The sequence below is a fragment of the Phodopus roborovskii genome, unplaced genomic scaffold, assembly GCF_943737965.1.
Source record: "Phodopus roborovskii unplaced genomic scaffold, PHOROB, whole genome shotgun sequence".
Lineage (NCBI taxonomy): Eukaryota > Metazoa > Chordata > Mammalia > Rodentia > Cricetidae > Phodopus > Phodopus roborovskii.
Window position 1 is genome coordinate 7,332,365 of NW_026125489.1, and position 72,089 is coordinate 7,404,453.

Here is a 72,089-nt window from a genome sequence, read left to right on the forward strand (position 1 = left end):
AGACCACCGCATGCCAAACATAGAACTCTCAAAAGCCAGGGGAAGAATGGAGCGCGGCGGCAGGACAAGACCAGCGGCGGGCGGAAAAACGATGCATGGCAGCCAAAGAAATACTCCAGGACACACACACACACACACACACACACACACACACTTACTTTAAGAAAGAGTTGTGTAGACCAGACTGGTCTTGAGCTCATAGAGATCCACATGCCTCTGCCTCTGCCTCCTGAGTGCTGGGATTAAAGTAATTTTTTTTGATGGGTTTATTTTGATTCACACATATTCTCCAAATTTTTGTTTTAACCAAAGCTCTCTTCCTCCCCCCCACCCCCGCAAGACTAGGCAAATAGGGTTCAAAATAATTGAAGAATGGTTTATTCTAAAAATAAATACATATTATTTTCAGGAATCATTTCTCAAAAATGTTCCATAATGACAAGAATAAAAAAATGCTTACCTTTTATTACTTTTTAAATGTTTTAGAAACTGTTATCCACTTCAAAAAAAAAAAAAAAAAAAAAAGCCACAGGAATAGATGTACACGGCAAGGTGGAGATGAGCTGGGGAACCGACCTTTGTAGAAAAAGAAAGATTGTTGAAAACGGGTAAAATATTAGTCAATCTAAGAAGACTTGCAAATTATGTAAACAGTAAGAACACCTAGTAGTTAAAATTTATCAGTAATGAGTAAAGAACAAACCACAGAATAGGAAATATTTGATACACATATCTATATAAAGCTTCATTCATTTCATACCACAAAAACAATGATCGCAAATCCAGACTCATCCTGTAAAGCCAGCATCCAATAGGAAAATGGGCAAGAGGCTGGATCAGGTAACACATGAGCATAGAGTGAAGTCAAATAAACACATGGGAAGACGCTTACTATCAGTGGTCAGAAAAAGTGTAGCTAAACATCCAAAAGAAATATCTCTAAGCACTCATCAATCGGTTAAATCTAAGGGACTGACCCTGTCAAGTGTCAAGGGAGACGAGATCATCAGAGGGAGAGAGGGTGTGAAAGAGAAGAAAGAATGAACACAACCTTCATAAAAACAGACGTCAAAAACTTTGCAGGGAGACTGTTTTGTAATGGAGAGCTCCCAGTGACTTTAACATGGACAGGTTTGGAGAGGAGAAAACTGAGCAGGAAATGCCCCATAGTTTGTGGGTCAGTAGGCTTCAATTCCTGTCTATTAAAAGCAGGTAGCATTGATGTGGTTGTGAGTGTTTGATATAATGAACAATGCATCCCCCCCTCTCCTGGAATGTTTGGAAGGATGGGTTTGTCTTTTTCTTGTTTATAATGAACTGTTCTATCACATTTGAATCTGATTCCTGAGGTGATCTGTGGTGAGTCCATAGGCAGTTTGAGGAAACACAACAGGCATCCCGGAATGACTATGCACATGACTAACACACTGGGACTATCAGCTACACCCTCCTGCAATGATTTAGTCCAATCACTGAATCTTGGAACTAATACTGGCAGAAATATTGAGGGATGACTGCATGAGCCTCTCCTGAGTCTTGTGAATCATTCTAATGAATCAGGAGATTTGGAGAGTGTAATGGCTAATTAACCCATAAGTTTATACTATCTCCTGGGAACAGAATTCTGAACTATATGAGCGGAGAAAAGCCAGGTGAGCACCGATACCCATGCATTAATTCATTGCTCTCTACTCTTTCTTTTTCAAAGTAATTTTACATATATGAGTGTCTTGCCTACATATATGTCTATGTACCACATGCGTGCCCAGTGCCTGTAGATGCCAGAAGAGGTCTTCAGATCTCTTTGAAGTGCAGTTATGGGTGGTTGTGTGCTGCTATGTGATTGCTGGGAATCAAACCCAGGTCCCCTGGAAGAGTAGCCAATGCTCTTAGCTCTGAGCCATTTCTGCAGCCCTGTTTTCTACCAGTTACTGGGAATGTAATATATGTAGCTGACTGAAGTTCCTGCCACCTTTACTGTCTTGAAAAGAAGGACTATGGCCTGGAGTTGTAGGCTAAACCCTTTCTACCCTAAGTTGCCCTTTTTCAGGGTACATTATCATAGAAACAGGAAACAAAACGAAGACGGGGGGGGGGTCATATGTGCACCCAAGCATACAGCGAATATCTTAGTTTTCTTTGTGTTTCCAACGGGGCTACTCTGTAACTACAGAGGTTTTGCTAGTTCGCAGTTTTGGAATCTGAAGATCTAATATCAGGTAACCACATCTGGCCAGCCTCGGAAAGAGCTTACTGGCTGTGCTGTAACGTGACTAATAGCATCCCAGTGCGAGCTCCAAGCAGCGTGCATAAGAGGGATCACAATGCATGCAAGACGGGAGGCAAGCAACAAACTGAGGGATCTCAAGTCCTTCTTATTACGGCCTGTCCCTTTTTGTAGAATTAAATTCTACCAGCTCATTACCACATCCTTCTTCAGTCTTTGATTTTCTGTCGACACCATCCATAATGATGGAAACTGTCCAGAGGGTGGTAGCACCAACGTTGTGGACATGGGTGGCCCTGAAGAGGACTCTGAGTAGGGTAAAGTGACTCTGCTGAGGGGAGCATAAGGAAAAGGCTGGAGGTGGTGAGAATTGCCAACTCTGTCAGGAAGCAAGGGAGGCAGAATCAAAGGCATTTTGTTTTGAAGGTCAAAGAAATAGTATTGTGTTTATATTCTGGTGGAGGTGAGCCAGCAGAATGACAAATAGTTAAAATTGCAGAGATGAATGACAGCTACCCCCCCCACTCCCATCAGGTACAGAGAAAGGGATAGGATTCATAGTGTCCGTAAAAGATGAGACTCAGGTAGGGGTGTAGATGGTTCGCCCCTACAGAAGAGAGAAGTTTAGATTACTTCTTGGACAGTAAACACCACTAAAAGTTCATGTATTCCAGTTGGTGGCAGTATCGAGAGGTAGCTATCTCAGAAGGGCACTAACTTCATGGGTGGATTGTGTCACTCACTGGAGGTGTGACTATGAAGGGGATATCTTATCCCCAATTTCTTTCTCCTTGCCTTGTGGTAAATTAGAGGATCTGAGGATGCAAGCATTTCTGAGCGTCCCTGTTATTATTGTCATGGTGAAGATTGTAAATGTCCTCTGGAGGCCCAGAGACTAAGAGCTTGTCTCCTCACCTAAGAAATTGGGTCTCTTGAAGGGATTTTTGGCACCCTAGCCCCTTACACACACTCTATTTTTACCCTCTCTCCCTCCCTTTCCCCTCCCTTTCCCTGTCCCCTTCCTCCCCCCTCTCCTCCCCCTCTCCGCTGTCATGAACTTAGCACCCTTCTGTGGCACACAGATGCTTTGACTTCTCACAGGAGCCCAAAAGACACTGAGGTCAAGCAACCATGGACCAAAACTCTGAGCCAAACAAGCGCCCCAGGGGCTTGTCTCAGCTGGCTTGTCTCTTTCCTCTGTTGCTCAGCCCAGTGACATGGAGGTCTCTTTAAGTTTGTATTTTCATCACACCGTAGTCATTAGAATGAAGGGGCTTCAGAAATTCCCCTCAAATTTTACCAGTTTTCATGTGTGCTTTTCACAGAATACTACTATTCTTTGGGTGTGTGTGTGTGTGTGTGTGTGATATGTGTGAGTGTGTGTGTGTGGTATGTGTGTGTGTGTGTGGTGTGTGTGTGTGTGTGTGTGGTGTGTGTGTGTGTGTGGTGTGTGTGTGTGTGTGTGTGTGTGGTGTGTGTGTGGTATGTGTGTGTGGTATGTGTGTGTGGTGTGTGTGTGTGGTGTGTGTGTGTGTGTGTTGTGTGTGTGTGTGTGTGTGTGTGTGTGTGTGGTATGTGTGGGAGGGGTTGCATGCCCCTACACCACCTCTGCTGAACCCCAGAGGGAGCTGTCCCCAATAAGCTCTGGGAGTTTTGCAGCAAGTACTTGTTTTTCAGTCGATGTCACTGTCCCATCTCCCGCTCCAGAGCTGACATTTCCCCAGCCCCTTTGAAGACCGTTCCTGTGGTGGGTCATTACCATGTAAACGGTAGAATATTTCAAAACAACGGCCAGGGTTGCTTAAACCCCATGTCTCAAGCTCGATGAAGCTCTCCGAGGAAGGAAGAGGACAGTGAAGTAAAACCAAGAGGCACTGTGGCAGGGGCTGCAAGGATGGGTTGGGCTGTATTTTGTGACTGTCCCCTTACATCCATAACCATCCCCACCCCACCCCCGCGCGCAGCGTGTCTACGTTTTCCTCCGTTTAAATTTATTTGGTTAAAACGGGAAAGGAAAACGTGTTTCTCAGCGACGGGACAAAGAGAAACTTTAAAAGAAGTAACGAAGACCGCCACATCCATCCTGGCCAGGTGGCCGCCCAAGCCAGGGCAGCAGAGGGCTGGTGGCTTTCCCGGATTCCGGCAGCTGTCTCCGCCCTCACTTTCTTGGCTGGTCTCAGCGGTCGGGGTCACTTTCCAGGGACTGACAGAACGGTGCAGAACTGGAGGGCAGGGGGCGGGGCGCAGGGCCGGGGTGGGGTGGGGTAGGAGGCAGGGGAGGCCCAGGTCCTTGCTGGGGCATCCCTGGGGAGCGCCTCCCTGCGTCACGTGGGACCCGCCCTGCGAGCGCAGGGGCGCGGCGAGTTGCAACTCCCGGCAGCCGTCGGGGAGCTGGGTTTCCGCGGTTGTGTAAGGAGGTGGCAGGCGACATCCCTGCTTCGCCGCGTGGGGTCCGGGGCTCGGCGATGGCTGGCCTGAGCCGGAGCCGTGGCGCGCTGTCGGCGCACATGCTGCTGTTCGACCTGCCGCCTGCGCTGCTGGGCGAGCTGTGCGCGATCCTGGACAGCTGTGACGGTCCGCTGGGCTGGCGCGGCCTGGGTGAGTGCGACCCAGACCTGCCCTGCCCGTGGTCCCCACCAGGGACTCAGCTAACTGAGACCTGCCACTCACTCCTCCTCCCTCTTGACACTTTGGGCACCACCGATGTCTCAAGTTGGGGGATTGGGAAAGTCGGGTATGGAGAAGACATCTAGCACTTTAAGATACTCTCCTGCTTCATTCTCTGCGATGTGCGCATAAATGTGCAAATGTTATCATATGCGAGTGATGTCTACTGGCTCTACAAAAATCGCCCAGATTATTTTAATATTCAAACATTATTTGGAGAATTAGAGATGTGACTCGGTTGCTATGCATGTATGAAGCTGTAGGTTCCATTCCCTAGAATGGAATAAAACAGACCGTGGTGGTGCCAGCCATGGGGAGGTGAAGTATAAGAGTTAGGTGTTCAAGGCCTTCCTTTTCCTATGTGGAGAGTTCCTGGCTGGCCTGGGCAACGTGACTCTATCTCAAAAACAAACAAAAGCAAACCTATTTGTACAAAAAACAAAAAACCAAAACTAACATATCTAGGCTTTGGTGGTTTTATTTTTTTGTTTGTCATTTTGTTTTGTTTTTGCTTTTTAGTGTTTATTGGTGTTTTGCCTGCATGCTTGTCTGTGTGAAGGTGTCAGATTCCCTGGAACTGAAGTTACAGGCAGTTGTGAGCCACCATGTGGGTGCTGGGAATTGAATCCAGGTCCTCTGGAAGAGCAGCCAGTGCTCTTAACCGCTGAGCTGTCTCTCGAGCCCCCTTTGGTGTTTTGTGTGTGTGTGTGGGGGGGGGAGGAGGCACACACGTGCATGCTCACTCATGCACATACACCTGTGGCAGCCAGAGGACAACTTTTGGGAGAGAGTTCTCTCCTTCCACCATGGGACCCTGGGATGGACGTCAGGCTCTCACAACCCACTTCAGTGTTTTCAACGAGCCTTCAATACACTACAAGAGAAACACTACTGTTTGTGGTGACTGGGACTCCCAGTTCTAGTTAATTATATCTTGCTTATTTGCAAATTGTAAAGAAAGCCTCTTTAAATTAATCTAGAAAGTTTTCTTCAAAAACCCACTTTATGCTGATTCGGTAAATCGAGCACCTCTGTGTTAGAAGTGATGGCACAATGACTGCTTTGTTAAGGGTAAGGGTTCCCTTTGAGGTTAGATGTAGGACCTCAGACCACCACAGTTAATGCTAAGTGGAAATGAACGCGAGTATTTTTTTAAACAGCTTTATCTGAAATGGTGATGTTTCTTACCAAGAATAGCAGCCCTGTGGGCAAAACACTTCTTTGTGGCTGGTAAGCAATATGCTCGCACGTCCTGAAGCTCTAACAGTTGTACAGACTTGTTTTGGGAGTGGGCTAAGGATAGTTGTTCAGAAGTAGAATGCTTGCTTAGTGAGAGGGAGGCCTTGGTTCCATGCCCAGCGTCTAAACATTCTTTTCAGTGATTATAAACGCTAAACTACAACCCTTAAGCACACATCTGACAGGAGGATTCTTGGCGCTGACTTCTGGAAAACAAAGCAATTTCCAGCCTGCCTTTGAGAGATAAGATCCCTCCCCTAACAGGTTATTTCTATATCTGAGATAGATCATGATATAGGTAGTATTTGTGTCTGTAAGTTTCTGGGAATGACTGCATTTGGGAAAACAAAATGGCTTTGTTCCAATGCACAGGTTCGCAAGGGGCCATGCCACGTCAGATGGATGAAGCCAGTCTGTGGGGGCTATGGGAACGGAAGGGCACTGGCCCTTGCTTCTTTTCAGGAACTTTGGCTTCTTTTCTCTCTTCTCGCCATCTTTCTCTACAACATTAAACTTTACACAATCCTGCCCCGTAAGCTCGCTTGTGGGTCAGGCGCTGTAGTCATTGAAAGTGTGTCTACAGAAAAGTGAGGTCACTTGCCCATATCCATACATGGCAGAGCCAGGACTTGAACTAGGGCAGTCTGTAGCCAAAGTTCATGTTCTTAGCCACAAGCCACGCTGCGTACCTCCCCCTACTGCTGTACTCTTTTCTTGTGCATCTCACAGGCCCCTAAAAGCTTGAAAAAAACAATTCAGTGTGCAGGTGACACACACGGCTCTATTTTGGCCTTGGGGAAATAAATGAAGATGGCATACATGAGTATAAGCCAGGGATATCTGGATTGATGAAAGAGGGCTCTGAAGCTAGGTGTATTTGTCCGATGGCATAAAATGGGACCTTTTTAAATTGGAGGAAAAAAGGAAGGCTTTGAAAAAAAAAAATCTGATGGTATGGGGAAGGTATTCAGCAGGGTAACTAGATTTGAGGCATCTCATGTGATTGTTTAGAGGTATATACTTGTCTTTCTACAGTGGGTGGAGCAAATTCTTGGCAGGTATGGGTTACTAATCAAGTTTTGACAGGCTGCCTGGTCTCACTGCCATGGGTAGTTTTTGAATGCTTAATGGAGTTAGCAGGTTGGTTTATTGGGCTTGCATTGATGCAGGCTGTGAACCGAAATTCTGTCTCTATATGGGGTATGGATAGTATGCCTTTGCGTATTGAGTCTCACAGGGAAGGGTCTAAAAATGTGTACTCCTTGATGAAGCTGTAACAGCCTGAGCAGGGAGCGGGGCCCTACCCACATAACGGGCCTGGTCCCCATACTGGGACACTGAGGAGAGAAAAAGGTGTGTGTGTGTGTGTGTGTGTGTGTGTGTGTGTGTGTGTAGGTCCTGGGAGGGAAAACAAGGACAGCAGAGGGGACCAAACCCTGTGCTGATCTCTGAAGAAGTAGCTGAGTAAATGGTTGGAGTGTGGGAGGTCCTGAGTTTGATCCTCTAGTACATGTGCATGTATACATGTTCATGCATGCATGCATGTATGTGAGTGCACGCACACACACAGACACATCACACACACATACACACAGAGACAGACATACCACACACACACACACCACACACATACACACAGAGACAGACATACCACACACACACATACACACACAGACACACCACACACAGACATACCACACACACACACACACACACACACATACACACACACACATACACACACACATACACACGGACAGACATACCACACACACACATACACACACAGACACACCACACACAGACATACCACACACATACACACACACTCACACACACATACACACACCACATACACATGCACACATACACACAGACATACCATAAAGGAGACATACTACACACACACACATACACACACACACATACACACACACACATACACACACACACCCTCCCCACACACACACACAGTCACACACAAACAGACATACCACCATCACACACACACACACACACACACACACACACACACACACACACGGGTGAGCTGTCCTCTTAAGCACACATCAAGGGAGAATCTGAAGATAAGAGGGCCCCCAATTGCAGATGGAACAGGATCATAATAGTGAGAGCAGAAACTGTCCTAGGCTGACCATAATCCCTGATGATGGTAACCTAGGCAACATTACCAAAGACAGTTCAAACCCCGGCAGACCTCATGGCCATCTCTGTGTTGGGTAAGTATGTGAGGGATCAAGTAGTCGGGCTGCTCACGTGCTGGTATCACCCATGCAAGGCTTTGAACATGCAAATGCTTAGGTATCTCTCGTGGAGGGGCTGAGGCATTAAGGGTATGTGCAAAGCTCAATACACACCTAGAAGTATCATCTGCTTTCACGTTGACCAAATCCCTCAAAGCATTTTTGCTATGTATTGTCAGTAAAATTAGTGTAATTCCAAGGTAAAATCTGGTTGTTGGTAGCTGTTTGCAGACACAATGACATCATGGTAACTGTTTGCTTTGCAGACATAATGACATCCTAATGGACACACAGAACCTCTGATGAGCATTCATTCATTACATTACCATAGATGGCTATTTAAAGTAAACAGTTGGGGACAATTCATGCTGGCACACCTCTCAACATTTTAAGATTTATGGAGAAAACTCACGTTGTTTTATAGATTCTATGTGTTCGATGGTATTCAATTTTCTTTCTCTCATAAAAGGAAGTGAGGGGTTTGAGTGTGGTTAAGAGTATGTCCTGCTTTTCCAGAGGACCTGGGTTCATTCCTGGTACCCATGTCTGGCAGCTCATAACCACCCTTAAGGATCTGAAGGCCCTTGTCTCTGCTCTCCCTGAACACCCACACTCACATGTACCCCCAACATGAACACATAATTAAAAATCGTAAAATCATTTAAAAGCAAATAACTGTGCAAGTGAATAGTCGTTTTAAAGTAAACAAATTTAATAGCACACTAACCATGCATTTGAATACCTAATAAATGTATGCAGTAAGAACAGTGATATTAGCAGCTGCCATTTTGACCTATATCTCCTGTTGCCTGGCCCCTTGTTATGTACTTTACAAAGACCGTCTCCTGAACCTACTGTAACAACGTAGACCCTGTTCCCATTCCCATTGTATTGGCGGGAAACTGGCTTGCTAGAGAGTTTAAGTGACCTGCCTCAAGTTAATTTAACAAATGGCAGACTAAGACTCTATGAGCTAGTCAGACTCTTGGGCACATCTTTCCCTTTTATTTTCAAAATAGTGAATGGTTTTACCTTTTAAAACAGCTTTGTGTTTGCAGCAAGGACATAGAAGATGATAAAGAGCTCCGAGGTATACATTGCATGAAAATTTTACCCACAAAGCCTGAACCCAGCATCTCCTGTTACTAACATTTCGCATTAGCGTAGTGTGTTACAAGACTGACATGTGATCATTTGCCTGAAGTTGGTATTTTATTCACACTACTCTCACTTTGTTCCTAGCCTCCCTTCTCTCTTCCAGGAACCCTTCTAAGTTTCCACATTGAGTTACTGTGCCACATTCCATCCCGTGTGTCGTCTGCCTCCTCTGGACTGTGACATCTCAGGCTTGTTTTTGGAGACCTGGACACTTTTGAGAGAGCTTATTGCTCCTCAGCTGGGTGGAGATGCCTTTCTCTTTAGTAGACTGAGGTTGATTCTGGGGAAGATCACAGAGGTAGAGGGCCATTTTCGCCACAGCTTAATGAGGTTCCGTACTTCTGACGTGAATCGTCTCTGTCCACATTTACCACCGCAGGCTGAGGTAGTGTCTGCTGGGTACCCATACTATAATGTTTCTCTTTGTCCTCTTCGGAAGGAGGCACTGTGCGATTCCCTTACTCCAGGAGCAGCCAATGGGCTTTCCCTCCTGAAGAGAGAATGCGGCTTGACTTTGACCACTGTGTCTTTTCTCCCATCTTATGAGGTCTTCCTTCTACTTTAAACTGTCAGCCCGTTTACCGCTTCTCCTTCAAAGGGGCTATTTATAGCCCACTGCTTTATTCTTTCTTGAACCTTCTCCATTTAGGCTTTCATCCCACGCTGCTCCTATTGATGAACCTCCCTAGCAAGGCCAAATGCACCAGTCATTTCCCAGGCTTCATCTTACTGACACAATGGGTTGTCCTTTCTCCATGAAGCACTCAGTATTTCTAGAACTCTACGACGTCCTTATTTCTTCCTTTTGTTACAGTGGGTCTCATACGGTGCCTCTGGCCTTAATCCATGAAATTCTATCCAGATGTCACTAATTCCCAACTTTCTAGCCCTGGTTTCTGTTGAGCGCCAGCATCACCCTTCCATTTACGTACTTGACGGACGCCTTCAAATTAACATCCCCAAAATGTCTCTCCTCGGACCTCTTGGAGTTTTCCCATTTAATTACTAGCAACCTTATTTAGGCCAAAAGGTTAATCTTTCGTAACTTCTCAGCTTCCCCTCCCTGCCCCCTGCTGTCCAGCACAAACCACATCCTGTCTCTAAGCAACTGATATTTGGGCTTTGCCTTTTGGATCTGTGTAATAATATTAACCACTTACCACAGCCACCACAGCCATCTCCAACCAAACCAACATCACAGTTTTGCCTGGATTATGTAGCTGTCTTCTAGGTAAGATTCCCTCGCCCTTCTGAAAAGATCAGTCAGTGGTCATTTCACACATGTAAATACTGCTACTTCATTTCTAACCGTGCAGTAGCGGTCCCATCTCACTGCCGGTAAGCGGGCAGCGCCCACTTAAGCTTTCTCTCTCCTCTGTCTTCCGTGTTGACGCTTTGTTCCTTGGACCTACAGGACAGTGGACCTGCAGACAACCTTGAGGTGTCTGTCTTCACATGCTCAGTGTTTTGGCAAACCTTGAAGGCTCCTTTAGGACGGACACCCCCGATGGGCAGTGCTGGCTCAAGCCTTTAGCCCCAGCACTGAGGCAGAGGTGGGTGGTTCCCCAGATCAGGTTCCAGGACAGCCAGGGCTCCGCGGAGAAAGCCTGTAAACGGTTCCTGGTCTTGCTTTCACCCACCACACTTCTCCTTTCTCGCGCCGTTCACACTTGGTGTTGCTCACTGTCCACCTAGAAATAGGATTCCTACCGATTGGTTGTTCTGGACTGCCAACTTGATTGATTTCGAAGGTGCCTGGGAGATCCGTAGAGCATCTTCTGGGAGTGGCTGGGAGTATGCTTCCAGAGAGGGTTAACCGTGTGAGGGCAGTACCATCCCATAGCCTGGGACCTGGATGGAATAAAGAAAGTTGGGTTACAAACATCCCTTCCTACTCTACTCCTCAGCAGCCGCAAACTGAGTGCTAGGCTGCTCCGTACCCTACCACAGGGCTTCTCATCCCTCAACTGTAAAACTGTTTCATCACATTCATGACTGTAATTTTGTTACTGTTATGAATCGTAATGTAAATATTTGCGTCTTCCGGTGGTCTTGGGGAACACCCATGGAAGGGTCATGTGCCCCCAAAGGGGTTGTGACCCACAGGTTCAGAACCATTGTCCTGCCATGATGGACCGAACCCTCGGAGCCTGTGGGCCAACAATGGTTTTCCTTCTTAGGTTGATTTACTCAGACCTTTCTCATAACATTACAAAGTCTAACTGACACACCTCATGAAGGCAGTTGTTAAGGTTTTACGTTTGTTTGTTCGTGTTTTTAAAGTGTCTGTTTCACACGGACTCTCTTAACATCCAAAACTGTAGCTGGAACAGAGACACCATTTGTGTTCCAAATCAAATAATGAACAGTCAAGGGAGATTTCTTTCTTTTTTCTTTTTTAAACATCTGAAATTTTATTATGAGGACTGCTCAACAAAGGTCATAGTGCAAAGGCATTGCAGTAACCACTTATAACGATTCTCTAGTTTTATACAAAGCAAACTTGCAGAAATGCCATGCGGGAGAGAGAGATACGGGAAGCAGTATTGGTTATTATCAGTGAATGACGCTACACACATTTTGGTATTGTTGAGACAAGGTCTCATTATATAGTTCTAGCTACACTGGGACTTGCTGGCCTCGGACTCAAAGGGATCCATTGGCTTCTGCCTTCCACGTGCTCAGATTAAAGTCGTGTGCCACCTTGCCTGGCTAAAGTGGCAGGTGTTGAGAGTAACCTGTTCTCATGCTAGCACCCAAGGGCCATTAACTTCAAGTGGCTATCTGGGTCTAGGGAAACATAACTGGTAGGACATTTGAGATGTCGTGACAGTTTCCATTATGGAATAAAAATCCTACTCAGATATGGAATGAAAAGTACACATGTGCATACGTATAGATACGTATTATCTTTTACAAAACTGAAACACACTTGTGGTGTTACCAATGTCTGATATGAGGAATATGTAAGAAAGTTACACACTTGAATTTTGTTTTATTGTTTTGGAATTTAAAAATATCCTTTATTGCAAATGATGTGTTAATGTTATTGCTTGTTGAAATTAAACCTATTTCTTTGTGTGTTTTGTAGAAAAACAGAAAAGAGGCGTCTTTCCTTTACCATTATGTTATCTAAAAACAAACAGCAAGAATATTGTCTTAACTTCCTAGGGTTTTTGGCATGTGGTTGCATGCAAATACAGAGAATGCAAACTGGGGTGTGTTGCGTTATTCTAAAAATCCCCCTCAAGAGACGTATTTGCATACAGAGACATGATTTCTGTCAGTGAATTCCCCGGTGGTTAGCACTAGCTAGACAATTCTACCTGTTCAAAACAGCCCACAGAGACCCCTAAGCATCTAGAAATACTGGTGTAGCAATTGTTATCTTCACGTCAAAGCATTTCTCAACTTTCTCAGGGTCACATTTTATATTTCCATAGTGACAAGGTATCTTTCAGTAAGATTTGCCTTCCAAAAGAATGTTTTTCTACAACTACAGCCCGTTTTTCTTACTTTTGGAATGCTCGTTAGCACTAAAATTAATCATTGGGGAACTTTCCTCTTTGATTTATGAAGACATAAGGTCGTACATTCTGGAAGAGAGTGGTAAGGAAGTATTGGAGGAAACTAAGAATATGAACTCTAGCTAACCTGCCAAGAATTTGCATTCCCATTGTGCCATGTCTGAGTTATTGTTTAATAGAATTTGATGTAAATGAATTATACATTTTATGGTTGCAGATAATTAGTCGTGTGTGTGTGTGTGTGTGTGTGTGTGTGTGGTTTTAAAATGCATTATGCTCAGGGAAAAGCTATTAAGAATGTACCATGAATCACCAGTAGGAGAAAGAGAAAACATCAAATTTCTGGTCCTGGAAGCCATCCATGCGTGCAGGCAGTACTGATTCTAAGTGTCTATTGGCCAGTCTCTTACCAAGAAGTTCTGTAGACAAACCCTGTCACCTAATCTAGTTTCTTTTGTGCATGTCAGTGTTATGTAGCTAACACAGCCAGCTCATTTGCTGCCTGTCCACTTGTGCCCCAGCTGGGTCTCAGAAACGTGTGGGACTTCTGGTCTTCAGCAGTCTCTCTGGCGCATGGCGGGAGGGGACAGTACAGGATTATGCCCTGATGCACTTTTAAATGGGAAATCCAGCAGTTGAAAAAAAAAAAAAAAAAAAAAAAAAAAAGAAGAGGAAGGAGAATGAGGAATGGAATGTGGGGAAGCAGACTACATCTCTGGGCTTTGGCGAGTTAATCGTTTCCTTAATCACTGTAAGTTGTTCCTTTGCTACTGTGAGAATCCTGAGTAATAAGGTAATGCTTTGTCGCTGTTTGAGGTCGGTCTCCTTGCTCTCAAGCTATGGTGATGGTCCTCAGGGCCTCTGTCTGTCACTTGGCAGATGTTAATCTAACACCAGTGCTAGGTGTGTGACATCCAAAGACAACTGGAACTTTCCATGGCTGCCTTTCTTGAACATGAACCTATGTTTTTATTTTGTTTGTGGGTTCTTTTTTGTTTTGTTTTTCGTTCTTCTGAGACAGGGTTTCTCAGTATGTAGCACTGGCTGTTCTGGAACTCCTGTAGACCAGGCTGTCCTCAAACTCACAGAGATCCGCCTGCCTCTGCCTCCTTAGTGCTGGGATTAAAGGTGAGCGCCTCCACCACCTGCCTGTTTTAAGGGCTGCCTTCTCTTTACTCTTTGATACCCTGCTATCTGTGAAATGAGTCTGCCCCACTGCAGGCTGGCTGAGTCTGGCCTTCTCCATCCCTTCCCTGGTGGTGGCTCAAGGGGAGCATCTTCCTTCTGAGCCCAGGCAATCAGATGTATATCCCCAATCCCAAGAGCCAAAATACAAAGGAGCCAGCCTTACTCATTAATGAATGCCTAACCTGCCATGTATTGTTGAAATAGTATTATTATTTTGTGTGATTCATAATGCCCAACACTCTGAAAACAGTAGTAATTAGAAAATTTACTTTCTAATAAAAGAAAGCTAAGCATCCCTCACTGAAGAAGAAACTCTGTGACACTGGGCACTCTTTCTTTGAGAGTGGAAAGTTCCCTACAGACTAGAAATAGTTGGCTTACAGACTAGAAATAGTTGGCTTTGGGTTTTTTTTTTTGTTTTTGTTTTTGTTTTTCTTCAGGGCTAGGGACTTATCCCAGAGTCTTGGATATGACATGCAAATGCTTACCACTGACCTACAGCTTCAACTTCAAAAGACTAAAGGGATTTCGAAGCCAGTCATTACAATTTTAAAAAGAGACCAAGAAAGTGCAACCAAATTTTGTAAACATTTTTGGTAGACAGCTCGAAAGCTCGTTTTACCCACAAGCATTTGGAATTCAGGCGTAGTCCATGACTGCACTGAAGTTGCCCCAGAGGCTAATGGCAGAGGCATCACTAAATTCTCACATTCTGTGTGAACCCAGGCACACTCAGCCATGCTCCATTTTGATTGGAGTCTTTTCTCCCCGGGAAGAGTGGCAGTCTGTAGGGTTCACAGTTGATGTGTGGTGTTTTCAAATGGAACCTCCCCTCTAGACAGGGAACCCTAGACAATGCCTATTTAAGAATCAGCCCCCGCTTAGGAATATTAATCACGGGTCCAGAATCTCTCTGTGTAGATATCCATTCCTTTATTTAGGGCCCTCTCCATTCCCTGCTCCTCCTTGGTACCTGAGTTACTGTAACAAGTTGCACGATGAAGACATGAACGAGTATTTAGATGACAGTAGTTCACTCTTAAGGGCTTATAGAAGTAGCCAAATAAAGCATTTAGCATAAATAAGCATTAACCAAAATGGCAGATAAGTTTGAGAAAGAGATAACACACCCATCAGTTTCTTTATGCAAGATAACACTGTATTTGTGTGTAACATACACAGTACTCTCATATACTTTGTACCTGTGTTTACATTATTAATAATATGTAAGTCAAAATAAATAAATAGATAGCCACATTGTATCTTTTAGGGAATCTGTAAGGACACAATTGTGCATGTTTTAATATTGAATCTTTGTTGTAGGGTTAGGCATTATCCCAGGGCTCTTGGAAAGAAGGCAAACACTACCACTAGCTTTTATCCCCAACTCCTGGTATAATTATTTTTTTATTTGAGAATTTAATAATGCATAATATGTGTTTTCCTTTTTACCAAATCCCTCCTAATTTCCTCCTTTCTAATTTCACCCCATCCCTCCCTCGCCAATTCCCTTCCAACTTTATGTGATCTTCTTTTTAAACCAGCTGAGTTCACTTATGGCTGCCATTGTGTAAGTGAGTGCAGAACCATCTACAGGTGACTTCTCTGTTTCCCACAACTCCTCAGCTGTGTGCAGGACTTCCTGAGCGCCTCCCCTTTCCCTTTCCATTTTGGGATCTTGTCTGGTTTGATCTCATATAAGTCTTGTGCATGCAGTGACAGCTGCTTTGAATTCTTAAGTTTGATTTCTTTGTTGGGTCTAGAAAATACTGTTTCACTGTGGTTATTCACATACCTGGCTCTGACGATCTTCTGTGTAGATCCCTCGGATCTTCTGTGTAGAGCCTCGGGAGGAGGAGGGGGTTCATGTGACATAATGTCTCTCTTAGGGCTGACCAATTTCACAGCCTCTCATTCTCTGCAGTTGTGGGTGTGGGTTTCTGTGTTAATCAGCAAAAAGAACCTTCTCTGGTGAGGGCTGAGAGATGTAATAATCTAAGGCTATACAAATAAGGACTTACAAGGAAGTCCATTATAATGTTCATTTAGCAGAATAACAGCATTAGGGGGCTTGGTCCAGTTAATGGTACCAGGCATGAGTTCTGTCTTGTGGAGTGAGCATTCACTTCAATCAGAAACTGTTTATTTACTTCCATAACATTTTTTTTTTGTCACTCTTGATTCAGTGGGCATGTCTTGTCACACTTAGCTAGCTGGGTAAGGCTGCTGGTTACTAGTCTGGTGCATGCACACCACCTTCCGCACTGTGAAAGAAAGCGAGTAGGAATGAAGCTTCCAGATTCACACCAGCTTAGTTTTTTCAGTGTGCTATGACTCAAGTAAGTGATTCATCAGCAGTGGAGACTTGCCAATAAAGTTCGTGATATAACTTTCTAAAACGATTTTCTTGTATTTCCTGGATATGGAGCTCACAGATAGGGAGAGCCAACTGTGTATTAAAACAGCATTACTGCCTCTTGCCAAGAGGTTTGCCTGAAAGGCCTCTTTGTTTTTGTAATGTAATCCAAAATATGAGTTTGGTATCCATGTAGTTCCGTTTTCTTTGTAAGGCATTAACCCTTAAAAGACATAAGGAACTCAAACTTTTTTTTTTTAAGACCTGAGAGAAGAAACTTGAAGACACTTCAACTCAGTGACATTGGGTTGAGTATATCTTTTTCTTTCAGGCTATACATGCCTCCAAATTGAATGTCTCAATTACCTGCTCACTTAATATGTGGTCACAAAATCTGTCACTACCCTTTACTCTGTTTTGAAACAAGATGCCATTTAAATGACAGAAAATTCAAGGTGCAAGTTTGTATTGGTCAGGATAGATGGAGTTGTGCTGTAGTAACAAACACTAACAAAATCTCAGTGGTTTAATGCAGCATAACTGTGGTTTTTTTTCCTACTCAAAAGGACATGGAGGGACCATGTGGGTGACCCAGCGCGCCAAGCTGTGTCATTCCCTAGTCACCCCGTGTTGACATGAGCTTGCCCCACACCAGGACTGGGATAAAATCCTGGCAAATTGTGCCCTGGATCTTCAGCTTCTTGGTAGAGATGACATTTGGACATCCATAATCTTACAAGGCAGGGAAATTTAACAGTGGGGTAGAGAATTGGGAGTTAACCTGCGAGGTTAATTTTATCTCAAAGAACAGGCAGGCGTAGTGGTTTGTATGGTCTCCTTTAACTTTGTGGCTCTACTGAGGGTACTAACAAGACTCTAAAGTGGAGTCAACCATGTGTTCTGGCCAAGTGGAGCTTTGGGGGCACAGGGTGCCATTATCAAAGCAGAAACGCCTGTCTTTTTAATATGATTTCAAACACTATAAATAAAAGAGTGAGTCCCTAAGAGTTTAACAGACCTGAGATTCTGAAACCAATTTTAAACTGAAGAAAGACCCATAATGTTTTGTTCTTATCAGATCTGAGCCCCTTTTAGCCCTTTGAAGAATAACATCAGCAGCCAGTAGAATCTCCCAGTGGTGTGACTGTGGTCCCTGCTGGAGGGTTTATTCCATGTATTTGTTTGAGCATGGCAGAGAGATAATGTGCTGAGTTCCAATAATCAGTCATGGTAGTGTATCAAGAGCCCCACGATTATTCTTGGGTGCTAATTGGCTTTCACCCACAGACCTACACATAGGACCCTACTTTTTATGGTCATTCTTGGGGGAAAAGGTGTGGTGGAATGGCATCCTGGTCCCCAAACACACAGCTTATGTTAGGACTCAGTAGGGCTGAGCTAGCCTGGGGTATCACCACACGACCAAGTATGTTTTCCTTCTGTCATGTACCTTCTCTTTTCTCTCTTTTGCTTCACAGTGTGCGTTAACATTTCAGAGTTGTTCAGTGAGACGGCACAAATTTTCACTTGATAAATCCTGTTAAGTCGGGTACCATGAAATCTTATATAACACCGGTACCACTTCTAAGTCATATGCACTGCTCAGTCAGGGTAATGAAAAGCATAGCACCCCACTGATATTATTCCTTGGTCCCACCCAGATGTTAGCTTTTAGTTACTCAAAAATGTTCAACACCAAGACATTACAGAACAAATGTTTAAACAGCCACTGCGGTAAGAATAAGGACAACGTATTACAAAAGAGCCACAGCCACAAAAAAGAGGCGAGGAAGAAAAGAATTAACTGAAGTGGTCGGTAAACAAGGTCCTAACTGGATTGCTCTTACACCTGGGGGAGCAGGAGCTATTGTACTTGAGTAGTTTAGTTCGTGTATTTCTCACAAAGGTGGCTCAGCAATTCTGAAAGTACTTGATGCCTACAGTAGGTCTAAACAGGTAGAAATATTGTCAGTCACAAGAGCAGTCTCTCACTGTTCAAGAATAAAGTTACAAAAGAGGAAAAACACGTAACCAGCAATGCTGGATTCAAACCAGGGGTACTAGAGAAATACCGACGTTGGATCACATGACAGCATTTGTCAGCTACACTTGCTTTGGGGGTCTGTCAGTGACGAAGCTCAAGTCCTAGATCTTAGCTTTGGAACATCATTTCTGGTAGAGAAACTACAGCTCTCTGGGCAAGCAATTAATTGCAGCCTCGTAGAAGGGGGAAATACAAAAGAACTGGGAGCCTGGTGTAGAGCCCTAAAATTAGGAAGTGCTAAAAAAATACATGTCTTGTCAGAAGACAAGAGCCTACCTAGATGGACTCAGTAAAACAACTTTAATAACAAAATGACATTAAGGAATAAAATATCCTTAAGTCCATACTGATAATACACTAAAAGTTGAGTGAATGCATAAATAAGAGTTCATCCTCTTAGTTACAGAAAAAAATGTTAATGAATACAGAAGGAAACTCATTACTAAGTAAACATACTGTAGTTGCAATTGTGATAAACAAGATCCGCCGAGCAGTGCAGAATAAACCCGGGAAGAAGCAGGATGGTTCCAGAATCTCTTAGGGTCTTCTCCGTCCTAGTTAAAAGGATAGCTTGGAGTAGAGCAATCACTACTACACAACACTGTAACAAAGCACTGCAGATAAGCGTACATGGCAATCAGACATTTGCACCAAGTCTGCGGACACCACATTGAAGACACACCGTTTTCTGCTGACTGGGAAGATGAGGATCCAGAGAGCAGAGCAGACTCAGAGGTGAACAAATGCAATGTAGAAACTCTAGGACAGGAGAGGAGACAGATCGACCAGTGCCGAGACAGCTGGGGGGAGCTAGAGTTAAGTCTAATGTACAATTGTTACTAGTTCTGCCAAGTTTGTCCTGGATAGTGATGTGAACATGGACAGAAGGTCAGGGACATCTAATAAATTAAACGAGCTTACGATGAAGCAACAGTTCAAATGGCATAAAATAGACAAGGTGACAAGACAAATAAATCCCAAGTGTTTGGATAAAGGTCAGCTATTCTTGCCTTCTTTCGCATTTTTCACAGCGGAGAGACTTTCTAACAGCTGGCTGGATGTCCGTCACATCGAAAAATACGTAGAGCGAGGTAAAAGTGGGACACGAGAATTGCTGTGGTCCTGGGCACAGAAAAACAAGACAATCGGCGACCTTTTAGAGGTCCTCCAGGAGATGGGGCATCAACGGGCTATCCATTTAATCACGACCTACGGTGAGTGTGTCCACATACTGTGACTCTCCAGTCATCCCGTGGGGCTCGTCATTTCTGAATAGGAATACTGTGTTTACCCAGACACTGGCCTGCCTTGCTGTCAGTGACCTGTGTTTGTGAATGTGACACTTTCCTCCCTGGTCAACAATGCAAACCATCCCCTCCTACTTTGCTTCGTTTTGTTGTCTGTTTGGTTGGTTTTGCTTTCGGAACTTGCTCTGGAGACCACGCTGCCACTGAACTCACAGAGATGCACCTGCCACACTCCCTCTTCTTAAAGGTGGGGATCAAAGGCGTGCCTCACTCTCCAAGCAACTTTAGCATTTCATTTAGCAACTAATAGCATCGGCTTTTTGTCTAAATCTCAGGGCAAGAATCAAAATATCTAAATAAAAACATGTAATGTTAGTTTTCATTTCATTATATTATCATCATGAGCAACAACATTGGATCTCCCAGAGATAGACAGTTACGTACTGAGGTCTTTGAATGTGAATGATGCTTCCGTTTGGGGCTGTGGGCTTTAGCGATGCCTTACTTGTCTGTCAGTCACTGGAGTTTGTCTTGTCTGTTTCTTTTTCTCCACGCCTCATTCATGCTGAGCACCAGTGTGGCTGTCACGGGCTAACTGGCTAACTTTCAGGAGTTGGTTCTTTGTTTCTGCACCACGTTCCAGGCTAGCTCGCGTGTGAGCTTGTAGGAGGGTAGTTCACCTCCTATCTCCCCTAGAAGTGAACTCCAGGGGTTCCGGTGGAGATGTGGCTGAGCAGGTGTGTAGGTCACTCCCTGACTTAGGACGCACAGTTCTCACTGACATCTCGGCCTTTGCAATCACGGCCAGGATGAGCAGCTACATGGATAATCTCTTATTGCTTACTGTTAAAACCTTCTGTTCTTTTTGGTGGATTACTTTTAATTTTAGAGGTGTGTTCTACCCTTCATATTTGAACCTCTAGGCATCACTTATATTTGAATTGTCCTTTGAGTCTCCCGGAGAAAGCCTGGTACGCCTTCCCAGGGGCTACTATGCAAGTAAAGACTGTGGCTGGTGGTTTCGTTCCTACTCTAAAGCCATCCCTCAGAGCTTACCACATAGCCAACCCAGTCAGTGTTTACTATCATGTTTCCATCATGCAGATGGACACACTGCATTTATATTTTAATGACCAGTAGTTTTTTTTTCTTTCTAGTTTTGCTTTGTGTGTATGTAAGTGGGTGCGTGTGTGTGGAGACAAGCAGGCAACTTTGGGTGTCCTTCAGCAGGAGTCATCGATTTGGTTTTCAAGACAGAGTCTCTCATTGGTCTGGAGCTCACCTATCAGGCAAGGCTGGATCTGCCTGTCGGCCTCCACTGGGCTGAGGTTTATAAGCAGGCCTGTGCCTGGCTGCTTGGTTTCTTGTTTGTTTGGCTTTTATTTTCTTCATGTGGCTTCTGGGGATTGAATTCAGATCCTCAGACTTGAGTAGAAAGCACCTCTGCAGCTGAGCTATCTCACCAAATGAGTATTTTCCTTTTTCTGGTAGCTTTGATACACAATACACAGCTTTCTACTAGCTCCTTAGAAGAACTACTTTGAAGCTGTCATTTCCTGACAGTGCAATATTATCTTTGTTTTCTTTAGTAACAAAAGGATGACGAATTGTAACTCATGTACAGTTCCCGGTCTTGAAAAGGCGCATGCGGCAATGCCTGATCCAGGGCATGTGTGTTAGCTCTTTGCCTTGTCTGGCTCCTCTGGATAGAACTCTTGATGTAATGGTTAGCAGAAGTGGCCAGACCAAGCAGCCGCCCTGCCCTGTCCTTGACCTTAACGGGAAAACATCTTGTTTTTTACCATTAATTATGAGACTATGCTTTTTGTCATTGATATCTTACATTGGGTTGAGGAAATTACCTTCTTTTCCTAGGGTTTTTAATTTTGTTTTATCATGACAGGATATTGGATTTTATCAATTTATTTGTCACAGTCTTGAGATGAGCAGATACTTTTGCATCCTTGATTCTATTGTGTTATGTTAGTTGGTTTTCAATTTTAAGCAAATCTTGGATTTCTAGGATAAATCCCGCTTAGCTGTGGCATGTGATACATTGCATATTTGTAGGTTTGGTTTGTTGGTGTTTTATTGAGGATTTTTAAAAAATCTATATTCATTAGTGTTAGTGATCTGCATTTTGCTGTGTTTGTCATTGATTTCCAAATAATGTCGGCCCCATAATGACCCGGGAGTTGTTCTGTCCTTGAGTTTGAAGAGTCTGTACGGGGTTTGTGTTAAACTGTATGAGGTTGACAGAATTAACCAACACTTTCTCTGTTAGGAGTGAGAAAACACTAACGCAATCACATTTTAACTTACTATAGGTCTACTTAGGTTATCTTTTGAATTAATTTTAGTAGATCGAATCCTAGGAATCTGTTCATATCATCTAATTTCCTGTCTATTCTATTTTCTTGCATTCCTTTATAACACTGATGATTCAGTAAAGTCAGTACTGATTGTTGTTCTTTTGTTCTTAATTTTAATAATTTGAGCCTCTCTCTTTTTTCCGTCTCCGCTCCTTCCTTCCCCTCCCTCCCTCCCTTCTCCCTTCCCTTCCTTTCCTCCGGCCCCTTTTCCTTCCCTCCCTCCCTCCTTCCTCCCTCCTGTTTTCATCCCTTTTAAACTACTGTCAGCTTGGATGGTCTTTTCAAAGCGCCTCCCTTGCTCTCTGTGACTCCCTCCTTTTGAAAATCCTCTACTTCCACTCTGACCTGAACCCTTTCATTTGCTTTGCCTTTTTTTCCCCTCCGAGTCAGGGTGTCTCTGCAGCTTTGGATCCTCCCCTGGGACTTTCTCTGTAGACCAGGCTGGCCTCGAACTCAGGCAGAGATCGCCTGCCTCTGCCTCCCAAGTGCTGGATTAAAGACACACACCTGGCTACTTTGCCTTTTCTGTTTGTTTGTTTGTTTGTTTTGCTTTGTTTTTTCAGGCAGGGTTTCTCTGTGTATCTCTGGCTGTCCTGGCACAGTGGTGGTGTATGGGAGGCAGAGGCAGGCAGATTTCTGAGTTCGAGGCCAGCCTGGTCTACAGAGTGAGTGCTATTTTTTAATAGTTACTTACAATGAAAACATGCTACTGGTTTGACATATTTCTCCTTTTTGAGACAGAAGTTTACAGTTACAACAGGTTTCCCGCTAAACCCTGTCTGTGTTACCTCCTTTAAGTTGCTTTTTTAAAATTTTGTATTCACTCAAAATATTTTTAAATTTACCTTTTGCCATTGTCTTTAGTAGCGATTTTTAATGTTCCTGCTGCTTGGGTTTTCCAAGTTTCCCCTTATAGCTGAATTCCACTTTCATTTCCCAGGGCTCAGAAAATGAGCTTTGCATGATTCAAACCTTCTAAATGTGTTGAGGCTCATTTTATTGTCCAGTGTATGGTCTGTTTTGGACAATGCTTGGTGTCTTCTGGAGGTGGATGTGTGGAAAGAAATTTCTATAGATATTGAACAGGTTCAATTTGTAAACACAATAATTGGATAACCACTAGAAAATAAGAATAACTAGACATTAAAAAAAATTTCAAAGGTTGACTCAAAATGTCAGAAAGGACAGCAAAACCCAAAGTGTTTTAATCTCTGTGGGGAAGCTGCATAGAACACCTGCGTGTGAACAAATTATAAAAAGTAAAAATCATAGCTCATGTTTGGGAAGGGGTGTGAATATTGGTGATTGATAATATGTATATATGTATGTGTGTGCAGGCACATGACAATCTGAAACTTTAATATAAAAAAAAGAGTAAAAACAATAAACCAGGTATATCTATCTGCAGAAACTAACAGCATTACATTTACCCATAAGCTTTCCTTTTCATATTTTACTATTTTTAATGATAACTAAGAATACTTAGAAGTACATAGTCATGTCTTAAGTGAATACAGTTATGTTTGGATACTTTTCACAGGCATGAATTTATGATCATTTCAGTCTGAGGAAATCAAGCTTTAGAAATGGACATTACTAATGAAGTATGTATTTCCATGGTCTCAGGGTGAATGAACATTGGAGACACAGATATTTCTATACCCTTTACTTCTATTGCAGGAGCAAGCTTCAATCCTTCTGAGCATCGTCATCGCGAGCTGCAGTTTCTCAATGCATCGCCCAATGTAGAGCGTGTGTGTAACGAAAAAGCCCCTGCACCTCTGGTACAAACCCTTTCATAGAGATTGAATGTGCTGGTGGAAAGATGCTGGATGCACGGGCAGTGTGTGGAACTAGGAACGGGCTGCCTCTCCTTTTGTATTTAGTTAAGGTCTGTAAACATGTGAGGAGTAAGTGTTGTCTCCTTCCAGTGCCTATGGGAACCGAGACTTAGAGCTACCAAGGAGCTGTGAGTTTCTCGCTCATTCTAACTCTGCTCTATTTCCTTTTTCTGGCTGATGTTTAATGGAGTTGCTAGGTTTTTGGTTTTTTGATTACAACAAATCATTAGTGACTTTAAGCTTTACAATCCACTTACCACTGGCTGTAACTGACTGTTGGCACTGATGCTTCGCTGCCCCCAGTGGACATGGAAGCCATATCTACAAGGAAATGGATACTATTGGGTGAAGTGAGCTTTCTCCTAAATTAGACTTTGCTCTGCAGCAGCTTATAGTCTCGCGGGAAGCTATCTGTTTCTGTCGGGGTTCTGCTTTTCCTAGGCTTATAAAGTGGAATTACTTAATATAAATTTCCTCTTCCAGGAACCAACCAGTGTCTCAGCGGATAATGTTCTTGTTCCTGAACATAATGAGAAAGGTAAAAAAACAAAACAAAACAAAACAAAACAAAAAACCAAAAAACCAAAAACAAAACAGAAACAATCACATCACAATTTAATTACATCATACTCCCATATGAGTGAGTTTGAAGGGGAAATAATGAATAATCGTACTGTTTATATTCCAATTTAGTGTTGTATTTTCATAGGTATTAAATGTTTTAAAATTTGATAGACACAGTCTTAGTGGATGACATATTGTTATATAAGGATCCACTGGCTGAAGTTGTCTTTATAAAACACACTAGTACATCAATCAAGGGAAAATAAGAAATGAGTTTGCCACAGGCACCCTGAAACAGGAAAAGTAGGGGAAAGCATCATCTCCACCATAACCATCATCATTATTGTCATTATCATCATCATCATCACCATCACCATCATCCGTTGGCTAATGGAGAGCATAGAGGGACTTTGTTAGCAGTATTTCCTGTTTTTTGTGCACAATAAGAAAATGTTCAAAAATTTTTGTTGAGCTTCCCATAGCTTCAGAAGTTTTCGCAGATGTGCAGGCCTTTTTGAGATAATTGTTAGGTAATGCTGAGGGTCAGAATGGAAATCCATTTGTCTTTCATATTAGCTTCCCTACTTTATTTGTAGAGATAATGGCTTAGTTCCACCCCGGAGTCATTCTGATAAAACTTAGAGGTCACCTAAGGCCATTGGCTAGTCATTTCCACCACCTTTGAAGACTCTCTGGCTAAGTGAGACTTAGGAAAGGCAGACCAGGTTCTGAGTCTTTAGTGCTGATATCTAAATTAAATCGTAAATGTCTTTAGAGCCTGTGTGTAGGAAAACAGTTAAGAATTAGGCTCTGCTTTAGCTATGCTTTTTTATTTTTTATGTTTATCCTTTGTAGCTCTGGGGCTTGAACTTCCCTTGCGGAGTGCTCAGCCAGCTCTCTACAGCTGAGTCACACCTCTCTCTTTTCACATCTGCATTGGGTTATCTCTAGATATCTTCACCCAGCACCTACTCCGGGTGATCTTTTCAAAGGTGAAGTGTCTTCATTTACTCTGAGGAAACCAGCTAGGTGGTTAGAGGCTGTGGCTGACAAAAAGCTTCTCTATTAGCCATGCTGGGGAAGCACTGTTTAGTCATCCCGGGAGTCCACTAGTTCAAAAGCAAGGCACGGACCGAAGGACAAACCGATTTCTAGATTCATGGCCTCAGCTAAGCGTCTTCGGTTAATCTCTTTGAAGATAAAAATCATGCTGCCGTTCAGATATCTCAGAAGTCCCACCCTGTATTGATGGATGAGAGCCAGACCCAAGCGAATGCCCAGAGAACCCTTGCGGGCTTCACTGTGGCCTTCCAGGACTGGCTCACAGGCCTTCTGCCCTGATGATGTGTTTTCAGTATACACACCCCACTTGGAACAGTGGTGTTGGTTGTTGGAAGAGATGGCTCATTGTCTCCCCCTTTCTTCCCTCCTAAGGAACACTGCACAAACCCTCTATAAGCTTCCAGAATGTCATAGAAGGAACCAACCATTTCCACAAAGACTTCCTAATTGGGGAAGGGGAGATATTTGAAGTATACAAGGTGGAGATTCAAAGCAAAGCCTATGCTGCTAAGTTGTTTAAACAGGTACGGAATGAGTTACTGTCACGGACGTCAGCTCCAAGGACTTGCTTGTATCTCATACGGAAATGTGTTGCTTTGCACTAGCATCGAAAGGGCGTACATTTGAAAATAAAATTTCACAAACGCAAATGAGATGTTTGACCTTGGGACGGGGTTGAGGCTGAGAAATGACTAAGGCACAGATGCATGTTCTAAAGGGGGAAGCAAAACCTCTCATCCCCACATGTGTGGTATGAGAAAGGCTTTTCTAGAAGCCATTCATGGCCCCAGGAAACTTTAATGAAACCCAGATTGGCTGGGTGATGTGGCTTTAATCTCCAGAGCAGGGAGCAGAGGCAGGCAGATCTCTGTGATCTCAAAGCCGGCCTGGCCTACAAAGAAACTAAGGCTACACAATGTGACCTTTTCTTAAAACACACAAACAAACAAACAAAGGGGGAGGGGGAACCAGATTGTCCACACCTGCTTAGTCCCAGTAGTCTTCTCCCATAGCCTCAGAGCTGTGTATGCTACAGATGACCGCGTTTATGGATGATCTTTTAGCAGAGCTCAGGAAGGCAAGGAAGAAGAGACTTTGGTAGGAGTGTGCCAGTTTTCTGTCACCACCACAGACACCTGCCTGAGTTCACTTCAGCAGGAAAGGCTTAAGTTGGAGGGATTTCAGGCCATGTTCAGTTGGCGTCCTTGTGCTCAGGCCTGTGGTGAGACAGAGCACTGTAGTAGACCTAAGGAGAGGACAGCTGCTCAGCTCATGATGGCCAAGATAGGGGCATGGGGAGAGGGCAGGGACAGGCGTAGCCTTCTAGAACACAGTCCCATAACCTAATATATATATATATATATATATATATATATATATATATATTATATATTCAATATATATACTATATGCAATATACAGTACACTATGTTGTGTGTATATACATACATATAATATATATATATATATACACATACACACACACACATACACACACAAACTGTGTGTGTGCACACACATGTCTGCCTGAGGAGGCCAGATAGATATGGACAATGGGAACTGAATTCCAGTCCTCTGCAAGAGCTGTATTTAGTGATTGTTTTGTAGTTGTATCCATTGGAACTGGGTTTTGCATTTTGGCAGATTGTGTTTTTCTATAGTGATCTCCATTTGTTGGAAAGAGAAGGTTCTTTGTTGAGGGGTGAGAGCTACACTTAACTGTGGCTATAAGGACAAATATTTAGAATGTAGCCAAGGATTACACTGATTTAGTAAAGTGGCTGTTGTAGGCTCTCCTCCAAAATCCAGATTTACTAGTCCTGGGCAGTTGGCTCGGTTTCCAGTATCAGGAATGACTTTCCTCTTCTTGAGCGGTCTTAAGTCCAACTAGAGAGGTGTTGGTTACCACCAAGTTTCCCTATGGGTCCTCAGGGCTATCTAGTCATGCTGGTCATTGCTGAGACACAAAACATTTTTGGAGAAGTTTCCAACAGGTGCCTGGTGCTGAGAACGTAAGCTAAGGCAAAGCCATTGGGGAAGGCAAGGGAGTAAAATGAAATGGACCAAACCTCGTTACTGGTGTTGAGGCCTGGGAAGTACAGAACAGATGGTATCTAAACTGATCCCTGCTTGCCGTTTATGTTTGAGATGCTTTTATGTAATTATTAAGCGAGTTCGTCAATGCCCTTAAATTACATTTCGTGTCAGTAATCTCATATAGACACATTGAGATTCCTGAGACTGGCTATCTACTGGAGGAAATCAGATTGTAAAGCCGTTCCGGATGTTAGGATATTGGCCCTTGGGACCCTGTCGAAGCCAGTTTTTTGCTGGTTGGTTGGTTTTAACTGTCAACAAGTCACTGGTCCCACTGGCATACTCACATGTTTGAATTCTAAGGCCTCCCGGAAGGGTCTCTCCAGTCTTCCCGCTACAGCGGCTACCAATGTGCACGCTCCTTTGGAAGTTTTCTCCAGATTTACTTTGGGGTGGCACACCCTTGCCTCTTTGGCTCTGTTTTCTTCTCTCTTGGTTGCATCCCATTGTGTTGCACGGCTTTCATTGACCCAAGTCAGTTACAACATCACCGCCTCGTTCCCTGGTAACAAAGTCTTCAATGCACTTCCCACCAGAGTGACAGACTTCCTCTTGAGAACTCTCATCTCTTTGTGCATCCCAGAGCCTTATTGCAGGGCTATCTGTCATTAGTCCTTGCTCAATGGGTGTTGGATGAGTGGCTTAAAGGAAGGCCATACAGGTCATTTTCAAGAATTCAGCAGTATAAAGTCCTGTTGTACCTGGTGACCCTACAGTATAGCTCCCTCTTAAGACGGAAAGTGGAAGTGCAGGTTCCCCCCCACACACCTTTTTTTTTTTTTTTCACCCAGCATACACAGGCAAATGGAAGACATAATCATACCAAGGCCCCTTAATGAATTAACTACATGCTTTTGTAAAGGAATGCATTTTGAAACACTGGGATGGTGCCTTTAGTGGCATTTCTCAAGGGACTGGAAGTGGAGATTTTATCAGGTGGTCAGATCTGTCCTTCTCAACTCCACTGAATGTCCAGTCACCTGGACATCATCTTACAATTGTTGGTTTGGACTTGGCAGGTCTTGGCAGCAGCTCCGTGGAAGAGCTAGTGTTCCTCAGCAGTGTCCAGCCCACATGAAGTGTTTTGTTCAGAAATGCCAGGTTTTGTAGAGACACAACAGAGGTGCCTTTGTTTAACAAAAACAAAACAAAAAAGATAACAAACAAAAAACCTGTGACTGAGAAACAGTAAGCGCAAGGGAGAGACCTTGTCTTCCTCAGTAGAGTTACAAAATGTGGGATGATATGAAGTAGTCCTTGGAAATGATTAGCCAGTCAGGTTAATTGTTTTTAATTCAATTCGGACAGTGGTACCCAAAATTCCTCTTAGATTTCTACAGCAATAGAGATCAAAATAGTTGAATTTCTAGCAAGTTGCAATTGAGGACCTTCTAGCTAGGACCTAGGAGCATCTTAATGCAACATTTTAATGCTAGAAACAAGGAACTTGAGATCCAGGAATGTATAGTGACACAACATTGATGGCACGAAGGACATGCCATCTACTACCCAAGTGCTCAATACAATGTTGTTGAAGTTATTTATTCAATTCTCATATGCCTAGACTTTGGCTAGATAATGATGGTGGTGGTGGTGATGATTGTGGTCATGATAATGGTGATGGTGATGATGATGGTGATGGTTGTGATGATGATGGTGGTGGTGATGATGATTTTGGTGATGATAATGATGGTGGGGATGATGATGATGATGGTGATGATGATGGTGGTGGGAATAACAATTGGACAGTCTACTGTTTAGACCCAGGCTAGCCTCAGTCTCACAGAGATGCATCTGCCTCCTTCACAGAGATGCATCTGGCCCCTGAGCAGTGAGATTAAAACCCTGCACCACTTGTCTAGATTTGAAACTTTGTAGTGAGAAGTTATAATTTCCTTTGACAGTAAGCACATCTTTTCAAAATTAATGCAAAAATAAATTTGAATGGACATATACAAATGAGCCACCTCTTAAAATGCTAAAATAGTAGAAGTTTACAAAGAACACAGGTAACATAATTGTGTGTGTGTGAGAGAGAGATCAGTAAGGAGTTGCTATCATTGTAGAATTTTCCATGAATACACAATACTTTAGAATTTATGTAAATGTCTGAAACTGGTTTGCTTGAATATGAGATTTGCAACATGGCGGCAGATTGCAGGAAAACTTTCAACTCAAGAGTAATGGTTTTAAGTCTTGTCTGGGAGTTGAAACATTTTTGAAAATCTGAGGAATACTAAGGACTCTCTCCCTGGGGGGGCTTGGGAGTGGGGGCTCAACTGTGTCAAACAGGGAAACTCCATAGACAAAGACTCTCAGAAGTAGAGAGCTAGCTCCTAAACCCTTTTCTTTTTCTTTCTTGTACGACGTTCAGGAGAAAAGACCGCAGTTTAAGAAGCACTGGAAGAGATTTCTATCAGAACTGGAAGTTTTACTCTTGTGAGTGCATTTTGTTCATCTTGGATCTTACAGCCGTGTTTGGCCTGGCTGGCATTTAATTAATGTGGGTTGGATGTTAAGAACATTGGGTACATCTGCTTTGGTGTGTCCCTTAAAACAAACTTCAAAATAGAGCACTTCCTTGATTCATTTGGACACATTGAAACAAGAAATTGTAAGCGGGTTAAATTGTGTGTGACTAACACTGCTGAATAGTAACTCTTAGCATGACATGCGTGCCCCCTTCCCCTCCCTCAGAGAAGTTTCAGTTGAGAGACTGTTTCATCTGAGTGGCTGTCTTCAGAAAGAGAGTTTTAGACAAAGAAATCAAGGGCTTTTGATGTGCATATGATTTTCCTGGGAATTCATTCATGAATCTGGGAGTCCCGGGATGACAATTTTTAAATGTCTTCATTTCTATAGAACTTCTTTGTAAGGGCAGCTGTGCACCTTTTGCCAGTGGAGGCCGCTAACACTGGGGAACTCACCACCCCTTGCAAACAGAAGATGCTTTCCCCTGGTGTTTTTGGAGCAGATCTTCAAGATGGAGAGGAAAGTAGGGAGAGAAGCATTATACTACATCCTGTCCCTTGTATGGCCAGGGCCAGGGACTAGAATTAGAAGCTAATATTAGTGGCTGATAAAGTACATTCAATCCAGATGCTGTGATGATAGATTTTTACGGTTCCACTTGTTTATTTGTGAAGGTGAGGTTCAGACATCTCAAAATCTGAGAAGCACAAGCGATAAATAGTTTGGTTTCTTACTTCATGCTTTCCCACAAAAGGCAGCACAGCACGGTGGATCAATCTGCTTCCTGCCACGTTCTGTTCTGTGCTGCTCCCAAACGTCCTTCTGTTGAGAGGTTTAAACATCACATCTTGTTTAACCCACGAATGCTGCACAATGTCAAAGAAAAGAAGAACATTGCCAATGCCAGTGTGAAAGAAATTTTGTTTTAGGGTTTAGGGCCCAATACTGTCAGATGCTTTATTTAAATTTCTGACGCATCAACCAAGTCAGTTTTTATATGTGTTTTAAGACTTGTTCTTTCCTTAGCACCATTCCTTGAAAAGATGTTTCTTTCCCCTTTGTTTGTGCATTTTTTTTATATCTCCTAATCAGGATTTTAGCTAATGATGCATGTATGGATTGGGTTATCTTTGGAGCCCCCATTTTGTGCCCCGGACAGGTGGGCCTGCTCTCTGCCAATGCATACTGATTTGGTTACTAAAGCATCTCGATGCTACTTTAAATGTGAGCTCTGCTTTCTCACATTACTTTGAGTGTTTCAAGTCTTTTATGGTTTCATATGGGTTTTAGGGTTTATCTTGTAGTGGAAAAAAAATGTTGCAGTTTTGGTAGTGATAACATCAAACCTGTGGCTTACCTTGGGTAGCTTGGACAATTTGGCAGGATTACTTCTTGTAATGCTCGATGTCAGATGTATGTTCCCAATTGCTGGTGTGTGTCTGTAATTCTTTTCCCAATGTAGTTTTAAGTGCACAGATCATTTATCTCTGTAGTTAAATTTATTCCTTAGTGTTTTATTCTTCCTGATGTCTTAGGAACAATGCTCCTCATTCTTTATTCAGGTAGCTCATTGTGAATGTAGAGAAATAACACTGATTTTACGAGTTGATTTTGTATTGGAAGAATTTAGTGAATTCATTAGTTCTAGCCACTTTTTTTTTTTTTGGTAGAGTCTTTCAGGTTTCCTACATAGGAGATCATGTAACAAGCAAACCGAGACAATGTAACTGCCCCCTTCCTACCTCAGACACCTTCCTTCCTTTTTACTTGCTTACTTGCTCTAGTTTGGATTTGCATTGCAATGCTACATATAAGTGGGTATGGACTCATTCCCACTCCTTAAGGAAAACACACTTGTCCCGGTGAGTAGTCATTAGTTACCAGTTTATCATACATATATAGCATTTATTATATTGAGGTGCCTTCTCTCCACAATTCATTGAGAGCTCTGCCTTGAAGGGCTTCTAATTTTGATAAATGCGTTTCCTGCATGTATTGAGATGATCACGTGACATTTTTACCTTTACTTGGTTAATGTCACTTTGTGCGGTTTGTGCTATTCTTGAATCCCAAGGGTATAATTCTACACTGTCAGGTGATATGGTCATAAAAAATAATATGTTAAGTCTCTGAGGGTCCATACAATGTCTTTTGTCATATTTACTGCCATTTTCTCATTCTTCCTAGGTCTACCCTTTCTACCTTCTCCTCCCTATCTACCAAACTTTGAGCTTTCTTTTCTTTCCTTTTTTAATCCAATTGTTTGGTTGGCTTTGGTCTTGGAGACAGGGTTTCTCTATGTAGCCTTGACTGTCCTGGAACTTGCTCTGTAGATCAGGCTGGGATGAAACTGGAATCGTGGAATGCTTTGCCTTTATGATGTCTCCTCTCTACTGCTTTCCAAGAGACGCTTCTGTTTGCATTATTTTTGGTTGCAGGAGAACCAGCCAGCCAGTGGTACAGATTATCTGTTTAAGCAGCTTGGCGTACCTCCTCAATTTATTACTAGCCCACTCTTTTCCATTGTATAATCTGAATCATAACAAAGTGCATGGATCCTGTTCTCGAAACGTTTTAAAATGAAAGTTTTTCCATGTTATTTGTGTATGTGTTTATAGATACAGATGTACACACATAGGTGTTGGCTCATTTGAGGCAAGAGAGATAAAGTAGTCACCACCTCCCCCATCATACCAGATAAATATATATAAATTGTAAATCTATACATGTGTATTAACAGAGTATATTTGTGTTTGTAGGAAATCTGCTACCAAACAAGCAAATTATAGACCTTTATAAGTAGAGCAATTTTTTTACAGCTCCATTTATTTTAATGTTCCCAATCGTGCCCAAGATGTAGTATGTAGTCAGTATATTAAACCGAGCTCACAGTCTTTGCATATTTCACGTTCTGCAGTTACCTGGTGCATTTGCACTTTAGTTGCTGCTGCTAAAGACACCTGACAAAAAGGGACTTACGTAGTTGAAGGCTTGCTCTGGCTCATGGTTTGAGAGTGCAATCCATCATGGCAGGGAGTCACAGTAGTAGGATGGGGTGACTGGCATTAGAGTCCACAGTCCGGAAGCGCGCAAACATGAGTTCTGTGGTCTGCTGGCCTTACTCTTTTTATTCATTTCTGGACCCAGGTCCACAAGCAGCACTTTCCCTTGGTGACCCTAATCTAATAAAATCAACAGTGAAAATTATTTGTCACACCCGGCGTGTATTGATCTCCATAAGGCAAAGGCATCCAAGGGTTAGTGTTTATTCTGGTTAATTGGTCAATACTGATTGGGACAAGAGCCTAAGAGATACATAGTATACTAATGTAGAAATCTGTAATTTAAGGTCAGTGTCATAGTTTTCTACTTCAAGCTACTATTGTGTGGATTTTAGATAACAAGGCAAGCTTTGCAAAGACATGGCTAACTCTTTCCTGCTGGCCACTGGGTTTCAGCCAGCACCTGATGTAGCAATGCCCCATTGATGAATGAGTGAAGACAGCCTTCTCTAACCCTGGGAACTTGTCATTTACTTGCTTTGTATCTTTAACCAGATAGATCTCAGCGGCATTGCCATTATTTGCTTAACAAAACACATTGCCATTATTTGCTTAACAAAACAAAGGTGTGACACTGTTTTATATCAGCGAAAATAGCTGAAGATGGGATCATGTTTTCCTTTTTGTATGAAGTTCTCCGTATCCCAGACTTTAGGAAATCAATGCTTCCTCAAATGCCCACCTCCTATTTTAATCTATTGCTTTTATTTACATGCCAGCAGTCAGCTAAAAGGGGTGGAGCGTTCCAGTGAAACTACTAGTCTCTAGGCCTAACTTAGTCTCCCGTGGGAACTGTTCCTGATTAGCGTCTTGTCTTGTCCACCTTCTGTCTGATTTGATGATTTCAAACCTTCTTGTTCAAGGTTCCGTCATCCCCACATCCTTGAGTTGGCTGCGTATTTCACCGAGATGGAGAAGCTCTGTCTGGTTCATCCATACATGAGCAATGGGACGCTCTTCGATAGGCTGCAGTGTACCGTAAGTCGTGGCTACCGATCCCTCAGGTCCTTTCACCTGCTAAAGCCTGGGCTACAGGGGAGCTGTTGACTCTGGAGGGAGCTGAGAGGTGAGGTGAATGCACATATGGGAGAATATTCAGGAATGGTTCCCCAGGGAAGCAGAGGACCTCTCTGGAAGACTGCCTGGATACATGAGTTGCTGGGTTCTGTGTAATATTGCCAAGTATTTGCAAGCGCGTTTATTAATGGTTTGTGACAGTGAATCGTCATTCTCTTAGCATGTGGTATCTAGGTGGGCACAGAGCTGGGCCGACCAAAACCAGGGTCTCATGCACACTAAGCAAGGATCCTACTGCTGGACTGTACTCTGGGCCCACTGGCTGCAGTTTGACTAAACTGACGTCAAAACCGTTGGGTATTTCCCTAAGCGCGTGCTTCTCAACCTCCCTAACGCTTCCGTCCTTGAATGCAGTTCCTCGTGTTGTGCTGAGCCCCAGCCATAACGTTATTTCATTGCCCCTTCATATCTGTAACGTTGCCACTGCTACAAATTGTAATGTAAATATCTGACAACCAGGGTATCTGATAGGTGAACCCCGCGGGAGTCGAACCCCACAGGTTGAGAATCCGTGCCCCAGAACCATGAGGAAAACCCATTTGGAATTAAAGATAGGTTGTAGCAAATTGAAATATCAATTCACCTCTCACTCCACTTTGCCATCTACCGCTTTGGTAGCATGCACTCCCATAGTGGATATATAGGTAATTCGCACTAAGAAAATACAACCAAACCAACTCCTCTTGGCTTTTTGTTTGTTTTTAGGATAACACGGCCCCACTTTCCTGGCACATCCGAATCGGTGTATTAATAGGAGCATCCAAAGCCATCAGATACTTGCACAACACTCAGCCATGCTCAGTCATCTGTGGCAATATTTCCAGGTAACTGATCTGGGAACCTTAGGTTCCACCACAACCCCTTTCAGCACCACAGATGAGTAACTCAAAATCCTGTCCCCTTTGCTCAATACTCTTCCCGGAATGTATACGAGTGCAATGAGAATACTTGTCTTACTATGGAAATCCTTACCCTTTTCTTAATGAAAAAATGTGTTCACCAGATTTCTAAATACCACGCTGTATTAGCCTTTCAGAGAGAAAAGCTGAGGCTTAGAGAAGTTAGGCATTCTCCTTAGGTCACGGTTTAGGAGGAAGTTCTGGTTGGTTCCTAAGGTCTTCGGATGTAAACATCTAGGAAGCCTGAGCCAGGAGGTGGGAGAACTAAGGAGATCGGGGAAGAGCATCCCTGGGCTCTCCTATTTCAGCTGTTAGGCTGGCTCTTCCTCCATAGCTGTGTCCTGTGCTCCCATCATTGCTACCCAACTCCTAGGTATGTTCCCTGGCATGGAGGGTGAGCCAATGCTGGCTCACAACAGAACAATTGAGTCTCCACCTGGAACTGTGCACGGGATAAGGGAGATGCTGCACCCCAGTTATAGCCCTGCTCTAGGACAGGCCACAGGGCAAGCACCATGGGCTGCACCTGATTTATTGGTATCTTTGAAAAGACATCACAGCTTCCGAGGCTTTTCCATGACATCATTTAGAGCCGCAACAGCCACAATAGACTGACGACCTCTCCACCTGCTCAATTCTGCGGTCTTCCTTTTCTCTACCCACATGTTTGGTTTCTTTGATTCAGTAAACTCCTCAATGGAGAGACTGAGGCTTGTCTTGACACAAGGGAGTAGAAAAATCCTGGAGTCTCTTCCATGGTCTCGGAACATAACAGGAAGCTGGCGCTTCCAAGGCAATGGCCAGGTACTAGCCTAGCTATGTGGAACTATAAAGTTGTGTGATAGCCCAGCTAGACAGACTCTCCAGTGGGTACTAGACAGACAGATGATGATAAGAGATTTGTTTTGGATAGTGTTGAGGAAGAGGTGACACTTGAGTTGGAAATAGAGCTGATCACATATTTATTTTTAGCTGGGGGAAGGCCTGATGGATGTTTGCTATCTGGCTGTTGGGGTTTCCTAGTGCGGTAGGGGCGGGCTCATCCTAGCACTTGGGAGGCCCAGGCAGGAAGATTGCTATGGGTTTGGCGGACAGTATGAGATGCAGAATGAGATCCTCCTAGACAGCTTCTCTCCTGGGCAGTGGTGGCGCACGCCTTTAACCCCAACATTCTGGAGACAGAGGCAGGCAGGCAGATCTTTGTATGTTCAAGGACAGCCTAATCTACAGAGTGAGGACAGCCAGGGCAGGTATACAGAGAAACCCTGTCTCAGACAAACAAACAAACAAAACTACCTCGCTCAAAAGAAGTAATTCTCAAAGGCTTCAGTACTGAAGACATGGCACCTACAGTGGTCCTATTAGTAGGTGTTGGAACATTTAGGAAGTGGACAGGAAGTTAGGTCATTGTGAGTATCTCCTTGAATGGGGATGTTAGGGCTCTAGACCTTTTTGAACCTTCTCAGCCACCATGGGGAGAACAAACCTCTTCTGCTCCTACAAGAATGTTTTCCTGCCACAGACCCAATGTCATGGGACCAGCCAACTATGGACTGAAACCATGAGTCAGAGTAAATCTTTATTCTTTTTAAATTGTTTCTCTCCATTATTTTATGAGTGAGAGACAGCTAACTGCCATGGCTGGTTTTCTGGAGTCTGAGGATTCTAATGTAGCCCATCCATAGACTCCACCCACAGGGGTCTCTCCCACCTGCAGGGCCAGCAGAATAATGATCCGTGGGAGACAAGAAGGCAGTTCCGTTCGACATGACTAAGTAGCTGGTGTTGGTTCAAGCTTCAGGAGTCTGAGAGTTTATTTGAGGCATATTTAAGCACAGAACAATTTGGCAAAAACTTTCCTGGTGATAATTAACTGGATCTCGGCTTCACAAAAAAGCTCACATAAATCTCACTGAGGACTTCACGGAACAAAGTAAGCTAAACAAAGATCAGACATGACTACATTGAAACACTTTGTAAAGTACATGTCACATCTTCCAGTAAGACGGATTCTATGGATTGACTAAGAAAGCCAGCCTATGATAAAGGTCTGGGCAAGGATCTGGCATGGTCTCCTGCCACACAGATGGCGCAAAGGTCATCAGGTTATTGCCACACCCTCTCCCAGCATTCTGGGAGGATAACAGGTTATATATCCTTTCCTCTGAAGGAGCAGCCATGTGTGTTTAACATTCCAGAATACCCTAGTGTTGACCTACATGCACAAGGACCTCTGTGCCTCCTACATGTGCACAGGCGTGTGTCCAAGAGTGAAATTCCAGTGTCTTGGACAAGTTTTTGGGAGTCATACTTTCACATAGTTTCATCACTGCCTCTGGCTGTTCCAGAACAAATCAAGCCCCTTCACAGCCATGAACTCACAGCCGTCCTGCTGAACAGGTAATGCTGTTAGCTAATGCCAACTCCAGCTACAGGCATCGCCCTCTTACTTAGTGATAGGTACACCTGTGACCTAGGAATTGGAATGAGAACAGTTGGGTTCATTTGGGCCACCAAATGCCTGTCAGATGATAACTGCACCTGTCCACAGCAGTATGAGCCAAATGTGAGTTGGCTGACCTAGGCCACCTTCCTGCGTCTCTTAAGAGACCCCTTCCCTTCACTTGGAATGTAGACCTTGCTGACTCTTTGCCCATTGCAGAGTCCAAAGCCACAGCTCTCCTGCCTCTGGCATACAGTTTGAAAAGCCATGATTGGGAAGGACAGCTTCTGGCAAGGGAGCCATATGCATTCTTGACTGTTGGCTCAAAGATCTGTGTTGAATAATAGTGGAAAATGGATAATTGTTCTTTCCTTCTCTGTACTGAATTTGAGACTAATGGATCACAGACTTTATTAGCAACCATTGACACTGATTAATATCAGTAGCATGAAGCAACCCAGCACAATGAATATAAGTGAGATTAGTTAGAAAAAGCCAAACCTAAGTATTAGGTAGCACATAATTATAACATTGTATTACTGCATATTTATTTTTAAAAAGTATTACTGTAAAGACAACCAAAATATCAACAAGGCTTTGCCATTATGGCTTATTTTTTGTAATGTTTATGATTTTCTTCCATTTTATCTTTATAAAGCAAATTTAAACTAAGACTAAGAAAGATGACTATGCTATGTTTTCTCTCATGTATTATATCTGTATTTTAAAAAAATGTGAGAATACAAGCAGGAGAAAGTAACCTTGGGGTGTGGAAGGGCTAGTAATTTCAGTATATGTGATTGAAGTAGATCGTGTACATATAGGAAAATTTTATAATGAAGTCCAATTCTTTGTACACTTCATACATTCTAATAAAATACATAATCCAACTTTAGAAATGTTTCAGAATTGTGTTATACTCTAAAAGTAAAACTAAAATTTATGCTGGTTATGGTGGTACATGCCTTTGACCCCAGGAAATAGAGGTAGGAAGAGCTCCATGAGTTCAAGGCCAGCCTGATCTTACTTTGTGTAGGGACAATCAGGATTACATAGTGAGAACTTGCCTCAAATGTAAGTAAATAAACAAACAAAAAATTTTAAAGGATAAAACCCCCAACAATTTGTCATCAGCCTTTCTCTCTCAAACCAACTAACATGAAGACGTTCCATTGTCTAGAATTAATTCTACTATTAAAGGCTTCAATATCTTACACATTTAGGACTTTTAAAGATAAAAGCAGAAACTGGAAAATATAGACAAGTCATTAAGGCCTAAGTAAGTTACACACACACACACACACACACACACACACACACACGCACGCACGCACGCATACGCACACACACATGCACACGCACACACACACATATGATTATATATCATCACATATCATTACATATATTATACTATGTATTATAATATAGGTGTGTTAGTAAGAGATATGATGACCACATCATATAAGCAACTCTTATAAAGGAAAACATTTAACTGGGGCTGGCTTACGGTTTCGAGTTTAGTCCATGTTGTTGTGGCAGCACGCAGGCAGACATTGTGCTGGAGAAGGAGTTGAAAGTTCTACACCTTGATCTGGAACAGGAAGTGAACTGTGTTTTACACTGGGAGTAGCTTGAGCATAGAGGATCTCAAGGCCTACCCCAATAGTGACATACTTCTCCATCAAGGCCACACCCACTCCAACAAGGCCACAGCTCCTAATAGGGCCACTCCCTATCAAACCACCACAGTATGATTTAAAGATTATGTATGTATGTTTTTAACTATCAAAGGTCAAAGTTCAATACAGTGCTATCAAACCCCTACTTAGAGCTAGAGTTCTCTTGGTAAAAGTTAAAAGTACTGGCTTAAAAGAATGAATGTATATGTCTAAGCAGGATTCATTTACAAGCATTTGGTTTCTGTCCAAGCTTTTTATGCCTATTACACAGACATTAAAAGTACCTGACTGGTATCACTGGCCTTTTGTGTGCTCAGTGACCATTCTTGAAAGCCTATGCTATGGATAGGGGGATTAAAATTGAAACTATTTTGCCCTTTAAGGGCAATTAGGTCCCAGTGGTCTGGAGATCATGTCTCAAAATGTGCTGCCTCCCTGCTGAGTCAGGTAGGCCATGTAGACCCTACTGGGTAGACTTTAGAGGGTGTTTATGTTACAGAGAAGAGGGTCAACACAGAGGGAATTTCTTTAATGCTTGCAAACAAGCCACTGCAGGCAAAGCCTTTGACTTGCTCCCACCTAGATGCAACAACTGGTAAAAAGAACACGGGAAGATCAAGTAAGTTCTTAATTCACCTTGACAGGAAAAAGGTTAATTCGGGCCACCTGAATGATCTTAAACACCCAATTAGGAGAGTATAATCAAAGATAAAATGATTGATTTTTTTTTGTTTTGTTTTGTTTTAATCGTCCAGGAAATCACACTCCCCAGACCTTAGGCTTAAGACTGTAGGGCATCTTACTTAGACAGCTGTTCCTCATTAATGATTTCTTTCTTGATAAGAAAAATGCTGCTCAGATATAAGACATCATAACCATGGCTCAACTCAACACTCAGCATGTACCTGAAGGGAAGACAGACAGACAGACCCACTGTTGTTTTAACTCAAAACTCAAATGATGGTTAAATTTCCTCTTTTTCTCTCCCCTTTCTCTCCTCCTCCCTCCCCCTTCCTCTCTCTTTCTCTTCCCCCTCTCCAGAAGCTGTCTGCAAGTGACCTCATGCTATTTTTTTTTAATGTTTTTGAGAATGAAGATTGTGAGGGCTCAGAGTCAGAATTTCATGTAGCCTCCCCAAACCCTCCCACCAAATGAAAACTGCCAAGTCATTATTCAGCAGCCTGGCGTCTAGCTCCTTTTGTTTAAATGAAATGGAACAATGCTCACCTGGTCCTTCAGAGGAAAGGAAGGCTGATGGTGTAGGCAGGTAGGCAGTGCCCAGAATATCCATGTTCAAACTCAGGGTCTGGTTCGCACTATCCAACCATTTCCCCCACATTCCCATCTAGTCCCAGCCAAGATGACTCTTTGCTTTCTACTTCTTTCTCCTTTTAAATTATCCACACTTGTTCTGTGCTCTGTCACAGACCTAGAGGTTGTGGAAGAATAGCATGACCCCATATCCTTTTAAACCCAGGCTTGCTTTTGTCCTGTGTCTGCATTATGAGGAGTTCAGACAGCTTGAGAGTGGCACCTCTGTCTCTGGAGCCTGCCTACCCAGCAGCTGCCCTCAAGTGCAGTTCTGAAGTGTCCCCCTTCTACAAACTCTCTCCCCGCACTTCCCTATGTCAGTCCCCTTTTTGCAGCCACTCAGTGATGTCATTGTCCGTGTCTCTGATTTAGAGTGTGGCCTTTCACATCACATATTCATCTCTTCCACCCCTCTCTTGTATTATGACTTTGGGATACTTCCTTAGTTGTTACTCTGTGGCTGGTGGCTGGTGGCTGGCCGTGTGACTGTGTGACTGTGTGACTGTGTGACTGTGTGGCTGTGTGGCTGGTGGCTGGTGGCTGGTGGCTGGCGGCTGGCGGCTGGTGGCTGGCGGCTGGCCATGTGACTGTGTGGCTTGTGGCTGGTGGCTGGCGGCTGGCGGCTGGCCGTGTGACTGTGTGACTGTGTGACTGTGTGGCTGGTGCCTGGTGGCTGGTGGCTGGTGGCTGGCGGCTGGCCATGTGACTGTGTGGCTGTGTGGCTGGTGGCTGGTGGCTGGCCGTGTGGCTGGTGGCTGGTGGCTGGCGGCTGGCCGCATGACTGTGTGGCTGACCCCTGGTGTCCTCCTGTCCCTTTTCTTTCCTCCACTCTTCTCTGTGTCTTCTCTATTCATCCTCTCTGCCGGGCTCCGCCTACCCTTTTTCCGCCTAACTATTGGCCATCCAGCTCTCTGTTCCACCAATCAGGTGTTTTAGACAGGCAAAGCAACACAGCTTCACAGAGTTAAACAAGTGGGATGTAAAAGGATGCAACACATCTTTGCATCGTTAAGCCAATATTCCACAGCATAAAAGAATGTAACACATCTTTAACTACTATTCCACAGTAAGTTTGTCCTGTGGCATTGGTAAATACTTATCCGTGGAGGATGGTGGATGGACTGCAGGAGGATCATGGCGTTCAGTCAAAGCTAAGAACTTTAGAGCTCATATAAAGTCCCATGGAAGCACTTGTTAATCCTCCATGATGCTGAGGGTAGGTGTGATCTTGGTCACCCTCCCGATGACAGAAAGCTGAGGCTCAGAGGGGTCTGTGACTTGCCTGACACATGGCTACAGAGGTGAAAAGGGAGGTACCCTCCCATGTCTGGGTATTCCCAATAACCATGCTCTTCTTGTTAGGGAATTTAAGGGCCTGGGATTACCAGGGGCCAGAGGGTTCATCAGCAGACACAGGAGTTGAGAAATGTTGATGTCAGACTCTTGGAGAGATGGCAGTAGGTGGCCTGCTTTGGGGGAGAGAGTAGGTCTGGACAGCTACACTGCTAGCCTGGCTTGTTCCAGCAGAGAGAATAAGGGTCTTTCTAAGAAGGACACTGTCTAGCACAGAGCTGAGAAACACCCAAGGGAGGAAGCGAAGCCCACATTTCAAAGGTATTTTCAGCCAGTCTGGTGGTTCATTTAGCCCAAAAATATCTTAGTAATTTGAACTCTTTAAGAGAGTGTTATAAAAACAGAGTTCACACCCAGATGGTGGGAGTTGACCAGGAAAGGATCTAAAGAAAGAATCCAGAGTGTGGTCTGCAGTCTTGGCAAAAGACTCACGTTCCCCTTTGGGAAATGAAGATGTTTCTGAATTACAGGATCTCATTAAAGCATCTCAAAGTGACAGCCTTGATATTCCCATCCATCCCTTAGAAGATGTCATCGCTTCTCACACAGACAGACAAGTTTAAGTTGAGATGCATTTTACCTGTGGCATTTTCATCCTGGGTATTCATTCCTGCTAATGGCTCCAAATCAAGGACATAACCTTAGTGAGTGTTTCTAATGAGTCCTATAAACTCAGGTCCTAGGCTGGTAGTGCATTTGTAAAACAGGCTTCTGAGTTAGAGAGAGGAAGCAAGAAAGCTAGACACGGCTGTTTGAAGCTGGAACTGACCAGAGATCCAAGGCGTGAGTGGGTGAGTGAGTGGGTGAGTGGGTGGGTGAGTGGGTGAGTGAGTGAATGAGTGAGTGGGTGAGTGAGTGAGTGAGTGGGTGAGTGAGTGAGTGGGTGGGTGAGTGAGTGAGTGGGTGAGTGAGTGAGTGAGTGGGTGAGTGAGTGAGTGGGTAGGTGAGTGGGTGAGTGAGTGGGTGAGTGAGTGAGTGGGTGAGTGGGTGAGTGAGTGAGTGAATGAGTGAGTGAGTGGGTGAGTGAGTGGGTGAGTGGGTGAGTGAGTGGGTGAGTGAGTGGGTGAGTGAGTGGGTGAGTGAGTGAGTGAGTGGGTGAGTGAGTGGGTGAGTGAGTGGGTGAGTGAGTGGGTGAGTGAGTGAGTGGGTGAGTGGGTGAGTGAGTGGGTGAGTGAGTGAGTGAGTGGGTGAGTGAGTGAGTGGGTGAGTGGGTGAGTGAGTGAGTGAGTGGGTGAGTGAGTGGGTGAGTGAGTGAGTGGGTGAGTGAGTGAGTGGGTGAGTGAGTGGGTGAGTGAATAGGTGGGTGAGTGAGTGAGTGGGTGAGTGAGTGAATGAGTGAGTGAGTGAGTGTGTGAGTGAGTGGGTGAGTGAGTGGGTGAGTGAGTGGGTGAGTGAGTGAGTGAGTGGGTGAGTGAGTGAGTGGGTGAGTGAGTGAGTGGGTGAGTGAGTGAGTGAGTGGGTGAGTGAGTGTGTGAGTGAGTGAGTGGGTGAGTGAGTGAGTGGGTGGGTGGGTGGGTGAGTGAATGAGTGAGTGAGTGAGTGGGTGGGTGAGTGGGTGGGTGAGTGAGTGAATGAGTGAGTGAGTGGGTGAGTGAGTGGGTGAGTGGGTGAGTGAGTGAGTGAGTGGGTGAGTGAGTGAGTGGGTGAGTGAGTGAGTGGGTGGGTGAGTGAATGAGTGAGTGAGTGGGGGGAGTGAGCCAGTGAGTAGGAACAGCATGCCTATAAGTTCTGTAAGTGTAGACGGGCCCTGTTGAATGGATAGATAGTCACAGCCATCAGGACCCTCTTCCTTGAGAACTCAGCCCTTTGCCCTTATCCTCGTCATCCTGGGCCAGTCAGTTGATGGCTGTAGACTTGTCAAGGCTGGAATTCTGCTTAGTGTTTAACAGGACTTCTAGGTGTGCAGGAAAGGAAGAATCTGCTTGATGGATTGATTCCTTCGCCCTCTTCCTCCTTCTCCTTTGTCCTTCAGAATCATCGTAGATAAAAATGATTTCCCTCAGACCATTTCTTCCTGCTTCCTTTTTCCTTTATGATAACCACATGTGTTCATTGTTTTCCTAAAGGGTTCCAAAACAGTTAGATATTGTGAAAAGCAGAATTTCCCTTAACAATTCTTCTTGTTAACATCATCTTTAGGAACTGTGATGATTTGGATAAGAAATGTAACCCATAGTCTTGGGTGTTTGATCACTTGGATCTTAGTTAATAATGCTTGCTGTCAGCAGGTATTTTTGCTGGAAGAAGTGTGTCTCTAGGGGTGGGTTTTGAGACTATATAATTTTACCCTACTTCTGGCTTGTTCTCTCTGCTTTGCATTTATGCTGGAGATGCCATCTTTCAACTTCCTGCTCCTGCTTCTCTCTGATGATAGCTCTTATTGCTCTGGAATCTTAGACCAAGATACATAGCTTATTATAGTCAAGGTGTTTTGTCAGAGCAACATAAAAGTAACCCACAGGCACACATTATAATTTATATGTATGGATATGTGCATGCAGGTACAAAAAAAATAACAGCAAGTTCCTCCCCCATTGTCTTCATTCACCTAAAAATATGACTTCAATTGAATTTGTTGAGGACTTCTCTGAAAATAATACAGAACTCAACTGATTCCTGGAAATTAATTAACCTCTCTGGGTGACAGGTTTCCAGGGCCATCCCTGTAATCCTCCATTTCCAGGGTTCTTGAACACTTCCTGAGATACTCGACTGCACTTCCTGGGATTATGAGATATGCTAATGGGTGGCATGGGCAGTAGGCAGGCCACATCATTCAGGGTGCATTTTGAGGTCTTCTCTGTCTATAAGACAGCTGGCATCTTCTTACCCAGCAAGCATCGTCAGACCTTCTTACCTATATGGAAACTGAGGCCCTAGGGTAGCTCGGTTCAAGCCCTAAAGTTGGGTATCAAAAGGACCAGCACTGGGTGAGACTCACGCACCCATTAATCATGAACAAACGTGCACTCTTTGTCTGAGACCTGCACAAATACAGTGCAGATACTGAGAGCTCCACAATGTGATGGGGAAATGGTGCAGCCGTATCTGATGGAAACAGGAAAGGTCATACAGCCAGCACAGCTTCCGCAGCTGAGCTGCACAATGGCCGCCACACCGCCTTTGGTTGTGATCCCAGCATGTTGCGTGCTTGGGGGGGCTTTTAACATTTGTACAGTTTGGGAATGTCAGGTTGATGGAAAATTTCTTACGAGTCATTTATGCCTTCTCCCAGGAATATTGCTCCCAAGCTTCCCCAGAAACGTCCTGAATACGCTACCCCTTTTAGGGAGATATCCTTATCTACTTGAAGGTCTTTCTTACACCTTGGAGGTTGCGATGTGCATAAGGAAGTCAGAGATCTCCCTATGAGGCTGCAAGATCGTTTAAAACATCTGCCCCTGTACTTAATCAGGAACAAGATTATTGGAACAAACTGAACTTAAAAAGGTCACCAAGAATTGGTGGGTTAACTAAACACTGAGCCGAACTCTGGGAATCCAGTTGCTGAGAGGGAGGAGTGATGAGCAAAGGGGTCAAGACCAGGCTGCAGAAACCCACAGAATCAGCTGACCTGAATAAGGGGGAGCTTATGGACCCCAGATTGATAGCCTGGGAAACCAGCATAGGACCAATCCAGACCCCCTGAATGTGGGTGTTAGTTAGTTAGGTAGGTAGTCTATGGGGCCTCTGGTAATGGATCAGTATTTATTCCTAGTATACAAATGGACTTTGGGAGCCCATCCCACACAGAGGGATACTCTCTCAGCCTAGACATGTGGGGAATGGCCTAGGCCCTGCTCCAAATGCAATGACAGACTTTGGAGACACCCCCCCATGGAAGGCTTCACCCTCCCTGAGGAACAGAAAGGGGATGGGATGGGGGTTGGGAGGGAGGAGGGGAGGGAGAGGGAACTGGGATTGGCATGTAAACCAAGCTTGTTTCAGGAGTTGACAGCAACTCTTCCCACTATACACTAAGACAATTACACAACATATACAGCAACAAAGTTAGATTAGCTGCTTGCTTTTATCCTGCACAGGGACTTACATTTATGAGCAAAGAATGATGTTGAAAGATGATAAGAGAATGAAGTGTCAGGACCTCCCTTTCTTAGAAAAGTCAGCTCTCACAGAACCACTGTGGCATCTTATGAACAAGGAGCAAAATAATGCCATATTAGACATGGAAGCAAATTTTATAAAGAATATAAACATTAAATTGTGCCAGAGATTGAATGATAATTGCAGCAGCTTTGGCCTGAAGATTTTTCTGGGGCCCATTTGACAGTGGGCACTCTGGTCATTAATAGTTAATAATACACTGCTAGGGACATGGCAACCTCCCCAGGTTAGCTTGAGGATTTTCTATCTGTTTAGTGTCCTTGAAGCCCCAAAAGCTGGCAGTCTGAGAATGAGCTATTGTATACATCTAGATTCTTAAAAATTGGGTTATGGGACTGATGAGTAAAAATGCTTGTCAAAGACAACTGTTTATCAATGAAGATGGAACGTGAGGGAAAATGATTATAAATGTTAACTCTGTTCTGTCACAGTTTATCAATGATGATTAAACTTATGACCCCAGAGGTGCAAGAGAAAAATTAAACACAGGTCCAGAAAGAAAAGTGATATGATCTGTGTTTTGGAACAACTTGTTTCCTGAATTTCGTATAAATGATGAAGCATTCTGGCTGCTAATCAGTCAGGCTACCAGACTGCTGCTACCTGGCTTACTCCTTCCTTCTCCTTTCCTCCACTCTGGAACCCGAGGGCCCCCCCTATCAGGGAAATACAGTTTGTACCATTCTTAGGTATGCAAAGTTGTGTGAGAGTCTACAACTCTCCCAGAAACCAGTGAGTCTGGGAAAACTGGGTTTTGCCACATCTGAGGGAAGGCAGGCTATCTGGGGAAGGGGTCTTGGGTTATAATAACTGCCATGCCACGGACAGTACATGTCCTTTGTGGAAGGGTTTTGTTGCAATAGGGCCAAGGAACGCTTCAAAAATCGCACCACGCAACAGACCCCACACCAGAGATTTATTGGGGAGATGTGTGTGTGTACATGATGGCCGCCTCTGAACAGGGATGGAGAAATGCGAGGAACTAGGCCATGGTGGAGGGCCTTATGGGGGTATGGAGCACGCACATAGGGAAAATACACAGCGGCGAAGATGTTTAGGGGCTGTAGGCACTGAGTTGTTGAAGGCAAGGAGGGATTTCATCTTCTGTTTTAATCTCTCTCTATTCATCATCTTCCATTTTTAATCTCTATATATGATCTTCATTTTAATCTCTATACATCATCATCCTTTTTAAGGCCTAACCGCTTCAACTAAACTAGAAAATTTACTGATGAGCCCAGAAAACTGTTCTCACTATAAAGTAGTATTGCTTGGGGGAAATCTGGTCCCTCAAAACAAGTGTCGTGGAAACTTTCTTAGCACAGATAAGCCATTACCCCCGAGTTGGTACAAATTCACAACTAGCCAGGCAGCAAGGATAGATGGGGTTGGAGCAGGAGAATGCTGGGGAGAGAGGCAGAGAGCCCAGGAGACGCCGTGGTGTTGAAGGAGGAACATGCTGGATTATGGGTAAACCACAGTCTCATGGCAATACATAGATGAATAGAAATGGGTTAATAATTAAGACAGAGCTAGCCAGTAAGAAGCCGTAGCCATCGGCCAACAGTTTTATAATTAATCTAGCGTCTCTGTATTTTGGGGAGGGGGGGTAAGTGATTGTGGGACCAGCCAGGACAGAAACCTCCATCTTCATTCACCACCTGTACAGAATTGCCCCATGTCCTCAGCCATGCTGTCCCCTCTGTTATAACAAATACCCACAAAGAGTAAGGAAAAGGTAGTAGAAACATGAGCAGGGGTGTGAGGACCAAACCTGCTTCGCTGACTGCCTCTTTAGCGGCCATAATTACCAGCCAGCCGCCCTTTTCCATTGTATTGCTATGACTTCATCTCTCTGTGTAGTCTTCATTTTGTCAGTCCATTTCACACCACAGAATAAACTGACTGCTGACCTGCGTGGTAGCTGAAGGCACTTTATGTTTGAAGAGTCCATTTAAGGCTGAAGCAGGGGAAAGAATTAGAGGAGAGATTGATTGTCGATGGGCTTTTTGCAATCCCCGCTTTCCTAAAGCCGGACATTTCTCTCTCTCAGCTCCTGTTAACCTTTATTTAGAACCAAATAAATCACTCGGTTCAAAATTTATGCTCTACGCTAAGGTCTGCTAGTAAGAACTTGTCTTTCCACCAGATGTCGTTATTCAGTGTGTGAGAGCAGCACCCTCAAATAACCCTGTCTTACTGGGTGGCCTCTCAATGCCCCCATGTCCTCGGTGGGTTGATTGGGTAGCAGGGTCTGTGGTCACCCAGCTCATCTCTGCCCACCTGTCCCAGACATGTGACTCACCTTCTCTGTTGGCTTCTACTCGTCTTGCAGTAGGGTCAAGTAAATGGTGTAGATTACAGGTTTCTGTTTTGTTTTGTTTGGAACCGGGTCTCTGTAGCTTTGGAGCCTGTCCTGGAACTCACTCTGTAGACCAGGCTGGCCTTGAACTCACAGAGATCTACCCTCCTCTGCCTCCCGGGTGCTGGGATCAAAGGTATGTGCCACCACCATCCATTGATTTTGGATTTTTTTATTATTCTTGCTGAACTCCCCAGTCTGCTACCTGTAAGGAGTACGGTTTTTCTTGCCTGCCGCTGCTGGTCTTGTCCCAGCCCCAAATAATGCACAGAGACTCTGTATTTGATACAATGTTATTGGCCAGGTACTAGTTTCTTATTGGCTAGCTCTGCCTTAGTTATTAACCCATTTGTGTTAATCTATGTATGTCCACGTGTTCTTCTTACCGGAGCCGGCTGCCGCATACTGCTCTCTCCAGACTCTCCATCTTGACTCCCCTTCCTACTTCCTATTTCCTCCTTGTCTCTTAGTCCCTCCTATCTTCTTTTCCTATTGGCCAACAGTGCTTTATTATTAACCAGTATGAGAAACATATATACATAATGGCATCTCCCATCAGCTACCACTTTATGTATTTACACACACACACACACACACACACACACACACACACACACACACACACACGGGTTATTCCTAAGGCCCTAACATGCCCTTAATGAGGACATCATGCCTTCTGGAGCACTGGGGTAGAGAGAGACATTGAAAATGTGATGTTCAGTGTTTTTCTTCTTCTAGGCAAGGGCATGCAGAAATGGCTCCCAGAGTAGCAGAAACCGGAAGGGCAGCAACTCGTGATGACAATGGGTATTAGGGTTTGCTGGCCACTTCTGGAGGGGATCAACTGCCTTATGTCTGGGAACCAGGAACTAGACAGAGAGGTGTGGATAGCAACGCAGACAGTGTATGCAAAGAAGACATACTTCCAAGAAAGGAATCAGGCTGGGGCAGGGGGAAAGGTCGTGGTCTCCAATGACTGCCATGCAGAGCAGGGGTTTTTATAATCGGCTTTTGAGCTTATTTGCATACTGTGGGCTTTCTTGGGCTTGGTATTCTACATGTAATTCAACTTAGAACTTCATGCATCACATGTCCCTTTGGCATTTTAAATCTTTACCCAGGAGTGTGTGTTTTAGTATTATAATGAGCCATAGGTCACCTTCGGACACACTGGAGTGTCTCTGTGTATATGAGCCTGCGCCAGGGATTTACATGGCAGAGGGTAGGGGATTTCTACTCTTCCTGGTTGGGTTCTTTCGTATCGAATTTTGCAGGCTTTGCTCAAGGCCTTCCAGACTTCACTCTCTGCCCTTTCCTGCCTCACATGAGTGCTGCTGGGAGAGCTGGAGACTGTTTTTTGCCCCCTTTCATCTCCTGCCCAGCTGGCAAACTCCTGTGTTCATATTCCCCCCCCCCCCCCCCGGAATTCTAGAAGCACCGGGGTGGGTCCAGAAGCCTCAGGCATAAGTAAAGTGTGCACCTATGGGAGATTTAATCACGTTTTCCTACCTGGTGCTGGAGAACTCTTGTCTGTTGCACAGCTTCAGAGACATGGCAGCATGTTCTACCCTGTTCTGAGTGGGAAAACGAAAGAATGGGTAAGGAATGGCATAGAGTTGGGCCTCACGAGACACAGGCTTGTTCGGGCAGGGCTGGGTACTTGAGAAAAGACAGACAGGGAGAACGTTAAGGACTATGCTCACTGACACAAATCTTGGGGACATAGCCCCTGGTTTATTCCCCCGTAGATGAAAAGGCCACAGCAAAGAGACTCTGAACTTTCCAGTTTGTTTTCCACTCTGGAGGGAAAAGTCAAAGTTTAAAACATGTTTTTAATCCTTAAAGGAACCTGGGGCATCCCTCTGTTTTATTTGTTGTCAACTTGACCCTCGACAAAGTCTGGATCGAGACCTTAGTTATGAACATGGAACCAATGTGCTTAAATACTAGACATAGGAATGAATCTCAACATGGCCTCTGAGCCATCTCTTTCTCTGGAGGCTCTCAATTCAGAACTAGCCCCACCTGTTTGTGTACACATTCTGGGTCAGCAGAGACTTTGGGGCATTGGTAAGATTCAGTGTTTGTCCAGGCGCAAGAGCATCTTACCCAATGGCCTCTACCACATTTAGTGACAGTGCACAAATAGCACAACCTCTGTCCCTTGACATTTGGGTGAGCAAGCTAAGTAGAAAATGTTGCAGCTTCATGTAACAAACAAGCCCTGAAGAGCCCTCAGCAAAACTGAAAACGAAAGGCCAGTTGTTCATGGCCAGCACCCACTCCAGCAGCATCCGCTGCCTTCTTTTCCATCCTACCTGGCCATTCCAGGCCGCCAATGGATTTTCTATTCCCAGAACAGTTACAGTGTTACTATTCTGTTGTCCTTTGCTCCTCGCCTCCAATGCACAGGACAGAACTGAGGGTCTCAGAACCAGAGAAAGGAACCCTGCAGTGTGAAATGCATACCCCCTTCGGATTCTCTTTTCCTGTTGTTCCCAGGACAGGCTTTTGAAGCATAAGATAAACCAACCCTTTCTCTCTTGCAAAATGTGAAATGATTGCTTTTAATGCGACAACTCCACAAATTGACTTTACGCACTCTGCTTTTGCTTCTCTGGTTACTTACATCCCAAATGAGTCTCAAAACCAGAATGAAACGCAGAGAGATGGGACTGTGAGGAGGGACTACCATTAAAGCAGGGGCCACCAAAGACGCCTCAAGACATTCTAGAGTAGTGTCTCCAGTAAGCCTAGCATTCCGCAACACATCTCTCTGCCTGTTACAATTCCGTTATTAGCTGTTTGAAACCAAGCTCGTGGTCTCATTGAGAAGAGCTGTGCTTAACTTTAGTGTCTGGTTGACACAGCATCCATGCATGTTTCGGGATCTGAAATAGCCACTGTTTGTGGGTCGGATTGTTATTTTAGGCTTCGTACATATTAATGTTTATATTCTAATTTTTATTTTATTTTCTGTGCATTGGTGTTTTGCTTGCATGTGTGTCTGTGTGAGGGTCACTGGTCCCCTAGAACTAGAGTTACAGACAACTGAAGTTGTGAGCCATGTGGGTGTTGGGAATTGAACCCTGGACCTCTGGAAGAGAAGCCAGCGCTCTTAACCACTGAGTCATCTCTCCAGCCCATGTTTATACTTTGAGAAAACTTTAGAATGCCCACTCATTAATGGACATTTATGTTTGCCTTTTATCTTACCAGTGTTTTGAATTAACTAGCCATGTTTTATTTCACTAAATGCTTTAGTGATATCTTGCCCTGTTTGTCTTTGCTCACACTTTTAGCACAAACATACTTCTGGATGATGAGTTCCAGCCCAAACTAACTGATTTTGCCATGGCATGCTTCCGACCCCACCTAGAACATCAGAGTGCTACCATACACATGACTGGCAGTGGCAGGAAACATCTATGGTACATGCCTGAAGAATACATCAGACAGGGAAGACTTTCCATTAAAACCGATGTCTACAGCTTTGGAATTGTGAGTGTCACCTACTGGGCTAGCTAAGGAAGAGAATTCACTGCCAAGATGATGCTAAATGCTCAGAGAAGTGGTTCTCAACCTGTGGGTCGCAACCCCTCTGGAGTCAAACGACCCTTTCACAGGGTTACATATCAGATACCCCGCACGTTCAATATTTACATCATGATTCATAACAGTAGCAACGTTACAATCATGAAGTAGCAACAAAATAATTTTATGGCGGGGGGTGGGGTGGGGTGGCGGTCAACACAACATGAGGAACTGTATTAAAGGGTCACAGCCTTAGGAAGGTTGACAGCCAGTGGCTTGGAGAAAACATTTTAAGAGTTTTAACTTTTATACCTATTGATTTTCTGTTACCATTCCAATACATGAATTTCCCCTAATCTATGAAGTAATAAAATACAAGAGCATTAATCCGAATGAAATCCATTGCCGTGTTCATACTGTGCATGTTCTCAGCCTGCGTGGCTGACTTTGTGTGTGTCCCTTACAGGTGATCATGGAAGTTTTGACAGGCTGTAAAGTGGTGCTGGACGACCCCAGACATGTTCAGCTGGTAAGAACTGCTCTCTCGCCGGCACCGTTTGCCAATTAGCTGTCTGATGGTGTTCCAAGAAATAAGTGTGTCTTCTCCTCGTCCTAGCGGGATCTCCTCGTGGAACTGATGGAGAACAGAGACCTCAATTCGTGTCTCTCGTTTCTAGACCGGAAAATACACCCCTGTCCTAGAAACTTCTCTGCCAAGCTCTTCTCTCTGGCGGGACAGTGTGCGGCAACTCGGGCAAAATTAAGACCTACAATGGATGAGGTAAGGTATGCAAGGTTTTATTTAAAAAAATGAGCCGTGGAAAATCCAATAAAAAGTAGTTAGAAGGTGGTATTTTATTCAACACCTGTTAACCTATCTGGCCCATTAGAAAGCATACATTTGCTTTCTGTGTTTTAAAAATATATTGATTTGTCATATATGCAATGTATTCATGTATAACCCAATACTAATGCCCATGTTGTGTATTTTGGGGATACACAGCAGTCAAGGCGTGGTGACTGTTCCAAGCTTGAATAGACACGATTCTTTGACCCGGTAGACAGGTGTGATGACAGTCAGAATCCTAGGATGACTGGAAGGGTAGAGTCAGAACAGAGTGAGGTCAGCAGTCTGGGGCAACCAGGTCTTTGCTGAGGGCAACAGTTAGCTGTGGTTGAGCGTAGACAGCAGGATGGATGGCAGGACATCCTCTCAAGAGACACTCAGAGGTCATCACCCTTAGCGGTAAGACTCTGGGCAGCCCAGCACCATGGAAGTGAGATGACGTAAAGGAGAGCTAGTGTGTTTAAAACTGCAAACAGAAGCTTCTAGGTGATACGGGGGCATTTATTCTATTCTCGGAGTTGGGTTTTATCCCAACTCTGCTGTAGAGATGTGGGAGATGTAAGAACCTGGCCTGGGACCCAGGGAAACAGAGGAGGCCTGACATGGCTCTCAGTGTAGAACCCTGACCCACCAGCAGTGTTGTAGGACAAACTTGAGATCCAGGATGAGGGTACAGCATCAAAGCTTTGCCTTTCTAGATAGTTGTATGGATTTCCCTTTGCTCCTCAGCTTTACCATAAAACCAGAATAATGCCATTTGTGGAGATGAAATATATAAAGAAACAAACACTTGGTAAATGCTGGAGATATCCATAATTTTAGGGAGAGGGAGAATGAGGATGAATATATTAGGTCATTGGTTTGCAAATCTAGCTGCATGTTCAAATCCTGTATGAAGCTGTTTAAATACCCTGGGTTCTCCCCCAACACACACACATTTTAGTGACCTTCTCTTGGTTGGGGATAAGAGATTCATATTTTTAGACCCTCTTCGATCCCGGCATTTGGGAACTAGAGGTCATGTCGCTGTTGAAGTACTCTGTGAGAATCCTTATTTTAATGTGGTCGAAAATGCAGGAAGACTCTGACAGCCAGAGTGAGGTGGTGGCCAGTTCATGTCTGAGGTCAGCTGTCTTGTGTGTCCTTTCTTTCACACCTTCTTTCAAGTCACTTGATGTGCCTCTCGAAATAAAGGAGCCTCACCACTATCTGATGTCCTTTCTAATGCAAAATTCTGGGTTTGTGCTAGATTTCTTTCTTTTTTTTTAATTTTACTTATTTAATTTCCTAACTATGAAAACGAGAGAATTTCTTTACTAGGCACAGAGGAAACCATCAAAGCGAGTGTCACTCAAGCTTCCCTTCACGTTTCTTTCCTTGCCAATCAGGTCCTGAACGCTCTGGAGAGCATGCAGTCCAGCTTGTATTTTGCAGAAGACCCCCCCACATCTCTGAAGTCCTTCAGATGTCCTTCACCTCTGTTCTTGGACAACATTCCAAGTATCCCAGTAGAAGATGATGAAAACCAGAGTAATCACGCAGTGCCTCAGGAAGAGGTTTTGAGGACAGACAGAGTGCCGCGGAAAATCCCCTTTGAGTGCAGTCAGTCTGAGGTTACCTTTCTGGGCTTGGACAGAAACTCAGGGGGCGATAGAAGTGAAGCTGCTTGCCATGTCCCCAGTTACTCTTGTGAAGAATGTTGGACCCCGCAGCCTGGAGCAGCATCCCAGGACTTAAGACCTACTGAGGTCACATTGGGCTCCTCTTGGGAAGTGCCAGGCCATTCTTGTGGAGGCAAGCCAGTGGAGAAGAGGTGCCCTCTGGACTCTTCTGCAGTGAGTACGAACAATCCGAAAAGCACCAGAAGATGAAGAAAATTAAAAAAAAAAAGCAAATGTCGCTGAAGGCACCTGGACGAAGAATGTCACCATGAAAGAACACACAAGGCCAGGGGAACTACTGATGCGAGTTTGTATAGCACAACAGCAGCCAGGGAGTTCTGTTCCTTCCTTTCCATTCGCCCAAGCAGAACGACTCAAGGAAATGTGTTATCGAGGGATGTAGGTGGACTTGGCTGTCCTGCCAGCCACTCCCAAACAACCACACGGAGACTTAATATTGATTATGAATGCTTGGCCAATGGCTCAGGCCTGTTGCTGGCTAACTCTCACATTTTAAAATTAACCTATATTTCTTATCTACCTTCTGCCATGTGGGGTACCTTCTTTCAACGTCGCACATCCACCTTGCTTCTCTCTGCGTCTGCTCGAGACTCCCTTCTTCTTCCCATCATCCTCTGAGTCTGGCTGTCCTGCCTATACTGCCTGCCTAGCTACCTGCCAGTCAGTTCTTTTATTAAACCAATCAGAAGGCGCCTTGTCAAAGACACATCTTCATGGTGTACAAAAACAAATTATACCGCATAACAGGGTGACTGCCTCTCAGTCATACTCAAGCTAAATTAGAGCCATTCAGAGTTATCCAAGACCCTGGGTTCTGACAATCAGAGCCAAATGAAGAATGGCAGGATCCTCAAGTCTCTATTACCACCCCACTGAGTCTTCAGTTGGTAAGCCGAGAACCACCCACATCCCAGAACGAGGCACTATCCCCTCTACCAGCCCATCCTCAAGGACTCAATGCCAGAAGCCATGTCATTACCAGCTCCAAATGCAACACATTTCCACTGTCACCTCTAGTGGCAAGTTCTCCCAAAGCCCATGCTCCATATCCTTTATAAAGCCCTAGCCTTCATGGTCTGTTCCTTTTTTTTCCATCCTCAGAGGTAGCCTTTTGTATTGCCCCCCATCTCCTCCCACCCACCAAATCTCTTACATGAGACCTGTTGCATGGTGTGCCTTTGTGGCATGCCATGGTCTTCCCATCACTACGAAAAACAAACACCAAAACTATCAGTGCTCATCCTTATAATAAGACCAGTCCATTGGATCCCGTTGGCTTCCCTTGGTCACAGGAATTGCTGGAAACGCTGTAGGAAATGTCTAATTTATAAATACTAATGGATGCATTTTCAAAGAGCTGTCTTTTCACAGTGATTGGCAGTTCCTAATCTTTTGTTCACCACTGGTTAACCTGCCTGCCTGGAAGGGAGTGGAGTTCACTCTTGCTCAGTCATGTTCTGTAGAGAGAGTAAATTCCTCCAGTCAAAAGCCTGCATCCATGTATCTAAACTCTTAGGAGAGTTTCTCATGATAATCCAATTGTTATAGAAATCACATTTAAAAATTACAGTATGTTGTTGTTTTACTAACTCCAAGACCAGCTACATCCTCAGTAGAATGTGCAAAATTTTTTATCAAGTCATTTTGGGTCCTGGGGAAAGAACTGACCCCAAGACACTGGGTAGCCTCTTTCAGGATAACTTTTCTTCCTGTTGCTCCTGGAAGCCCCCTTTAAACACCTAGCTCAAGTGTGGGTTCTACAAAGCAACCCTTCCCTTGTCCCCCAACTCCTCTGACTCTCCTCCGCCACCAGCACACCTTCAGCCTCTCTAATCCACAAGCAGAGAGGACTCACTGCATAAACTCCCTCAGCAATTGTTGCTCACTCAGAATGAGTTAGGGGTTTAGGGTTAGGGTTAGGATTTTTGTGACTAAGCGGTAGTTGATTTTGTCAGAACCCTTTAATGCACTTCATTAAGACCTGTGCTGGCCTTAATGATGGGTATCATCATTAAGTTTTACTAACAGCTAAGTGAGAAGATCTTCCAACATAGAGTTATCCATTCCTCAGACTTGTTCTCCGCTATCCATTCCCTGTTGTCATAAAATTTTTAATTTGCTAGATTTAGTAAATTGTAGGCTGAAGTTATCAGCGGGAAATACAGTTTGTAACAGTGCAGGCAGGCTGGGGGTTCGTACTGTGCTTCTGCGCTGCAGGTAGTATGAGGTTTGGAAAGATGCTGATGTAGCTGATGGAGACAGACAGTGGGACATTAACTACACAGGGAAGATGCAAGCTAAACTCCCAGGAAAATAACCAGCTCTAAGGAGCTGTCTGGAGGGACCATTTTGTGGACATAAGTGACCCAGGATGTGTATGACCAAGGCTCTTCCTAGCTAAGAGATAAATGCTTTCTAGTTTTAGAGGGTGTAACACGGCCAAAAATTATATGGTTTCAATAGCAAATTAATGTGGTACTGCAACTTTGTAAAAGGGGAAAGATTTATAGGATCTCAAGAGAAACGAGTATGTCATTGCAACTTTGTAACAGTGTAGTATGTCATTGCAACTTTGTAACAGTATAGTGTGGAAGGGAAATATCCACTAAGATGTCCTCAGGAGAGGAATTGGGAGAACGGAATTCATAAATACCATGTAAGTGGAACCAGTTCCAATAGTGTGTCAAGTCAGGGAATGAATAAATCATCTCTTGGTAATCCTGCTACTGATGATAATTGCATGTCATTCTGAAAGTGGACAGCTAATTACAGTGGGACCTGCCAGGCTATCAGACACCAAATCTTGTCATGTTTCTCTTTTATGATTCTGACTTAAGACTTTTAAAAAGAGCTGCACCAACTTCAGCCTAGAGTAAATAGTAAACTCTGACCTTTGACGGCTTCCATCTTAGTTTGCGACAGGGAGTGGCTATGGAGCCAGTATGCCTGCTTATATTAATTCCCTGCTGACAGTGGTGAGGCTGTTGACTGAGGCAGGAGGCAGAGCAACCGTCGGCATTTTCATCATGCGTTTGTCGAGCACTTTGAAGACAGGAAAATAATTTATGTGTTTACGAATGGCCTATACCGTCGATTAAAAAGCATTTCCCGAATAAAAAGTAATCACAGTATTTTAAAAGGCCTCTGCACCTTTCTCCTTACCCCACATCCTAGCACTATCATTCCGGGGTTAATAATCATTTGAATGGACTAAATAGCACCACGCATTGCCTCATGGTTAAAGGGTCTCACTGAGGACCCATAGTAATGGTTAAAGGGTCTCACTGAGGACCTACGGGCCCTCCCCCTCCTGTTCTAAGTTTCTCTTTGCCTGAGTTGAGCTTTGCATTTGTGTGTGCCTCCTAAGGAAACAGAACACCTTCAGTATTCCAGACAGGAAGTATGAACTTGCCCTGGAATTAATGATGACTCCGGGAGCCATTTCCACTTTTAGGGATGAAGGAGAAAACGCAGAGCTAAGATCCACGGACTACTTTGTTACTGCAAACCTGCTGCTGATGCTTCCAAAGATTTCTTCTGAGGAGGGAGCAAGAGTTGACCTGATTTTTTTTTTTTTAAATGTGGCTGCTGTCACTGTTAGGGCTTGTCTTGAAGTAGAAAGAGAGAAGGGATCTCCTTCTTCTCCACGTTCTTAAAGAGAAGTTGGCTGACAGGTTCATGGCAGAAATAGAATTCTTCCCTAAACTATGAAAGAAAACAGTAACAAGAATGATTGGAGTTGTGGTGTCTTGCCTTGACCCTGGGAAAAGACCATAGCCTAATTCAATTATAATTAAAGGATTTATTGATTCGCTGCCAGCAGGATGACAACCTTAAAGCTGAATCTCAGGCATGTTGTGAAGGAGGAATACGAGAAGGGTTTTCCAGAAGGCGAAAACCACAAGAAGACCTTCAGGGTCTACACAAGCAAACAAAACCTGCTCTTTTCTGCCAAGTTAAGTGGTCAAGGTGACCCAACATAATACTTCTGTGTCTCCATAAGCAAGTTACAGAAGCCAGAAAAGCGGCTAGTCATATAATAACAAATAGATGTCACAGTTGTGCATTTCTGGGTGTAGATCACCGAGTCAGGTCACTGGGAACTTATCTTCCAGGCTGGGAGTCAGAGATAAACAGCAAGGGGGGGGGTACCAAGATGGATGCTTAGCATAAAATACTGTTTCTTTAGTCACCACATTCCACACTGGCTCTAAATCATGTGAATCTAATCACTGGCTGACATTTATGCGTATCGTCTGGGATCCAGAAGTAGTGACAATGATCTTCCAGTGAGAGTGAGAACAAGTAGGCAAGGGACAGGCGCTCCCTTCTGACGGGGGACGTCCTTCTGTATATGTGTTTCTCTTATTGGTTCATTAATAAAACACTGGCCAATAGCCAGGTAGGAAACATGGGGGGGGGGCTACCAGACCAGGAGAAGGCTGGGAAGAGGAAGGAAGAGAGGCCGCCAAGAGTCGTCAAGTAGCGGAGGGAGGAAAGGGCAACAGGTCAAGACCTTCTCTGGTAAGATGAGACCACATGGAAATACTTAGATTATTAGAAATGGTTAATAATGAAAAGAGAGCTAGCCATTAAGAAGCCCTAGCCATTGGCATGTCATTTGTATGGTCTGCCACCAGAAGGTGTGGCCCAGGTTTAAAAAGGGAGTGTCTTCCAGATTTAGGATGGGTCTCCCCACCTGGAACAAACCAATCAAGAAAATCCCTCACAGATATATATAATCAACAGCTTGGGTTTATTTATTTCCAGATGTAGCAAAGTTTGAGACCAAGAACAGCTGTCACACGGGCCAACAGACAAATCCTGCCCTTTAACTATTCAGCATTCTTTCTTGCTTGCCTAGCATCTATTTAAACTGCCAGGACCAGTAGGTGACAGTGTGAAGCAAACACACTTGGAATGAGGAAGAGGCTGCCATTCTCTTAATTAATGACATGGGGCTGGAGATGCGGCTCAGTGGATAAAACATCTGCAAGCCCGAAGACTGGGGTTTTGATCCCAGAACCCATAAAAATGCTCGAAAGCCAGGCTGGCATGCTGGCCTCCCAAAAGCCCCCTGGGAGGCAAATCAAATGGGCGGCATCTGCTCTAGCTGCCTTAATAAATGAAGTGGAGATCATCAGTTGAGATGCTCCATGTCAGCCCGACCTCCATATGCACAGCCATGTACCTACACGCATGTATGGGAACACACACGCATGCACACATATTGCACACGCATGCATGGCAAATAAACACGAAGTGACATATTCTCATCATAGTTCTCATCTCTAGACTGCATTAACTTTTCTTTCATTTTTACTTACAGCCTCCCTTAATATTCCTAAGAATAAAGATCACCATCCGCTACATTTCTTCTAATATGTAAGGGGGGGGGAGAGGAAGAAGAAAAACTAAGTTCCAGGTTAATTTAAACAAATAAGCATGAGGAACATCAAAAGGAAACACAGATGAGAGGCTGCCATAGAGCGTCAGTACGCTGTCATCCGTCGGCTGCAACTTGTGTTTCCAGCACGTTCATTTCATCGTCCTTCCATGCTCCTTCTTATCCTCAGCTGGCAAATCAATATTGTATTAGCCCGCACTCTCCAGGGAAGCAGAGCCGATGGACTGTCGGTAGATAAATAGGAGGAGACTTTTCGGAAGAGGCTTCGCTGATTAGGGAAGGGAAGAAGCCCCAGCGTTTGCCACTGGTAGAGTGAGAGGCGGGAAAGCCAGCAGGTGATTCAGTCTGGGGGCTGAGAAGGGCTGGGACGCTGGAGTCTGAAGGTGCACACTGTACAAATACCCTGCTGGAAGGCAGGAGAGATGGCTGGCTGCCCAGCCGAGGACAGACGGCAACTTGCCCCTCCCCTTCCTTACCTTCTGTTCTGCTGGCTCTCAGCTTGATGGTCACCTATATGGGTGAGGAGATCCCTGTCTGTCAGTGCCCTCCTTCAGCTCTAGCATCTTCTAGAAGCTCCCTCGAGGGTGGGCACAGCTGGAGGTGTTTGCCAGCCATCACTGGCCAGCCCACAGGAGATTATCCTTCATGGCTGTTTCAGTCGCCTTCCCCTGTCCGAGGGCACCGAGCTTTCCTCTGCCGTGTGCTACAAGTTGTTTTTTTAAAATTAATTTGTCTTAGTATTTCTATTGCTGTGACAAAACACCATGCCCAAAAGCAACTTGGGGAGGAAAGGATATATTTGGCTTACACTTCCAAATTGCTGTTCATCAGTGAAGGCACTCAAAGACAGGAACTCAAACAGGGTAAGATCCTGGAGGCAGGAGCCGATGTAGAGGGCATGGAGGGATGCTGCTTACTGGGTTGTTGCCCTGGCTTGTTCAGCTTGTTTTCTTATAGAACCCAGGGCCAGCAGCCCGGGGATGGCCCCACTCACCATGGCCTGGGCCCTCCCTCATTGATCACTAATTGAGATGACTTACAGCTGGATCTCTTGGAGGCATTTCCTCAGCCCAGGCTCCTTCCTCTCTGATGAGTCTAGCTTGTGTCAAGTTGACACACAAAACCATCCAGTATAGTTTATGTCTTAGTAACTTTTCTATATGGATACATAAGAGTAGGAAAAAGGCTAGACAAAAAGTAAGTGTCTCAAAGAAAGGGTAATCTTTCTTTTGCATATCTATGCTTTCTACATTCTGTAGAGTTGAAATGTATCACGTCCATTTAAAATGGTTGTCATCATTAGAACAACATACAATTAATTCTGATGGTATTATTTGAAGGCATTTGATGAGTCTGTGAGAACCAAATTCAAATACATTTTTTTACTCGGCAACTTTCTGTGTAAGAAAATGGGTGTTGTCTCTGTACTTAACATATAATTAATTCCCGCAGTGATGGCCCATGCCTGTACCTCCTTGAATTTATTAATTGCTAGTATTTCTAGCCATAGGACTGCAGACAAGGCTTTTTTTGTTGTTCTCTGGGAGAGATTATTATAAGATATTAAAGATAATGACCCCCAAGCAAGCATTCAAGAAATTAGGCTTAATTAGTTACAGCACTTTCCGGGACATGGGGCCCATTATGCCAGGTTCAGAGTAGGGGAGTAAGCTATCCCTTAGTGTTTGCTACACGACGCCCCTTGCACAGCCAACCCGCCACATCTACAGCAAGCCGGCCACAAACATCCGGCCAGACAGGCAGGCTGCACTGATTGGAACAGGGGATACAAGAGGACAGAGGAGGGTCAGCTTGCATGGCGGGGCCTCTGTTTACATATCTGCTCCCCCGTTCTCTGAATACCTTCTCTTCCCTCCAGCTTCATGAGAGACCTCCTATCTGGATAGTTCTATTCTGCTTGTAGAACAATAACGCAAAGACACTCTTTATAGTGGGCCTGAACCCGGACCACGATAATAACAAAACCTGGTCCTTACCCTAGGCACATTTACTTGGGTTCTGTTTAAAGTCTGTCCAGGTATACTGCCTGTATACTGACTGTTAGAGGTCTGGGGAGAGGCTGCCAATCTTACCAATCCGTCCACCCCTGTGCCAGCCAGCCATCTCCCACACGGGTGCTAGGGTGCAGCTCCACACCACCACACCCACGCCTTCATGGGTGCTGCCGGTCTTTCAAAACAAACTCCATTCCCATTGAGACAGCTCCCCACTGCGACTTTTTCTTCAACGGATTCTGGGGATCCACTCAGTCTTTGTGCATCAAGCAAATCTGACGAGGCTGCCCTCAGATTCCTTACTCCTTCCTCTGTTGTGGGGCTCAGGTTCACAAACCGCCAGCGGTCACCTCTGTCCTCTCCCTAAACTCTCCTGCCCATCTTCCTCTTATGATTTCGTTCTGTCTTGTGACTCTGAACACCTGTGTGTGGATGATTCCTCCAGTGCCCTGGAGTCAGGGCACGATTGGCTCCGGCCACTCACAAAGCTCCGTTTAGATGGACTTGGGGAATTTAACCTCTGTCCCTTCACGTGCACCATGACACTTAAGAATACACACGGGCTGGCTTTGGTTTATCTAGCTTTCCCAATCCAGTGTTCTGTCATCATAGCCCTACAACCAGCTAAAGAAGTCTGGTTTCTTAGAAGTACATTTTATTCATATTTTGAGAGTTTCATCTATGTATTGTATTCACATCATTTCTCCCTCCCCCCTTCCCCCTACCTTCCCCCTTCCAACTTCTCATATGGTTCCCCCACCCCAACTTCTCAAATACATGACCTCTTTTTAGTTAATTATTGCCGTTACATGTATGTGCATACGAATTCATGCGCACAATCTGCTGAGTTCAAAGGTTCTGTTGTGAAAGTTCCCTGTTATGTAAGGGACAATCTGGGTGGGCTTTTGTGCAGCCTGTGAACTCACTAATACCCAAAGGTCACATTTTGAAGGACATTGTTTGATGTGCTAAGGCCAAGCCGAAGGGCCTGCAGATGGGGCCAGCCGGTTCTTGCCTGATTTACTATTGTAAGCGCAGCCCCGTCCCGGAATGAAACTGCTGGCAATGCCAGAAGACACCTGCCTTTCTGCACTCCTCTCCAGCCAAAGACACCCCCACCCCCTTAGCCCATCGTCAAATCAATTCCCTCCACTCTGTCTCTGGAGCCTCTCTGTTCAATGGCATCTTTGTCCCCAGATCCAAGGGCAGCACTGGGCATGCTGCTGGCACTGGAGAAACGGTTCGTCAAAATTCCACTAGGGGGCGCCCTGTCTACAGTTTAGGAAGACACTTGGGCGCGGGCACTTGGTGGATCAACTGCATGAAAAATTCAGCCTAATGTTTAAATTTTAAACTCATTTGTTGCTTATTTAATGGAAACTGAAGTTCTGCCATGTCGAACAAGCCTGGAAGCGATGCGTGATTGTCAGCGCTGTCTGATTTTTATGGATAATGTCAATACCCATGCTTGTGGAAAAGACAAGAGGAAACAATGTGTTTAGTTTTGGACGTTAACAATTCAGATCACTGCCAGCATTGGAAATATTCTCCCCCCCCCCTTTTTGTTTTGGTGACTTTCCTTAGATAAGTTAGCATTTAATTAGTTGATCTTAAACATGCTTGAATATTATCTCAATGGCCTGTCATTTCAAACCTTTACCTTCATCACCGCCTCTCATTGAACCCCAGTAGAAAAATTCACGATGTGTTGGGACCACTCATGTAACTCTGCTACCTGCCACGGAGATTTTAACAGGGAGAGCAGAACAGCGAGGAGCTGATGTTAATGGCAATTAATAGCCATTTTAGCGCAGCACAAGTACACTTAGAGGCGTGACCCTTAAATATTTTAGTTATTGCCGCAGATGCGATATTTTTGCCTGATTTCCAAAGTAGCCACAGCACTGAGAATCTGCCTTTAAGGGAACCAGTTCCCTGTGACATCGTTCTTGGAAAGGCACAACACTGAGCTTCTCACAGCTGGTGTTTTTTAGGAACAGAAACGCCAAGCAGCGACTAAATATCCAAAGTAAGAAAAAGAGAAGCAACCACTTCAGGGACGCTTGGCAGAGTGTCCCCAGGGTTTGGGGATGATGGGGACAGCTGTCCACTGTTCTCAGAGGCCTTTCTCACTGTCTGATGTCTATCTTATTTCTCCAGAGGGTGTCATAGAAACAACGCCGTTAAATACAGGTCGTCTCTGTGTGAGAGCGTTTTGCACAGGGAATATATATATATATATATATATATATTGAATGTTTTCATCACTTTCAGAAAACCTCTGACCCTTGGGTTTTAGTGCCTGCCTCAGAGTCAACAATTTTGGGGAGAATTGTTGGAACAATTGTGGACAGCATATATTCTGCAGTGGTTTTCTAAGACATGAATTTTCTCCCATAATGGGGAAACCAATTGTGTGTCCTCTGCCTGGACTACTCCAGCTGTACATGATGGAGTTAACTTCCTCTTCCTTTGGACATAAACAGAAGATGGTCTGTGTGTTTGGGTTCCATCGCTCCTTGAGGAGAGGCTGCCGGTATCTCTCGGATTAGGGTTAGTCTGCACTTGAGAGGTTTAGTCCATTATTGTCATTGTGGGAAGCATGGGGCACCCAGGCAGGCTTCTGGGGAGGGAGCTGAGAGTTCTGTGTCCCAATTGGCAGACAGCAGTGACACTGGACTTGAGCATTTGAAACCTCAAAGCCTGCCTGCAGTCACACTTCCTCCAAAAGTTCACATCTGTTAGGGCCACTCCCTAATGACCAAGCATTAAAAAATACATGAGCCTATTTGGGTCATTCTTATTCAAAGCACTGCACTCCTCAAAGAAGCCCTGTATATACCAACACTCACTCTCCATTGCCTCTAAAACACGCCCAGGCCTAGGGAATAAATTCCCTACTTTATGCCTACATAAGTTTGTTTCTTTTGAATATTCTGCTTAGTGAAACCATGGGGTATGTGACCTTCTGTGGTGCCTGCTTTCACTTTGCATATTTCTTGGTTCTGTCTATGCTGCAGCACGAATGGACACTTTATTTCTTGTTATTGCCAAGTTGCACTATCTAGGCATCAGCTGATGGATGTTTGAGTTGTTTTAACCTTTTGGGTATTATAGGCAATATTATGATGAACAGTTTAAGTGCAGGCTTTTGTGTGGATATGTTCTCCGTTCTCTTGGGCGTATACTTAGGGATACAATGGGTGAGTTGTCGTACTTCTGTATTTAGCATTTCGAGGAACTGTCAAGCTGTTTCCGTGCCGATCGCATCATTTGCAAGCCTGTCGCTCTTCCGTAGGCAGACTTTTACTTCCACTGCTGGTCTGCTCTGTCCTACCAGCAGCTCCCAAACAACCACACAGAGACTTACTATTAGTTACAAATGTTCACTGGGTCGCTTAGACTTGACTTTAGCTAGCTCTTTAACTTAAGTTAACCCATTTCTATTAACCTATGCGCCGGCCTGAGGTTCATTTACCTCATCGATGAACCTCTCATCCTGCTCGCTCTTTGACTCATGGCGTCACCTTTCTTCCTCGGGTCCCCCTCTGCTCTGAAAATCCTGCCTACCTTTTGGCTAGCTTTTTATTAAACCAATTGCAGTGACATACAGTCACACAGGGTAAAGGAACATCCCACACCTGTGTGTGAGGATTCCAGCTTTGGGGGGGGGGTTAGTTATGTTGTGTCTTTTCAAACTGGAGACATTATTAGGTATGAAATGCCATTTGATTGTAGCTTTGATTGATACTTTGCTGAAAAATGGTGTGAACGTTCGAAGTGCTTACTGGCTACCTGTATGCCGTTAGGGAAATTCTGTCTGAGCCATCTGTTCTGAAACTAGGTTGTGGTTTTTCTATGGTTGAGTTATAAAAATCCTTTGGATTATTAGGAATGCAAGTTTCTTACTGAGGATGTGTGGAAGCTGTTTTCTCACCTGAGGTGTTTTCTATTATTTTCTTGATGATATCTATTGACACCCAAACTGGAATGTTGATGAAGTTTAATCTTCCCGTCATTTGTTACTTTGTGTGTGTGTTGTATCCAAGAATCAAATGCCTTGCCCAATGTCATCAAGGCTTACTTCTGTTTTTCTTCTATAACTTTTTTCTCTTCCTGCTATCAATGCTCTAATTTGATGAGAAAACAGGAAGGCCATCTGAGCCCAGTGACCACAAAGCTGCATAGCTTGTTGGTGACAGATTTTAGAATAACAATTTCCCCCTAAGATGTCCAGTTCTGTGTCTTCTGCACTGTTAAAATGGTTGTTCACCAATGTGAACAACTATTTTAGGGCCGAGAAATCAGATCTTTCCCTAGAGCGCCAGTGACCACCATCACCAGGAGGGCACCAGATACACAAAAGCACTCCATGCTGGGCCTGGTTTAAATAATCAGGTCAAGTCAAAGCCAGAACAGCCATCAAATAGAAAGTGCTGAGCCTTCAAAGTCAGCAAATAAGAAAGACTTATTAGTTTGCTGGGAAAAAAAGTCATTTGTGTTAAATATTTTTTTAAACACAACTTGCATTACATCTCATTTCCTTTATTCTAGAATCTTACACATTCCCACATAAGTTTTTCCTATACTGTTTCCACTTCCGTCACTTTCTCAGAGACATCTTGCAATTCTGCTTTTTAAAAGACACCATCTCGTTATGTGGATGCATTTATTCTTGTTCCAGTTGATAAGCACAAACAGGGAATGGCTAGAGACAGACATTCAGTTAGGTGCACAATGACTGAATAGTCACTGTATAGAAGAAAGACTTTACCACAAGAAACAGTTACTGTTGTTAATAAAAGGAGACACTGGAAACCAGATCAAGGGTTGGGTGTGGAGGCACACACCTTTAATCCCAGCACTGGAGAGGACGATGCCAATGAATCTCTTTGAGTTCAGGGCCAGCCTGCTCTACACCGTGAGTTCTAGACCAGCCAAAGTTGCATAATGAGACCCCGCCTTTTAAACAAAAAAGAAAGAAAGCAGAGCAAAGATCTCTGGTCTAAGAAAGACATTATGGTCTGTCTTAGTTTGAAGGTAATACGCCCCCCCCATAATCCCGTAATTCCATAATCTCAGGGAGTGGTGCTCTTAGGAGGCATGGCTTTGTTGGAGTGGGTGTGTCCTTGTTGGAGGAAGTGTGTCACTGTGGGGGTGGGCTTTGAGTTTTTTTTCTCAAGCTTCACTCTGTGTGACAATGGTTTCCTGTTGCCTACAAGATGTAGGACTTTCTGCTATTTCTCCAGCACCATGCTCCAAACTGGAAAGGGTGAGAAATACAATCATTTCTTCTACATGTATTAATCTGCAAACCCCCGGTGTAGACAACTTACGACTTGATCCAATGGTTGCATGAAAATAGGTAACCGTTCCACAATGGGAGTCATCACTTATTGATAACATGATATTGTGGTGTCTTCATAATTGATTTAAATCTACCTAATGGTCCTAGAGTCACGTGTATCCTTGATAAATCTCAGAGGAGTGACAGTGAGGTGATGCATTAGGAATAATTTATATTGTTCTGCAACTCCAGCTGTACCTGTGGGGCATGTGTAAGCAGGTAAACATGGAACAGACAGCCAGGACTCAGCAGCCAGACTCCTGGATTTCATTCCTGGCTGTATGCTGTGGGTGGTACATTTCTATGAATACAGTGGGCACTCCTTAATGAGTGTGCCTGTGCTGTATGCATATACATGTAGGCATGGGCTGTGGGGGACTGCACATGTCTGCGTGGGTTCATGTGGAGGCCATAGGCTCCATCTTCCCAAGGTCTGATGCTTGTTTTATGAGTTATACAAGATGGGAGGAATAATTTTCACCCAACTCCTACATGGCTACCTAAAGATCAATGCCCAGCACCATCTCTATAGGGAAACTGGGCCAATAGTTTATGCCTTAGTGCTATTTCAATGATAGCATATTTGGGAATAAAGGGAATTCTAGACAGGATGTTTAAGGAAGTGATTGGTAACCCCCACATTTTCCTATATGTTATAAAACTTTCAGTGAAACAGAAATGTAATGATATGGACCGAGCTCATCAAATACTTTAGCATGAAGAGACGCTTATGTGATTAAAGTAAGCTAAGTGGGATTGTAACTGAGGGGAATGAAGCCATTGCTTTGGTTGTAATGTTTAGAGACAAAGGCTTAATATTAGTATCGATTAGTTGCCTTTTACCTGGTGTATCTCTAGTTAGAGGTAAGTCTTGATCCTAAGGAATGAATTAGAGACGTAGACATCAATTCTTTGGGGTGGGGGTTGGGGAGTGGGCATCTCCTTATGCTCCTTTGGTAATGTCTCTATAGTTTGGCCCTCACAGCTCCTCAGGTCAGGTCACTAGCACAGTTTTCCACACTTTTTTCTATGAATTGCCTGTTCACATAGCTTAATTAAGGAAACTTTTGGCAAGAGCTATTTTTGTTTTCATCTCTCGCTGTATTCACCAAAAATAAATCTTTACTACAGTAAGACCCACTACTGCATCAGGAAAGACAGACTAGGTGTGGGGGAAATGAGAAACAGCTCCACTGTCTGAGTAGATTAATGCTTCCAGGGTCCTCTCGCGCTGTCTCTCATGCGACCTCACAGTATCTCACCCCGTAACGTTGCAATCTCCTGGCAATGGACAATCAGGAGTGGAGGGTGGAGCCTCCATAGTTGGATGCTCCTGTTCTGAAAGGACTTCTTCCATTGGCCAAAGGAAGTCAACTGGACATAATAGTCCAGTTCCCCAGGGGTCTACAAATAGCCGGGGGCCTGATATCAGTGGGCAGCAAAACTACAAGACATGAGTACATATTTGTTGACTGAAATCCAACGCCTTTTTTTTTTTATCTTATTTCTACCCTGTGCATAACTGTCAATCTGTATAGTAATGTTATTATTGACTCATTTCCTGCCTTAACCCTTTGGACCCCAGTTTCACAAAGCAAACCAACACCCAGCCTATTTGTTTGTTTCTATTGACCACCTTAAAAACAGACTGAACAGTTTTTTAAACATTTGTCAAGATAAATTAATTTGAATCGCTTTCAGCACATCCACGAAGCTGTCATTATCATGGCTACATCTTAATTGCCTAGTTATCTTATCACATTCATTAAACAGGTCACTAAACTTTATTCCCTTCCCACTCACACAATAAATCGTTTAAGTTTTACTAATGATACCTTGACAGTGTTATCTAAGTCGATGCCATTTAGATATACTGCAGTAAATGTATTTAAAATGTCACCACAAAAGACATTATCACACACACACTCACACATGCACACACACATGCACACATACACACTCACACACACGCACACATACTCACACACACATGCACACACACTCACATACACTCACACTCACACACACACATGCACACACAACACTCACACACACACACACGCATCTAAATAAGAATTGGTGTGTATTAAACAATTAGAGATTTGGGTTCCCGATTCAGATGGCTTGTTTAGTAAGCATGTCCCAGGATAGATTTTAAGGGGACAGTGACATCAGGGCATGGTTTATAGGAGATCAGTCGCCATGTTTTCAGAAGAGAATGGCTAAACTCACACACACACAAAACAAAACAAAACAAAAAACATTTAGTAGCCACTTAATGATCTCATAGTCTCCGACCAGCAAACTCTAGATCCAGCCCACTTGTCTTGAGCCTCGTCTTCATGAACTGCCCATGGCTGCTCTGGGAATCACTCTCTCAGTAACCTGCCTGTGTGTGATGTTGACTCCCTGGAAAAATCTGAGTCAGTCAGTTATTTATTTACTTATTTATTTATTTATAAGGAGAGTGTTCCATTTTCTAGATTAGGCATTGGTAAAACATAGCCTGACTTCACATAGCCTCTGAATGAAGAATGGTCTTTATATGATAAGGAGAGATTTGAAAATGAAGTGGAGGAAGGAGAAGCAGAGAAGGGGAATCAGCGAGGGCACAAAAAACAAAACAAAACAAACACATCAAAACAAAACAAAAGGACAACCCAGACCATACCATGCACCATGCATAAAAATAAGAAGCTGCATCACAGCCATAACTCCCAATGCAGAAGCTGTTGAAAGGGACCTAGATACCTACCTGAATAAGTGCCCTAGGTGATGTAAACTCAACTCCTCTGAGGCCATTTTTTGGGTAAGAGGAGACCCCAAGTCACAGCCACCAGGCTCTCTGGAGTGGGGATTAACTGGGTAGCAGTCTTTAGAGGCCTCTGCTAGGCTATTTTTAGGAGGATGAGTGGCAGATGCCCTGCTTTCCCGGGGTTCTCTGCATCCAGGAGATGTGACTTTTCATCGCATTTCCCTGCACTTCTCAAAAGAGCACTTCTGAAATGTCAGCTGCCAGTCCACACTGGCACCTCTGGCACCCAGTCAGCTGGTTCCTCCTCTCCTACCAGCCCTCTCCAGGAAACCAGGGGTGGAGCATCCCTCAGGCCACGCCCCATGTCGCCAGTCCCCTGAGCGTTCCCGGAAGCTGATGGTCTTGCCGTGGTGGAGTTGATTGGCTGGTTGCGATTTTGGTCACCGCGGCGCGGGGTTCACGGCTGGAGTTGTTTTGGGCTGAGTTTGCATAAAAAAGCATGGCTGGAGAGTGTCTTCTCCTGCTGGAGCTGCTGGGCCCCCTGCAGCCGGATAAGGACACCAAAGAGGAGGAGAGTGTACCGGAGGATGAGGGGGACCAGGATTCGGAGTTCGTGGACGCCGAGGAGCTCTGCAGTGGCGGCATCAGGGCGGGCAGCCTCCCTGGGCGCATCCGAGGTGAGCGAGCGCCAGCGGGGCCGGGTTTGCGACTTTGAAGAAGTACTTTCGATTCTCACTACCCGCACCCATGGCAGCTCACAAGCAGACCTGTGGCAGGACATGGCTGCCTCACCGTACTTAACACGGAGTAGAAATAGTGATGATGGCTGTGACTAGGAGTACATACTAAGTGTTAAGTCGCCGGGCGGTGGGCGGTGGGCGGTGGTGGTACACGCCTGTAATCCCAGCCCTGAAGGGAGTCAGATCAGAGGCAGGCTGATCTCTGTACCTTTGAGGCCAGCATGAATGACCGGACAGCTAGGGCTGTTACACAGAGAAACCCTGTCTCGGGAAAAAAAAGTTGGCTTTTGGCATATATCTTCTCAGTGTTAGCAGTTGTTGGAGGCGGTTTTACAGTCGAGGAAATAGACGCTGTGCCCATATTCCCTCCCAATAACAGAACCTTAGTATTACACGGCCCTGCCTGAATCAGACAGTTGTTTTTTAGTAACCTTGAGAAAACACATAGCCGCACACACGAACATACACACAAAACATGCACCTACATTTATATACACTTGTGCACATACACACATACATATATATATACACACACAATTATGCATACACATGTACATATATACCACATACATTTACACATGTCCATACACTCACACAAACATACACTCACACACTTACATATACACACATTTACAAATACATATACACACATAAACACATGTCCATACATTCACACATACATATATACATACACACAATACACACATACACATACACACACACATACACAAATCACATACACATACATGTATATACATTTACAAATATATATACACACACACAATACACACACATGTCCATACATTCACACATACATATACATTTACACATATACATATACATACACACTTGCATATACATGCACACATGTACACCCACACATAAACACATGCACGTACATTCACACATATATACACACATACACATCACATTCACACACATGCACTCATATGCATACATATATACATGCCCACACATTCGCACATACACGTGCATACACACATATACATACACGTGCATTATATTTGCATGGTCTAGTACAGTAATAGCTGCTGACCTTGTGTGGTAACTGACACTGGTAACTGAAACACAGCTGAATTTTAAGTATTACTAATTTGAATTTAAA

General features: G+C 44.2%; 2 protein-coding genes across 2 annotated transcripts in view; both read left to right on the forward strand.

The window, feature by feature from the left end:
- Positions 1–4,656: 4,656 nt before the first annotated feature.
- Irak3 (interleukin 1 receptor associated kinase 3) lies at positions 4,657–57,806 on the forward strand. The gene is given in 13 exon segments (XM_051176180.1): positions 4,657–4,825; positions 19,702–19,884; positions 23,970–24,073; positions 24,614–24,668; positions 26,129–26,280; positions 30,228–30,292; positions 34,251–34,365; positions 35,170–35,288; positions 51,939–52,137; positions 52,637–52,699; positions 52,787–52,951; positions 54,406–54,832; positions 54,835–57,806. Coding segments are annotated over 13 exon segments (1,896 nt in total). The 5' UTR covers positions 4,657–4,692; the 3' UTR covers positions 54,951–57,806.
- A 12,887-nt stretch (positions 57,807–70,693) lies between these two features.
- Positions 70,694–72,089, forward strand: part of Helb (DNA helicase B) — a 26,208-nt gene continuing 24,812 nt past the window's right edge. Inside the window, exon 1 of the mRNA XM_051176183.1 lies at positions 70,694–70,900. Within this exon, the coding sequence (XP_051032140.1) occupies positions 70,723–70,900 (178 nt within the window). The 5' untranslated portion in view covers positions 70,694–70,722. The remainder of the gene's footprint in view (positions 70,901–72,089) is intronic.